The following is a 72,089-nucleotide window of genomic DNA, read 5'->3' as shown; positions in this document are numbered from 1 at the left end:
TTACTAATGAAACCCTTTGTTTTTTTTTCTGGGAAAAGATATTTTTTTATTAGATTATAATACCAGAAAATATAATAATAACATTTTGGCAAACAAAGTCTAATAAATTAATTAATAAAATATTTTTTAGTTTGTTCTTGTCATTTTATGTTTTTTGGTTTCTTTTATATTATTTGTTTAATAATAATCTTAAAAATTTGTTAATTGAGAAAGAAGGTGTCTTTTACAATGTAATTTGAAATAAGGACATTAAAAATAATAAGAACAATATAATCAAAAATAACACATAAATATTTTCTATATTATTTTATTTAACTTTGCCTATCTATAAATATCAAGATTGAGGGTACTTAGTAGTGTCAGCATTCTTTCATTTCCCTAATCTACTCAGCAATTAAACACTTTTTGACAACTAACTGGATTGCCTATATTAGGCAATTCAGTGTTTACAGGGGGCTTGACTGTGATGTGACTTGTCAAATTGAATAAATTATTTATTAATAAATAATAGAACATTGACAATTTAATTCAATGCGATCCTACAGTAGTAAATACCAATAACACTATTTATAACATCTTTTTAAATCAATTCAATTAAAAATTTTTGATAAAATCCTTCAACCTAAAAAGTGCCTCCTCGCATGCGACGAGCCTCCTGGTATTCCTTTCGATCCTCCCTCATATGAGTCAATGTGAAGTTTCGATTGGTAATGGGAGTCCTCTTGTGTTTCCAATGATGTTCCTTTTTTTGAAATGTCTTGGCAGTCAACTTTGGAGTTTTTTCACCTTATTGTTCCTTCTGCAACTTCTCGCTCATTATCATCAGATATTCTTTCTATAGTAGCACTTGAGAGTAATACAACAGAATCTACATTTTTCTTGCATTTAAATATTTCATCCATTCCCTCAATATATTCAAAATATCTTTTCCCCTGGCCTGTTTTATTTTGGTTATCAATGTGCTTTTTATAAGCTCTTTCTAATACTCTCCATCGGTTTTCCGTATGATTTGGTTTAACATTCATCTTAAGAAGTTTATTTAACTCTTGAGCCAAAATTTGCAATGGCTTTTTAAATTTTTAACAGCAGAGGTACCAACTTTCGGTTTATATTGGACTTAATAGAAAACTAGCTAGACGGTTCAGCTATTCTATTTCTTAACAATGATTATGTCCAAACGCAAAAAGATGGGGTATGCTATATGTATAAGCTCTTAATACTAAATTTAAACTAAATTTGAAAAATAGGTAACAGTAATAGTTAGATTCTTGTATTTTTTTAAAACACAATACATTAAAATATTTATAAATAAGCATATCCCTAATGAACTCAAATGAAACAAAAATATAATTCATATCAAATCCATAGCTACATGGTTTAGTTATCGTATTTTCTTAACAATGATTATGTCCAAAACGCAAAAATATAATATGTGGTATCCTATACAAGCTCTTAACACTAATTTTAAATGAAATTCGAATTATTATTCGAATAACGTCAGTATCGTTAACAGTAATAGAGTTGATACTGGATTTTTTTTAAAACACAATACATCAAGAAAATTTAATAATTAATTTGCAAATCCCAAATGAACTCTAAAAATTAAATTGATATCAAATCAAATCTATAGTTAAACGGTTTAGTTATAGATTAAACCGTTTCTATAAGCGTTTCAAAAACCATAATATGGGGTATTCTATATACGCTATTAACACTAACTTTAAATTAAATTTGAATAATAGGTAACAGTAATAGAGTTATATAGAGTTAAAACATTTAAATATTTTAAAAATTACTTAACATATGTCAAATTGACTCAAAAAATGAAATTGAAATAAAGCCCGAACAGTAGCTAAACGGTTTAGTTATCGTATTTTCTTATGATTTTGTCCAAAATGCAAAAAGCATAATATGGAGTATCCTATATAAGCTCTTAACACTAATTTTAAATTAAATTTGAATAACGTCAGTATCGTTAACAGTAACAGAGCTTATACTGGATGTTTTTTTTGAAATACAATACATCAAGAAAATTTATAAATTAATTCGCAAATCCCAAGTGAACTCTAAAAATTAAATTGATGTCAATTCAAATCCATAGCTAAACGGTTTAGTTTTCGTATTTTCTTAACACTGATTATGGCAAAAGCACGCAAAGGCATAATATAGGGTACGTATAAAGCATAATATAGGGTATTCTATATAAGCTATTAACACTAACTTTAAATTAAATTCGAATAATAGGTAACGGTAATAGAGTTAGACACTCAATTTTTTTTAAAACCAATCACATCAAAAGATTTTAAAAATTATTTTAAAATCCCAAATAACTCTAAAAATGAATTTGAAATGAAACCGGAATAAACCTAAACGGTCTAGTTATCATATTTTCTTAAGAATGATTATATTCAAAATGCAAAAAGCATAATATGGGATTTCCTATATCAGCTGTTATTACCAAATTTAAATTAAATTCAAATAATGGGTAACAGTAATATAGTTAGACTAGTTGAATGCCCGCGGCATTGCTTGCGTGGAATTTGAAAATAAAAGAAAAGTTCTACTGAAGAACTTCTTTGTAAACAACATTTTTTGTTTTGCCTTCTTGTGCCAGAATTATTAGATTTTTTGGTGAACTTGTTCTAAAACAGGCTACATAGAATTGTTCATGCGTAAAGCAATCCTGTCTTAAATTAATCCAGCAGATAAGATAGCAGTACCTTTGAGTCTGGCCCGGCGAGTCGAAATAAACAAACCATAAAATTCTTCAAAGAAAGAGATGAGAAGTTCCTTTCGTGTGCCGCCTCTTATTTCGTGGACGCGGCCTCAGGATAAAATATGTACCTTGCCATCATAAAAAATATTATAATCCAAATATTTTTTTTATTGATCATCAATATCATAACATATTTACAACGTAAATTAAAAGAATGAAATTTTGGAAAAAAAACGTGTCCGATTAGTACTTGGATGCGTGACCGCTTGGAGGAAACACTACGTCGTTGTGTTATTTTTTTCTTTAAACTTTTTAGTACTTTTATGCAAAAACGATATTTTAATACCGCTTTTTATATCCTTTTTATAAATATCCTTTCTCCTTCTTGGCGGCCAACATGAAAAATATGGTACATAACATTTATGTAACATAGAAATAATATTATGAACTACCAGTGGTGTTTTTTCTTCATTTTTTAAAATAAGAAATCGTTTTTGAAATTATTCATTTTTTAAATAATTGTAGATTTTAACCCCTTTTACCTTAATACACCCCTGGCATAAACAAAATTTAAATCTCACTACTTAGGTATACATAATAATATTTAAAAATATCAATTTTCAACGCTATAAATTTAAAAAGAAAAAATTTTCGTAGAAGAAATTTTTAACCCATTTCGAGAATCTGTTGATTTCATTAAAATAAAATTAAATTGAAGTGTTTTGAATTTTTTTTTCGAATAGCAATCAATTTAAGGATAAAAAAAATATGTTTAAATCTCTAAGGGTGTTTTTAACCCCTTTAAAAAAATATAAAAAAATGGAAATTGAGTAAATAAATAAAATGAAAATGACGTGTTTCACCGTTTTTTAAAAAAGTACTTAGTTTTGAAGCTATGATACATAAGAGGTGGTTTTAACCTCTTCCCGATGGAATTTAAAAAAATTGTTTTACCGTTTGGGCTGTACGTTGATTATCAGTAAGGACAAGTCTTTTTATATATAAGACTAGCTGAATGCCCGGGGCGTTGCTCGCGTGGAATTTGAAAGTAAAAGAAAAGTTCTACCGAAGGACTTCTTTGTAAGAATTTTTTTGTTTTGCTTTTTTGTAATATGTAAAAATATCAATTTTCAACGCTATAAATTTAAAATAAAAGAATTATCGTAGAAGAAGTTTTTACCCCATTTCACCCCTTCAGGGTGGTGGAATTTTCGAGAACCTGTTCTTTTCATTAAAATGAAATTAAATTGAAGTATTTTGCAGTTTTTTTCCAAAAAGCAATCAATTTAAGAATAAAAAAAAATGCTAAAATCTTAAAGGGTGGTTTTAACCCCTTAAAAAAAAAACAAAAAAATGGAAGTTGAGTAAAAAAATAAAATAAAAATTTCAATTTTTAAAACTCCTTAGTTTTGAAGCTATGATAGGGGGTGGTTTCAACCCCTTCCCGATGTAATTTTAAAAAATCCCTGTTTAGTGGACGTCTACATAACTAAAGGAATGTTGTCCCCAAATTTCATATTTCTAGGTTTTACCGTTTGGGCTGCACGTTGATTATCAGTCAGGACAAGTCTTTTATATATAAGATACCCGATTTTTTTAAAACAAATCACATCAAAAGATTAAAAAATGATTCAGCATATCCGAAATAAACTGTGAAATGAAATTGATATCAAATCAAATTCATAGCTAAATGGTTTGGTTTTCGTATTTTCTTAACACCGATTATGTCCAAAACGCAAACAGAATAATATGGAGTTTTCTATATCAGCTCTTATTACTAAATTTAAATTAAATTCGAATAATAGGTAACAGTAATAGAGTTTGGGCTCCTTCGAAATATGTATATCCCGAGAGAATTAAGTAAAACCCTTAAGTTATAGGTTTCACTGACTCAATATTCGAATTTAACCGGTAATCTAAACCTCTCACCTGCTGATTCGAAACGTAAAGAGAGAGTAACTTAGTAAATAAAGTAACTTACCCTGGATATTTTGGGGATGGGTGTAGTAGGTCACGTACCGAAAAATAAGCGCGTAAATCAGTGTCGACACTTATCGCTCAATCCGGTTTTCGGTCAAAGCCAGAATTGCTGCTACTCAATTCACAGCTTAGCACGACCTTCTCCTTTTCTCCCACTCTTTTCGCATTCGTATTTAAAATAAGGAAAGATATGTATAGTTCAGGAATATAAAAAAGGTGGGAAAAAGGAAAAGATGTAAGGCAAATTATGTAAAGTAAAATAAGTTATTAGCAAAACGCGTATTTTTGAATGCATAAATATTAAATACAAGTAAAGAATTAAATTAAAGTTAAAGTATCACTAAGTATTGATTAAGAGAAAATTAAAGTTAATAATTATAATTACTACAAGCATGTGATGACGAAATATCCCCACGCCCATGAAAACACTGAGATTTTATTCGAGCAAAAAAAAAAATTATTGTAAAGGTAAAGGGCACAATTTGACCAATGGTCTCTTAAAATTACCCCTAGCAGTTTTCACTACAGCAACCCGCGGTACATTATCGTGCCCAGGTAACCCCCACGATCCGTCCTAGGAACCACTGTAATGGATGTAGATTTTAATTTTTTATCACCACCATGGTGCCTATTTCAACCTCGCCGATAGGATCTAACCATTTGGCTCTTTGTTGCAGAGTGTGCAGGTATTCTCTGTGCCAACGATTCCAAAAATCCTCCAAAATTCTAAAAAAGTTGCCAGCGTGAAAGTCGATTTATATTATGATTCATAAAATCAGGGTCAGGTAAAGCACTAAGAGGTTGCATAGTTAAAAAATGACCAGGCGTAAGTACTGCCAGGTCAGATGGATCAGAACTTATTGGACAAAGTGGTCTAGAATTAAGAACTCCCTCTATTTGTACAAGTAGTGCGTTAATTTTTGAGTACCAACAATTCTTATTAGATGCGACTTCACAGATTTAATATTTGCCTCCCATATTACGCCCATGTGAGGAGCAGCTGGAGGGTTGAAATGCCACGCTATCGCTTCGGTTTTCGCACAATTGGAAAATATTTGCCGCAGATATTTATCGCTACCAACAAAATTGGTACCGCAATCGGAATACAGATTTAAGACTTTTCCTCGTCGCGCAATAAAACGACGGAAACCTGCCAAAAGGGCTTCTGAGGTAAGATCCGATAATAACTCCAGATGCAAACATTTAGTATTTGTACAGATGAAGAGACATACGTAAGCTTTGTAAATTTTATCACCCCTTAGCCGACCCATAGTAATATCAAAAGGTCCACACAAGTCTAAACTTGTATTTGTAAAAGCCTTAGGAATTTCTGAAATTCTAAAACTCGGACGATTTCCCATAGGGGGTGTATATGGTTTTGGATTTATTTTCCAGCATGTATGACATTTTCGAATAACTTCACGTATAATTTTCTTGGCAGAAATGATCCAAAAATGTTGAAATAGAAAGTGCTGGGTGGTTTGTATACCACAATTTAAATATACATATAATGTGTAGATCAAAAATCAACATACGTGTTAATTTAGCATTTGTAAAGGAAATTTACTATCATAACATAGTGAGTAAGAATTACATAACCTGCCATTCACTCGTAAAAGACCCTGCTCATCAAGAAAGGGCTTTAATTTTTGTAAATATTTTGAAAGCGGCTGGTTATTTTTTATTAGCGCAATCTCAGAAAAAAAGTATTTATTTTGTACATATTTTGTAAGAAATAACAAAGCATTGTTCAATTCCTTTAGAGTGAAACAAGAAACTTGATTTAGTTGAGAGTGATAAGTGACAGATTTATTTCTAATATTACGAAATAATTTGACACCACGCAAAAAATAAGCAATAATTCGTTTTATTTTATGTAAGGAATTAAACTTATCAAATAAATAGTCAAAATCGGTAAGTTCATAATTTTTTTGTACTAAAGAAGAGAGTATAATTTTCCTTTTTTCTAAATTTAAATCTATGGGAATTACTTTTTGGAAAAATTCCACGTGTTACAATGATCAAATAAAAAATCAGGGCCATCCCACCACAATGAAAAATTAGCAAGCTCTAACAGAAACATACCATGGCTACCGCAGTCAGCTGGATTTAATTCTGATGGGACATAGCGCCAAACTTCAGGCGATAATTTTTCCTGAATGTATGAAACTCTATTGCTTACAAAAGTTTGCCATTGGTGTGGTGAACCTTTTATCCAATGCAATACAACAAAACTATCAGTAAAAGCAAATGTGTTAGAAAATTGTGACTTGTGTGAATAAGTATGTAAAATAAAATGAATGAGTTTGCTTAGCAATACAGCGCCCAAAAGTTCTAATCTTACTAGACTTAGAGTTTTTAAAGGGCTAACCTTTGACTTTCCACAAACTAAGTACGTTCTATATGTATTATCAGAGCGTAAAGTTCGTATGTAACCCACCCCGCAGTATGCCTTCTCTGAGGCATCACAAAAGCCAATTAATTCGTATGCATTTGACTCTGTTATTTTTATGAAACGAGGAATTTTTAGTGTATTTAAAAGGGTTAAATCTGCTTTAAATTTTTCCCATTTATTAGTGATTTCTACTGGTGGTTTTTCATCCCGATCTATACCCGACAACCATAGAGATTTAATGAGTAGCTTTATAAAGATTGTAATAGGGGTTAGAAAACCGCAAACATCGAATATTCTGGCGCAAGTACTTAATAAAATTATTTTGGTACAGTGGTTATTTTCAACTGAAAATGTATAGTAAAAGCAATCCTGTCTAGGATCCCACTTTAAACCCAACATTTTTAAAATAGTTGTGTCATCTTTATCAAAAGAAATATCGTGAGCCAAATGATTTAAAGGTAATTCTTTTAACAAATCGGGACAATTGCTAGCCCATTTTCGGGCTTAAAACCCTCCTCTAAGTAAAAGATCGTTAAGTTGATTTTTTATAGAGATTAATTCGTAGGGTGTGTTTGAATCCCCGGTTATGTCGTCAACATAGGTCGACGTTTTAAGAATATTTGAAGCTATCGGCAAATCATTGTAATCATCAGCAAGTTTTATTAAGGTTCTAATAGCCAAAAATGGACTACAAACAACCCCAAATGTAACTGTATTTAATTGATAATCGGAAATGGGGTCATTGGGAGAAAAACGCCATAGTACCCTTTGAAAATCACGATCTTTAGGATCAAAATATTTCTAAACATTTGTTTCAAGTCGCAAGTAAAAACATAATTATGTAATCTGAAATTTAATAAAATATTTACAAGATCCCTTTGAAGCTTAGGAACAGTATGTAGTGCTTCATTTAATGACATTTTTTGATTTGCGTGACTACTTGCATCATAGACGATGCGTATTGGAGTTGAAGTTGAATCATTTTTAAAGACAGCAATTATGCATGTTAAGTAAAGAAGGTTTTTGTACAAGTTGCATGTGATTATGATGTATGTATTTCTGTAGAATAAGGAGTAAAAAAGTAATTTTGAAAAAAGGTACGAACGATTTTATCAGTAGATGTATAAGATGTTTTACCAGTTACAGTCCAACCAAAGCAGGTATTTAATAAGACTTGTTGATTAGGCCCATTTTCTATTTTTCCATCTTGCAAAATGTACGGGAAAATATCGTTTCCAAGCAAAAGATCTATTGATGATTTTTTAAAGAAATATGGATCAGCTAAGTTTAGTTCCGATGGAATAGTAAAATGTTCTTTTGAAAATGAGATTGACGGCATATCATTGCAAATTTTATCAATAATAATAGCTTCAAAATTAAAAGATTGATTATTATCGTAAAGTAAAGAGACACTGCAATTCACACCTTTTTTGGCAGTTGAGTCCATGCAAAGACATAGAAATGTTAGAGGTAGGTAAAAGTAATTTATTCGCATAATTTCTGGAAATGAAGCTTGATTGAGCACCTCCGTCAAGGACAGCCCTACAAGTATGCCAATTATTAAAGACATCCTTGATTTTAATTAATACAATAGATAATAAAACCTCATGATCATTAAGTAACATACAAGCAGTGGTAGTAGGTGTTAATGAATTATCTGATGTTTGAGGATTATCCAAAGGAACTTGATTTCCAGCAGTATTTGTAGGTTCACATGTTTTAAAACAAAGTAAAGTATGATGTTCAAGGGAACATATACGGCATCATTTTTGTGAAGAACAAGATCTAACAGTATGAAAAGTAGCAAGGCAATTAGTACAAGCCTTTTGTGCTTTTACTATATCAAAAAATTTTTTTACAGTTTTTGAGAGACATTTGGGACATCTGTACACCACGTGGGAACCCTTGCATAAGAAACAAGTATTTAGTAAATTAGGTCTTTGGGTATTCGAAAATAAAATAGAGTTATGTTTGTGTCTATTATTCGAATTATGCAAAATACGAGGGTTAGTAAATGAGAAATGTTGCTTAGATGTAGAGGGCTTCGAGTTTTGAGACATTTCCAGTTCTATGGTTTCAAGAGCAACACATTGTTTTTGTAAAAACAATCGTACAGCATCGTATTTGGGTACATCATTTGATGCGTGTTGCTGTTCAAATGCTTTGCGCGTGGCAGGGTGAATTTCGGAAAGTAAAGAATAAGTAATCGGAAAATCCCAAAGACCTGTTTCAAATCAGATGTCATTCGAGGACATTCCTCGATTAACTTCCAATGAGTAAATGCTTGTAATCTTCTATTTCTATATCTTTCAATAATAGTATTATAGGCTATTGGATAATTTTCATTTGTAATTAAAATAGCTGCTATCAACTCCCGTGGAGGACCCTTCAATGCGCCAAGCAGGTAATTAAATTTGGAAATGTTACTTAATTGCCTTTTAGAGTGAACCATAACATTGAAACTTTGTTGAAAAGTAGGAAAAGTAGTAATGTCGCCATCAAACATAGGAATAGCCAATTTAGGTAAATTATCGTAATCATAATGAGTGTAGTGATCGTGCGCAGTAAATATAGGATGAAGGGATGTATCTAAAATACCATTTTGTTCCAAAGGCAATTCAAAAAGTTCATAAAAAATGGTGTCTATTTCATGACATCTTTTCATAAAATCAAGAGAAACCTTTTCCTTAAGTAATAATTGATCAGGAGTAAATGCATGTAAGGCTAAAAGAGCATTATTGTGTTTTTCATAATTCTTTATATAATATCTAACTCTAAAGGAATTTAACTCTGCCTCATCATTTTTTGCTGCTTTGGCAGCTTCTATAATTAAAGAAAGCTGACTTATGGCCGTTTGCTGCAAAGCTTTTGCTTTTCAAACTTTATCGGCGTTAGGTGGCATAATAAATTCCAAGAAAACAGTAATAAATAAAGACTTAAAAATAAAATCTATATTAAGTATGCAACCTCTCCGTGAATCCTTTGAAAAGTCCCCTGTATATTTCAAACACGCGACCAATATCTTATTTTGGTATTCGATCTTTCATAAAAAGATAAAATATTTGAAGTAAACAGGCTAAATACCTCTTAATTTAACGCACAAGTTTGCTGCAAATCGTAAAAATTAATCCAAGGTCAAGTGTGCTTGAAATCTGGCTTGTATTTAAATCTTTTAAAGAAAATTATAATTAAGGATTCAACGACTTACCTGTAAGGAAGTTTAATCCGAATTATACGAGATTAGTCACATCCGAATAGAACTCCCTGTAGTTATACTTTTATCGCTGTTTACTCGCAAAGTTTAGAGAGAAAAAACCCGCTGACACTAAGTACCTCTCCGACCGGCCCGCTCCTAAGATCCCAGGGTTGGGATTATGCTTCTGTATAAAATGTGTTATACATTATTATTAATTTCCTAGGGAGGGCGTCTATTCGGATGTGACCAATCTCGTATAATTCGGATTGAACTTCCTTACAGGTAAGTCGTTTAATCCTTAATTATACTTCGATTGGTACGAGTACACATCCGAATAGAACACCCTGTAGGTGTTTGGGGTGTATTGATTGGCGATCTTATATGCAAATACTTCTCCTAGTTCTAAGAAAACTCATTAAGTGCGTCACTATAATATTATAATGTTAACGCTTATAATTTAACGCTTTTTAATTAATGCTTACTTATATACCTAATTACATAAAGGGCATATAGTATAATATTATTAAACATAAATATAGTATAGTATTATTATATCAATTAAGATATGAACTAATAATTATTACGTAAATGTATACAACAAGTGAAACGCATGAGAACAAACAAAACGAGAAAACAACTATTTAAAACTAAGTCTATTTTATTTTTGGTTAATTAACTCAGTGATGTAATTGGCGAAACATTGATTATTTTATATGGGTCTGGTATAAAATTTATTGAATGTTTCAGTCTTTTCTGACCAGCCCGCAGCTTCTCTAATAGAATTGATAGGGGTGCCAACCCTAAGAGCTCTTGAAGTAGAAGCATGCCTCGTACTATGCGCTTTAAATTTTTGTGTATCTACACCGCATATTTTAAGGCCTTTTTTAATCCACCTACTTAGTGTCTGTGTCGTAGCTGGTCTGTGTGGCTTTGTAATTGTTAAAATGAGAATATCCTCATTATTTCTTAAGCTTTTTGTATGGTTTATGTAATGCCGAATTGTAGAAGCTGTGCAGAGTCCTGGATTATTTTTAAAATAAGGAAAATTCAATTGGGGTTGGCGGTTCTTTGTCCCAGATGTTTTTATAATGTCCGAAATTTCTATTACCATACCAATGTCAGAAACTCGAATATTTAATAGTTTAATTTTGGAAAAGGTTTGTTGTGCAGAACACAGTGCTAAAAGCAACATCATTTTAATTGTGAAGGATTCCAGTGAAAGATTTTCAAGTGGAAAGAGTGTGTTTATGTAGTTTATTACAGGTTCTGGATCCCAAGTTTCCTTATATCGAGGGAAAGAGGGGCGAAGTTTAAAAACACCCTTCATAAATCTTCCTATAATGTCACAATTACTGTTGTTATGCGTATTAAGAGTTGAATATTGTGCTGCTTTATTGAACTCTGCTTTTAAGAATAAAAGTATTTTTCCCTAACTGGCTTCAGAACATGATTTACGTTACCATTGCAAAAGTTCCACCACTTACGATAGGTTGAGTTATATTGTTTCAACGTACTCTGACTCCAGGAAGCCATCATGATGTCAATAGCGTCTTCCGGAATTTTCCTTTCAATGTATGCTAGCCTGATAATATTGCGACACCCAGGGTAAGGTGCGGCCACATCGGATGGGGTTCCCTGAAAGGGGATATGAGTAATTTAGGATGGGGTGGTAGAATCAAAATATCAGAGGAAATCATGGATTTTAATTTTGGATACCAAGGCTGTGCTTTCCATATCGGATAAACTACCATGCACTTCGCATGATCTGATTCTATTTTATTAAGCATTTTTGGCATCAGAGAGAAAGGAGGAAAAATATATGCATTTTGATTTCTCCAGTTGATGGTAAAGGCGTCGACCGCTAAAGATTCTGGGTCAGGAAGCCAAGAAACGAAATTTTTACACTTTTTATTTAAGTATGATGCAAAGAGATCTAATTTTGGAGTTCCTAACTTTTGAGTTATTTAAAAAAAAACTTGATGGTCGAGAGAATATTCGGTATCTACATTTTTATGTCGCGAATTTTTGTCTGCTATTACATTTTCTACAGTATTTATGTAGCTAGCAAATATAAATATATTTTTCCCTTCACACCATTGCCATATTTCTCTTGCAATTGAATTTAATTTTTTGTACTTTATACTGCCCATTTTGTTAATGACTGATATGGCAGTTTTATTGTCAATTTTTAATAATATGTGACAACTTTCTATATTTTTTGCAAAAGTTTTTAATGCATAATATGCTGCCCTCATCTCCAAGGCGTTGATGTGTTCCCCTTTCTCTAGCTGCTGCCAAAAACCTTTTGTTTCATGTCCATTACAATATGCACCCCACCCTGACTTCGATGCATCAGAAAAAATTGTTAGACTGTATTCAGGAAGTTTTATATCCCTGTTTATAATATTTATATTTCTTAACCACCATTTAAAATCTTTTTTCAAGTGTACAGGTAAATGTATATTTCTATTATAGTCGCCATTATTAGTTTTTAACGCCAAGTATTTTTCCCTTTCAAATGATTTCAGATATAGCCAGCCATATTTTGTAGCAGGACAGATAGAAACTAAGGTTCCTATGAACTGACAGAATTTCCGAATTTTAATTATTCTTTTCGATGCTAGTTTTGTTATGTTGGTTTTTATTTTGTCCTTTTTTTCTGTGGTTATTGAAATTTTCATGTTTGATGAGTTTAACACAAATCCAAGAAATTTTATTTTATGTTTATTTTATGATGGATGCAAAATACTTTTTTCTGTATGAATTAGAAAACCTAGCTTTTTAAACAAGTCAACTGTTTCGTTTATGTTTTGGACACACTCATGAGCTTTTTTGCTTATCAGTAAAGTATCATCTAAATAAACGACTGACAAAAAAATTCTGCTTCGTAATAGAGAGAAAACTAGTTCATAGCATTTTTGTAAAGACGTATGGGGCCGTGCATAGCCCAAAGGGAAGACATTGAAATTCATAAATATTATTTTTAAAATTAAATCTAAGGAATTTGCTGTCTTTTTTAGCAATAGGGATCATAAAGTATGCATCTTTAAGGTCGACTGATGCAAAATATACATTTTTAGAAATGAGGTTTTTTGCTGTTCTTATATCTTCTAATTTAAAGTGAGGGGCAGTAATAAATTTGTTTAAGTTTCTGAGATTTAAGATAAATCTATAATCACCATTTTGTTTTTCTCTGAGAAAATAGGTAGACAAGAACTGGTTTTTACATTTTGGCACAATTTTAACTGCTCCTATATTTAATAGATGGCTTATGCTGTCAGAATATTCTTGGAATTTTGCACTGATGGGGTATGGAATCAAAAGGAATTTCATATCCCTTTACCCAGGTTAATATTGTTTTATTATGGGTAATCTGATTCCATTCTGCCTGAAAATGCTTTATTCTGCCAGCATACTCTTGTTGCATACTCATACTGTTGCTTGCTAAAAACATTCACTTACTTGTTTCTAATTCTCGCATGTGCTTTTGAAGCTTCCTAATTTTTTTTTTTCAAGTGTTTCACCTTCTCTGCTTTCCTTTTCCTATCTTTCCCAGTCATTTTTGTTTTTTGCAAAGCGGAAAGACTAATAAACACTTACTATCACGATTTAAAACAAGAAATTTTTCTACCTGCTCGTATACGCGCAAAAAGTATAATGATGTCTATGGGAGCGGGCCGGTCGGAGAGGTATTTAGTGAGTCAGCGGGTTTTTTCTCTTTAAACTTTGCGAGTAAACAGCGATAAAAGTATAACTACAGGGTGTTCTATTCGGATGTGACCAATCGAAGTATAATAAATTGAATAGTATTGTAATAGTATGTAGGTACATAAGTACGTAAAAATAAGTATCAAAAAAATATATGTTATATCAGTGGTCTAATAGGACAACCTAAGTTATCTCTACAACGCAATAGATCTTCAAAACATCAACAAGTCACACAGATATTAGATTACTTTGAACAAAGGACTATTGTTCTAAATCATAAACATCTTTAATTACTTCAATCATAGAAGAACTAGTAAACAGTAAATAAGGCGTAGTTTCCCACGAAACCCAAGAAGCTTGTTGACGATAATTCCATTTATTTATCCACAACGCCACCAGGACTCTACGTGACCTAAAATGCAGCATCAGCACCACAGAAACTATTTAAGCTTGACCATGTCTCCATTATTATTATTATTATTATTATTATTATTGTTGTTGTTGTATTGTAGTAATAATCATATCTTTTGTTTAAATCTTAATTGTTTTAAAATCCAAAAGTTATAATTGTATTCTTTTATTATTTTATAATGTAATTAAAGTTTTTTTTAAAAAAGTAAATTCAGTGATTGTGATTTAACATATAACATATAATATATATATAATATATATATAATATAAATATATATATATATATATATATATATATATATATATATATATATATATATATATATATATATATATAACATATATATTATATATTGGTGATTTTATATATATTAAATATTGGCTATTTGGTGAACGTACATGTTTTTTGTAATGTTCTGGTAAGTTCTAAATCTATATTGTTATAGCGAATAAGCTCTTTTTTAAAATTGTCCTGAATTACCTGTATTTTATTTTAGTATCTGATGATGGCTGTTTACACAGCCGAAATGCATAATACATTTACCTAAGTGACCTACATGCATTTTTTTTGGAGATGAAGACTTCCCCTATTTGTAATTTTTATACACGCATTCTCCTACAAAATATGGACTTCTATTCAACTTTTAGCTATTGTTCCGATTTGATTTTAATTTAATTTTTAGAGTTAATTTGTTTAACCCTATATGATTTAATTTTTTTTTGATTTATTGTGATTTAAATAAATTTAGATATCTCACTCTATTACCGTTATTTTTTATTCGAATGTAATATAAATTTAGTATTTGGTATATACAAGATAGCCAAGTGATCCTTTTTACGGTTTGAACATAACCACGATTAAGAAAATACGATAACTATTAGCTCTAGCTATTCTTCCGATTTGATTTTTGAAGTTCATTTGATATACTCTAAATGATTTTTAAAACTCTTTTGATGTATTGTGTTTAAATAAAATACTAATATCTCGCTCTATTACAGTTATCTATTAATCGAATGTAATTTATATTTAGTATTTAGCATTCACAAGATGACCCAAACGATTCTTTTCACGTTTCACACACCCAGGATTAAGAAAATACGATAACTATTAGCTTTAGCAATTGTTCCGATTTGATTTTAATTTGATTCTTAGAGTTAATTTGTTTAAACCTATATGATTTTTAAATTTAATTTGATGTATTGTGACTTGAAAATTATTGTGATATGAAAAAAATTCAAATATCTCACTCTATTACTGTTATAGATTATTTGAATGTAATATAAATTTAGTATTTCGCATATACAAGATAGCCCAGGAGCGAAGCGTCCATTAAGGCTGTAAGGCGCAGCCTACCCAAACAAACAAACAAAATAATTAAATAAAATGGACATATTTAATACTTAAAACATTTACTTTATTACTAAGCTATACAACAAGTAAATATCATTTTTATTGCAGTCAATCTCTACATTAAGAAGAGACGTTCAAACGTGTCAGATGCGGCGCGCGCCCCTTCCTTTTCTCTTATTCTCATAGAGTAATTAAAAGTATAATTATAATTTAATATTCATTTCTCTATGCTTATTCTCTTGTGTGAAGTGAAGGCTGAGCGAGTTCAGCCTAAACACGAGCGCTCGCGGCAATCGGGATTTCTCGGATTTTCCGTCTTTAGTACGGCGGAAAAAGGAAGCAGCTTGCTGCTTTTGTTAGTAAGCGTTTAGGCTAGCCTAAAGAGTAAATTTGCCTGTATTTTCAGTTGTTCTGCGGTGTAAGCTTTTTTAGTATTGTTTTTTGGCGTTTAATAAGACTATTTGTAGTAACTAGTAAGCTTCAGTATGGAATTAGTTAATGTTTTAATGAATGATGATCTGATAGACTTTTTACTGACCAATAGAACTTTTTTTTCTCGATTATCTTTGGAAGATAAATTAAAAATAAAAGAAAATAAACCTACGCCAAATTTGAAAATGGAAAAACAGGAGGCAAGTTGTAAATTTGTGAGGCGATTTCAAATCGTGTGGTATCAAAACTATAAGTGGCTAACAGAAAGTGTTAAAAGAAACAAGCTTTTTTGTTTTTATTGTTTGTTGTTTTCGAAGGAGAATTTTGTAAAGTAGGTCTTAGGATGAAAAAAAATATAATACCAAAATTTAAAAAGCACGAAAGTTCTACTAGTCATATTTCAGCTTCTATTTAGTTTAATCAAATAGGAAAGGTGAGAATAGACCATGTTCTTTCTGAAAGTGCGCGGTTAAGTGCTATAAAACATAACGAAAAGGTAGACCAGAATAGACTAATATTAAAAAGACTTGTTTCTACGACTTGTTTTTTAGCAAGACAAGAGCTAGCGTTTCGTGGACACGACGAGTCTGAGAGTTCGTTAAATAAAGGTAATTACTTAGAAATTTTGGATTTTTTGGCTGAAGAAGAAACGCACCTAAAAACCCATTTAATACATTCCACTGTATTTAAAGGCACCTCATCGGACATCCAAAATGACCTAATAGAATGCGTTACAAAAGTCATTAATGAAAAAATCCTGCAGGAAATTAAAAGCGCATATTTTGTTTCAGTTCAAGCAGACGGAACCACGGATGTTTCCACTGAAAGTAAACTTAGTATAATTTTTCGATATGCTAACATTTTCAATTGGGAAATTGAGGAAAGGTTTGTTGGATTCTTCGATGTGTCTCAAAAAATAACGGCACAAAGTTTGGCATTGGTAATACAAGGTGTGCTCAATACCTGGCAAATTGATCAAAATAAATTAATTTGTCAAACTTATGATGGAGCGAGCGCTATGGCTGGAATATCTGGAGGGGTTAATAACATCATTAAGCAGTATTGTCATGCATTATTTATTCACTGCTAAGCTCATCAACTGAATTTAGTGTTAATCCATGCATGCAAGTCCATTACAGATGTTAAACTATTTGTAGCTAGTTTGACAGCCTTTCATACGTTTTTTAGCCGATCAAGCAAAAGAAGCGTTCTTCTAAGAGAAAAATGTTTTAAATTACCCCGTCCTTGCGAAACTAGATGGAATTTTCATTCGCGGGGTGTTGCCACTATAATTGCTCGTTATTTGGAGCTAAAGGCGGCGTTTCAAAATATTATCGATGAGAGTGGATGGGACAGTATATCTGTTAATTCAGCAGTTGGACTTAAAAGAAATTTAACTGATCCCAAGTTTGTATTTTTATTGCATCTGTACAATTTTGTATTTGAATATACAACTATTTTTTTTGATATTTTACAAACAAAGTGTATGAATATCAATATATGCAATACAGAGGTACAAAATTGTTTAAAGTCAATTAAACTATTAAGAACAGATGAAACAATACAAAAATGTATTAAGGAGGCTTAGAAAATGCTATGCGCTAAAGAAAAAAGTCAAGAAAATAGGGGAGAAAGTAAAGACGATGAAGATGAAAATGAAACCCCTAGCAAGTTTCAATTTAGTGAAAAGTTTGTAAAACGCCTTAGAATATTTTCATTTGAAATATTGGATAGTATTATTGTTAATATGAAAAGCAGATTTAAAGAAAGGGAAAAAATTAGATTTTCTTGAGCTTTTAAACGATAGAAGCTTTCAGTATTTTAATTCTCCAGAGAAATTTCCTTATCAGCACCTTAAAAAGCTGACCACTGTGTATCCGTTTTTTGATGAACTCAAACTGAAAGGAGAACTAATGTATATTTATGGATCTGTCATATCATGCTCATTGATATAAAATATATGTTAATACATATATGTTATTTTGATTCACTTTGAATTTCTTATGCTGTGTTATTTATCATTAAATGTTTTTTTTCCTTCCTGTGTGTGTATTTTATTTCATTTTATTTGCTGTAGCTGAATTTGGATTAAATATTGGTAAGCCATTTAACACCTATAACTAACACGTTTTTAAATTTATTTTTATATGCCTTTTTACATATAATGTACAGTACATAATTTGATGTTCTAAGTGATACAGAATTTTCATGATATAAAACATATTTAAAAAATCAAAAATAAACCCCTTAACTAGATTTTACTCATTAGCCTACCCCTCATATAAAGTGACTCCTCGCCCCTGGCCTACTGATCCTTTTTACAGTTTAAACATAACCAAGATTAAGAAAATACAATAACTATTAGCTTTAGCTATTGTTCTGACTTGATTTCAATGTAATTTTTGGAGTTAATTTGATATACTCTAAATGATTTTTGGTGCACTATGTTTTAAAAAAATACCTATATCTCACTTTATTACCTTTTTCTATTATTCGAATGTAATTTAAATTTGGTATTAAGGTTATACAAGACGACTTATATGATGTCAAAGTCAAAAATAGCTTTATTGTTACGTAACATCATCTGTTGTTAACAAAGCATTATACAAAACCTTAAAGATAGTTAGACAACATAATCTTTTACAAAAATATAAAAATTTTAACAATTCGTACATACATAGAATATAGAACACACCCAAAGAAAAGGTAGTAAGAAGCCACATTACGCTGCGCAAAACTCTTCACTGTCAAAAAATTGTATTTAAAAACTCGTCTAGAGAATAAAATGCTTTAGCAAGCAAAAGTTTCTTTCTATTTTTCCTAAAACGTTTTTCACAATTTATTAGCCTTATATAAAGGGGTAAGTGGTTAAAACGCCTTCTGCCCCCATACACAAAAGAGGACTTAATCTGCTCACTTTTTGGCATAGGCAGAGGTAAAGAGAAGGTTGTTCGGAGATTGTAACCCGAGGAGGGGGGGCCAAGCTGATGGCGATATTTTTTGTGGATAAGACAAACAGTCTCTAAAATAAAAAGGCATGGCAATGTCAGGACAGAGTGTTTTAAAAATAATGGCCTACAGGGGCTACGAAAGGGAGCTGTACACATGTAGCGTATGGCCCTTTTTTGCAAAATAAATAGAGAGCTGAACAAATACTGGGAGCACACACCCCAAAACACAATACCATTTCTCAGATGAGACTCAATAAAAGCATGGTAGGCAATTTTAGCCACATCAAGTCCCAGAGAATGTGTTATTACTCTAAAAGCATAATAGTTGGATGATAACTTCCCTATTAAAGAGAAGATACGATTTTCAAATTTTAATTGCCTATCAATCGTCAGGCCCAAAAATTTGCATGTTTCAGAAGGACTATTGTTTCATTTTGCAAAGTGACAGTTCCAAGGTTACATTTAAAAGTTAAAATATTAGTTTTAGAAATATTAAAAGTTAATCTATTAGATTCACACTATGACTTTACAAGAATTAAATCTTCACCAATGATATTCTTTAACCTCTTGGTGTCAGTTTCATGTCAAAGTAATGTTGTATCATCCGCAAAGATAGTAAATTTGCCCCTAATTGGAATTTGAGAGATATCATTGACATATGGCAGGAACAATATTGGTCCAAGAACAGAACCCTGGGGTACACCCGCATCCATATTCAGAAGGGATGACATATCATTGTCAAAGAATACCCTTTGTGTTCTTCCAGATAGGTGAGAACGAAATCAGTCGAGAATCCGAAGTTGAACTCCTCTGAATCCATTCTAGTTTTCTAGGTTTCTAGCTTCTGCAGCAGTATTCTGTGACTTACACAGTCAAACGCCTTAGATAAGTCACAGAACACCGCCGCCGCACTCTCCCCAGCGTTCAACCCCATGTACAGACTCTCCAAAAAATTGAAAATAGTATCAGATGTACCCAGTTTCGTCCGGAATCCAAATTGCTGATGGTTAAGAACATTATGCCGTTTCAGAAAGAGTTACTTATTATATTGGTATTACGTCACTTATAGCAAAAATCAATTTAGAAATTTTTATCTCACACGCTCAACAATTGAAAAGCAGAAGAAAATAGACTTATTCACGTATTTAAAAGAAATATGAACTTAAATCTGTAACGATACCGTTCGATATACTTAATTTAATTTAAGTTCAATAAGTTTTAAATACAATAATTTACTTGAGGTATAATAGATTTTTTATATACCTAGGAGCTGAGGTTCAATCTATTAATTTCTGAGCTCGTTTCTTCTTTTCAATATCCTACCTAACTATGTTATGAATATTACAATTAAAAAACGATAAAAAACAACAAGAAGACCTACTTTTTTTTTTAAATACCTAATTTGAACCAACGTTTCGGTAGTTATATCTACTACCGTTATCAAAGTAATTAAAGTAAAATTAAATTAAATTAAAAATAAACTTATCTTTTAAATTTTCAGCAATGTAGTATCATCAAAATTTCTTCCTAATTCGAAAATACTTTATATACTTTTTTATATGATTTGACGGTTTATTAATAGTTTGACAAACTATTTTGAAAGATCACAAAAATTTCAAAGGTTACTTTTTTTTAAATTAAAGGGGTGTGATCTTAATGTAAATTAATCATAGAAAATACATGAATATCAAATATTTTAAATCATTAATTAATTTTGAGAATACCCTGATGAAGCATTTATCTTCATTTAACATTATAAATGCACTTTCCTTTAGCTTACGTAATTTTGAAATTGGTTCCTTTGCTAACATTGAGGAAGCATTCCAGTCTATTCTGTGGTTATTGTCGAATGCATGTTGTGTAATTTTTGATTTTTGAAAATTAAGTATCGTAATGTATTTTGTGATTTAAAAATAGTTCTTATATTAAATTTTTTAGCAATTCTTTTTATCTTATCAGAAAAACCTGGAATAAATGGTAAAATAAGATTTGTCGTAAAAAATGGTTGATTCAATTTTATACGTGGATTATCAAACTCTTTAAAGCAATTTTTTTAAAATTCTTTGGGATAATTATTTTAAATTAAGATATTTTTAATAAAATCTTTTTCAGTTGTTAAATATTGATTATTACAAATAATGTGTGCACGATCATATAAACTTTTTACCACTCCTTTTTTTACCATTATTGGATGATTAGAATTAAAATTAAGATATCTATTAGTATGAGTTGGTTTACGGTAAATTCTAGTTTCAAAATTTTGTAAATCCTTTTTAATTAAAATATCAAGAAAAGGAAGCTGACCATCAGCCTCCTTTTTAAGAGTAAATTTTATAGTAGATTCTTTTGAGTTAATGTAATTTAAAAAATTTATAAGATCTATTTCGTTATGGTGATATATTGAAAAAATATCATCAATATATCGCCACCATATTTTAGGTTTTTTATCAAATGTATTAATAATTTCAGATTCAAAATTTTCCATAAATATATTACTTAAAATTGGTGAAAGAGGAGAACCCACAGCCATACTAAAGTTTTGTTGATACAATTCATTATTGTATTGGAAATAAGTAGTTTTTACACAATAGGTTAAAAGTTCTAAAATTGTACTAACGCTTAGTGTTGTACGTTCTGCCAAATTATTATCATTCTCTAATTTATTTTTAACAATATTTAAAGTTTTGTCAACAGGAATATTAGTAAAAAGACTTACAACATCAAAACTTACCAATAGATCATGAGGGTTAAAAGAAATTGTAGAAAGTTTTTCTAAAAAGTGTTGAGAATTTTTAATGTAAGAATCAGAATTATTAGTGTATGGAGTTAAGATATTTAAAAGATATTTTGCCAGAGGATGAGTAGGTGAATTTATGCTACTAACTATAGGTCTTAAAGGAACATTTATTTTATGTATTTTTGGTAAACCATAAAAATGTGGTGATTTACTATTATGTGGAGTTAATTTAAATCTATCAATATTAGAAAATTGGTTTTTATGCTTTTTAAGTAAATTATAAATTTGTCTTTTAATTTTTTCTGTAGGATCTTCAGATAATTTAGAATAATTGCCATCATTAATTATTAAATTTAATTTATTTTCATAAGTGTTAATATTTAAAAGAACAGTAGCTGATGGGATTTGGGCTGCATCCAAACCCACAACACTTGAGGGCTTTCTTGTATCTCTATTTAGGGCTACGAAGGACCAGCTGGCTATGTGAAAAGGGCACCAAACAGAAACGCGAAAAGGACTTTAAACAATTTAATTTAAAACCATTTAGTTTTGAGTGAGAGAATTTGTTGTTCTTATTTTAAAAAAATGCGAGCGGGCGGGACAGAACAGCGAGACCGAGAATCTTCTTACACAACCATTATCTAGGAGCGACTGACGCCAAAAAATCGGATGATGCAATTTTCCTTAAAAACCGTTACCTGCGCGGGGGTGTGAGGAAGCTCGTCGCGACCAATAAAACGAAGGGGAATGATTCCGGGAATGATCTTGTGACGAATATAAATTTTTATTCAAGTCGACTTCTATTATAAATGTTGTGTTTTATTTAATTTGGGTATGTATAAATATGTGGATGGTTTATGTCTGTATTTGAATTGTTTTTCTTTATGTTGCAACTGGTTTTGCAACATTCTCCCCCCTTTTGAAGCATCGTTGCTTCTAAACAAACAAAAATTTTAAAAAATTCATTTTAACCATCATTGGGCAAAGGTGAGGGTAAAGGATATAATTTGGTGATCGGTCGTACAAATTTTCCATCTTTAGTTTTAATTTTCACCACACGAATTCTTCCATCAGGACCTTTAAAAATTTCTAGAATTCTAGCTCTTGGCCAGTATAGGGGTGGAGTGTTATCTTCTTTTAATAAGACTAAGTCGCTCTCTTTTAAATTACCTTTTTCTTTTAACCATTTAGGTCTGTTTTGTAGCCTACATAGGTAGTCCTTTGACCACCTTTTCCAAAACAGTTGCTTGATTTGGGTACACTTTTGCCAATGAGAAACTCTATTTTCGGGAACGTCACTAATGTCTTTTTCAGGGTAAGCTGTAATATTGGAACCGATTAGAAAATGAGAAGGGGTAAGATACTGAAAGTCTGAAGGGTCATTTGATAGGAGGCACAAGGGCCTAGAATTCAGTATAGCTTCAATTTGAGTTAAGATTGTGCTAAATTCTTCGTATGTTAACTGCATATTACCAACGAGTCTATATTAATGATATTTCGTGCTTTTAACAGCAGCTTCCCACAGGCCTCCCCAGTGTGGAGCTTGGGGTGGGATGAATTTCCAGTGAGTCTCGTTTTGAGACAAATAATTCTTAATCTCATTAGTGACCGAAGATTTATTGAAAAAGTCATAGAGCTCTTTTAATTGATTTTTAGCACCTAGGAAGTTTGTGCCATTGTCTGTGTAAATTATTGAGGGATTACCACGCCGAGAAATGAATCGCTTGAGTGTCATCAAAAAAGCTTCTGTAGAGAGACTAGTAACCACTTCCAGGTGTATTGCTTTGGTCACCATGCAAACGAAAACACAGATGTAACCTTTTATTATTGGGGCTTTACGCAAACGTGAAGATTTGATCTGGAATGGGCCACCAAAATCAATTCCTGTTTTTTCAAAGGGCTTAGAAACTTGTAACAATCGATCTTTGGGTATATTTGCCATAAGTTGGCTGGCGGGACTAGAGGAAAAACGCGCACAAGTGACGTATTGCCTTATTATCTTTTTTGTCTCTTTGAGTCTATTCAAGGGCCAAAATAGGAGTCTAAAATTAGACAAGACATTCTGAGTACCACTGTGTCCTAAGCGAAGGTGTTCATGTTTTAACATTAACATCCATTAACATCCAACTGTAGTGCTTATTTTCTAATTCTTCACGATTTTCATCATCATTTTCGTCCAATTCCTCAATTTCATCTTGGGCTTTACAGTACTTATTGAAGTACAAGTTAAGAGTCTCTTCGCGGGCCTGAAGATCGGTTACATCTTCTTGTACAAACGCGTTCTGGTTTTTTGTCAACCAGTTATAATACCGGGTAATTGTACTTTTCGCGGATTTACGGTCTTTTTTAAAGAGTTCTAAATCAGCCATCGTGATTTTTAAAGCAAACAAAACAACAGTACGAAAAAAGTCTAATTTGACCGCACTAGTGTAAATTTAGCCAGCGAAATTAATGCGAGAGAGTCAACAGTTCATTCATAAATAATTGGAACAAACTCACCAAATTTGGTTTTCTTGGGCGGCAATGGATCCACAATCCATACAAAAATCTGGCCTTAACAGGGCAAAATCTCACCAATTCGTGCTTCAAAGCTGCACTACAGGCTCAATAAGAGCAAAACTGCAATCTGCTCGTCAATCCTGCTTCATCTCAGGATCAATCCGGGGCTCACTTCGATACAATTTAGGGCTCGATCTGTTAAAATTAAGGGCTTATCCGGCTCGCTAGGACCGTAAAATGATGGGATTTGGGCTGCATCCAAACCCACAACACTTGAGGGCTTTCTTGTATCTCTATTTAGGGCTACGAAGGACCAGCTGGCTATGTGAAAAGGGCACCAAACAGAAACGCGAAAAGTACTTTAAACAATTTAATTTAAAACCATTTAGTTTTGAGTGAGAGAATTTGTTGTTCTTATTTTAAAAAAATGCGAGCGGGCGGGACAGAACAGCGAGACCGAGAATCTTCTTACACAACCATTATCTAGGAGCGACTGACGCCAAAAAATCGGATGATGCAATTTTCCTTAAAAACCGTTACCTGCGCGGGGGTGTGAGGAAGCTCGTCGCGACCAATAAAACGAAGGGGAATGATTCCGGGAATGTATATCTTGTGACGAATATAAATTTTTATTCAAGTCGACTTCTATTGTAAATGTTGTGTTTTATTTAATTTGGGTATGTATAAATGTGTGGATGGTTTATGTCTGTATTTGAATTGTTTTTCTTTATGTTGCAACTGGTTTTGCAACAGTAGCATTCCCTTTTTCTGCTGGAAGTATTTTAATATTATTATCGGTTTTAAATGTCTTTAAAGCTTTTAATTCTAAAGAGTTTGGATTTTGTTTAATTTTAATTGGTTTTTCAATTTCTATCTTTGCCCTAATTCTAAATTCATCTTGTTGATCCCTTGGTAACTCTTTCAGAAATTCCATCATCCTAGTTTTTACCAATCTCTCTACAAGCTTGCCAAGCGTGGGAAGTAGGGCAATGGGTCTGAAATTTGATGGGTCATCATAGTTTCCACGCTTAAATAATGGTATAATCAAGGCATCCTTGAGTAAATGTGGAAAGGACCCACTTGAAAGTGAAACATTTACCACCTCGGCCAAAGAATCAAGGGTTGGTAACGGTAGCGCTATTAGGACCTTTAGTGACAGCCCATCCCATCCAGAGGAGTTCTTATTTTTCATTGAGGATAGAGCTTCCATTATTTCACTAGAATCTGTTGGTCTAAAGAAAAATGTTTTAGGCACCTTAATGTTGTGTAAGTATGAGCGCGGGTCTCTAACAGACTGAGGCAATAATATTAATAGACCCAAAGCAACACCCTGGTAAAAATGATTGAGTGTTTCGGCCGACACCGTGCTATTAGAAACAGAAGGGTTCCCACGTTCGCCTCGTAAGTCATTAAAAATTTTCCAAGACTCTCTAGACTTATTTCTTGATTGGTTTATTTTACTTGAGTAGTATAAGTTTTTTGCCAATTTCAGTGTATCGCGGTAAATTTTGCGATATCTATTAAAGTAGGATGCTTTTTACGTTTTGGACATAACCAGAATTTAGAAAATACGATAACAATTAGCTATAGCTATTGTTCAAATTTGATTTCAATTTAATTTTTACATGTCTTCTTTTTATGTTGGTCAGCAAGACGTGATACTTTCCACTGCATTAATTCAGGTACTTTATTCACATGGTACTGCTAGAGCTTTGCTTGACTCAGGCTCACAATCATATCTTATAATTGAAGATTTTTGTAATAAATTGAATATTTGTAAGCAAGAAATCAATATCTCAATTATTGGTGTAAACCAGTTGGCTTCTTGCAAAAGATATAAATTTAATATAGTGGTACAATCTCTTCATAATAACTTTAATAAAAATATCTTTTGTCTAGTGGTACCTACAATTGTTGGTCATCTTACTGGTAAAACTTTGGATGTATCTCAATTGCAAATTCCAAGACATTTAAAGTAAGCAGATCCCGGGTTTTGCTACTTCTAGTGTTACTGATCTTCCCTTATAAGTTGATTTATTTTATCAACTATTGTGCATTGGTCAGTTTAGCTTATTTGGTAATACTCAACTTATTATGCAAAAAACACGGTTTGGATCAGGTCCTTGTACTGTTGATCAAATAACGAAATCTTCAATTCATTGTGGGTTAAATATAAACTTGGATATTCAAAATCAACACAAATTTTGGTCAATTGAGGCACCCCCAAATTCTTTAAAGCCTATGAAAAAAAATGTGGGGCTATGTTTGTTCAAACAATGAAAAGAGACAAGGATGGACGAGTTGTGGTTCAAATTCCCTTTAAACAATCTCCATCTGTATTAGGAAATTCAAGTTGCTTCGCTAAAAGGCAGTTTTTTCATTAGAAAGAGGATTGAATAAAAATCCACAAATGAAGGAACTGTATATTGACTTCATGAAGGAATATGAGGCCATGGGTCTTATGTTTGAATCAAGGGAGAATTCTGGTGCTATTTCTTACTTTTTACCTCATCATGGAGTACTGAATGAGAATAGTTCTACAACTCGTTTGCATGTCGTCTTTAATGGTTCACACATGATAATGGAATATCTCTTAATGATATTCAGTATACTGGTCCAAACATACAGGATGATTTGTTGGAAATAATATTAAGGTTTATAAGACATAATATAGTCGTTTGCGCCGACGTTGCTAAAATGTATCGCATGGTATTGATTGATGAAAACCAAAGGAACCTGCAAAATATTTACTGGAGAGTTAGTCCACAAGGAAAGCTAAAGGTTTATTCTCCTAATACTCTCACTTATAGAACCACTTACTCCTCTTTTTTGGCCATAAGGTGCCTTAAACAGCTGGGTCTAGAGTTTGAAAATGAGTATCCCGAGGCTTGTAATGTAATTTTACATAGTTTTTTTATAGACGATTTGCTCTTTGGGGCAAATACTGTTGCAGAAGCTGAAGATCTAAGTTCTCAGGTATCTAAAATATTGTTACTGGCTGTTTTTGTCTTAGGAAATGAACATCAAATTCATCTCAAGTCATTAGTCAAATCGTTGGAGATGTCTCAAACAGTGTTCTTAATACACGTGACATACATTTTAGTGATGAGAATAAAACTATGTATTTATTAGTCGTTTAAAAGTCATAATCTTATGTATCATATTTCCTTAATTGATAATGAAAATTATAGTAAAAGGACAATTCTTTCAGCTATTGCTAAGATATATAATGCGTTAGGATTACTTTACCCATGCATAATTATTGCAAAGATGATTTTGCAAAAATTGTGGAGTACAAGGGTTGGTTGGGATGAATATTTGCCTTCAAATATTTATAGTCTTTGGAATAAATTAAAAAAAGAATTAGTAGTCCTAAATAACTTGAAGATCCCGCAAAAAATGCTTTGTCCTGATTCTGATGTGGAATTACATGGATTCTGTGATAGTTCTGTTGAAGCTCATGATGCTTGTCTCTATATAAAGAGCTCAAGCAAAAGTGACCATACGCAAATTTCCCTAGTATTCGCTAAGGCTAAGGTATCACTTCCGACACTTCCTCGACTGGAATTAAGTGGTGCATTGGTTCTTGCGCACTTTCAAAAGATCGGTTAATGTAATTATTGACAAAACATATCTGTGGACTGATTTATTAATCATCCTAGGCTGTAGGATTTCTCAGTCACTCCACAATCTACAAACATTCGTTGGAAACCGTGTATCCCAAATATAATTGACTTCAATTCATAATTGGCATCATGTCTTATCAAGGGACAATCCTGCGAATATACTGTCGAGGGGATGTTATCCTCAGTCATTGATTATTAATAAACTGTGGTGGAATGGTCCAAATCAATGATCGAAATGGGTGGGCGAAATTTAGGCAGACAGTTCACAAATGTTTAAATTGCTTTAAAGCAAAACCTAAATCAATTGGATAATTAATGGGTGACCTACCTAAAGAGCACATCTCTCGTCCAGTCCATATTACTGGAGTTGACTATGTTGGTCCTCATATAAAATCTAAGAGTGGGCGGGGAGCCAAAATTTTAAAATGCATGCCTATGTGAAAATTTTAAAATGTGTGTCTATTTATATGCTTTTCTACTCGTGCGGTGCATTTAGAGTTAGTATCAGAGCTAACGTCTGAAGCATTCATTTCTACCTTGAGACATTCCATATCCCGCCGAGGCAAACCTTCATTAATATGACCTGACAATAGTACAAATTTTGTTGGTGCCAATTCAGAGTTAAAAGAGCTAAGTAGATTCTTGCAGAGGCATAGCAAAGGATTAGCAGGAACGTTTGAAAGTGAAGGATAATTTTATTCCCTCTCGCGCTCCTAACTTTGATAGTCTATGGGAAGCGGGAGTAAAGGCTTGCACATTCCATATAAAGCGTGTTATGGGAAATGGTTCAATAACTTTTGAAAATACGCTGCTAACCCAGATTGAAGCCACGTTAAATTCGCGCCCATTGATCCCACTTACCAGTGATCCAAGCGATATTAATACCAGCTCATTTTTTAATTGGTAGACAATTGACAGCTTTGCCAGATCTTGATGTTAAAGAAAGGTTCGACAATCGTCTCTCAAAGTTTTAATATATTCAAAAGCTTTATTAAAATTTTTGGGTACGTTGATCGAAAGAGTATGTTATCGTTCTCCAACAACTATTTAAGTGGAAATATCCTCAAATAAATATTCAAGTGGGTGACATGGTTATACTTCGCGAAGACAATCTCCCTTTTTTTAATTGGACAATCGGTCGTGTAAGTGAAATGCATTTAGGACATGATAATCAGTGCCGAGTAGTGTACTTTAAAACCTCTCGTGGCATACTGAAGAGACCTATGTCTAAGATTTGTCCCTTACCTATTGACATTACTGATTAGTATGCATTTTACTTACCGTGATAATGTTAATTAGCTTTAAGATTTTTTTCATGTATGTTAAGACTGTTTTCTTAGTTTTAGCCACCTTTGTCAAATTTTATTGTGTTGAAAGTTGAACCCTTTTAAAGTGGGGGTATATGTTAACTACGTGGTGCTCGAATCATGAATTGCTAAAAAATTATATGCCAATTGTCATCTGTCTCTCTCGAGCAGGAAATGGTTTTGTAAAGAGGTGTCTTGTTTATCGTTGAATATAAGTTTGGTTTTTAGGCTAAATAAGGTGTTTTAATTAAGGCACCTAAATATTTTTTTTAACGGCAAAAGCTCTTTCAATTGAGCTCACGGTAGACAGTTTATAATTATAATTTCTTTGTTGACCTGTAAGATGACCGTTACTGTTGACCGATCCCTGAAGGGCGTCAACAAAAAGGTAAGGCAAAGATAAGCCTTATCACCAACTAGATGACAGGAATAGTATGTCTTCCATTATCTGCAAAATGTGATGAAATCTTTCTTTCAATAAGATTGATAACCACATAAAAAATGTCCTTCGATTCATACGAAAGTTTTGTCGAAACTCATCATCACTATAGGAGTCAACTACCTCTTCAATGTACTCTTTAATTGGTGGTCTTTTAGCTAAAACTGTTATTTAGTATAGGCTACAAACTCCCATTTAAAAAAAAAACACCTACGCACAGGACCCATTTCTTCATCAGCGCTCCTACTAGAGCTTTTATCACTGCTTAGGAGCAGGAGCTCAAATATACCAACAGCATTTGCATTCATTATGGGTATCATAAATAATAATAGGTACCTATAACACAAAAATGGAATTTATAACCTATTCATATGAACAAACGATAACAAGATCGAAGACCAACAAGAAACCAGAGTGTTCCATTTCAAATCGATATTTTCAGGAAAAATATTACCGTAGAAATACGGCTTCTAACCGACGATTCACGATACGCATAGTTTCCAATATGTGTGTATAGTTATTATGCATATCATAGCGGTAACATATAAGTTATCTCGCACAACTCAAGAACCACTTTTTAAAAAAAATCTATTTATTAAATATTAAAATTTAAACGGGCATAGTTTCTGCCTATAATTATTCTGTTTTTTACAATAAAACTTAAACCTATTTAAACTAAATCTAACTGCTGACTACGTGAGAACTGTAGATTCCATAATATGGTGTGATCCGATTCAAGGATGCTGATTTAGCGGTTCCCATGAGAAAGGTCGCCCACGTGCATGGGAAGATCCAATATAACAGCTCCCCATCAAATAAAAAAGTTGATGCTATGCAACAACTTTTAAATTGAGCTTAACTGGATGGTTTCTTCCTGGATAGGGTCTTCTGGATGGATGCTGGTTCGTCTCTTGGGGACCAGTCTTTTTAGTAGATCGGTTCCAGGTCTTGGTCGTGGTGGTGAGTCATCGGTTGCAGGAAGGCTTAGTCTAAGGGGCTTGCGACGTCGACACTTGCAGAATATGTACAAAACGATAAGGGTTACTACCAAAATTATTGTCAGGATAGTAAACCAGTGGACATGCTTGGTTATAAAGGGCTCTTCGATTAGCTTAGTCTGAGAAGGGTGTTCTCTCAGATGATTCTTCTGTTTTTTTCACACTGGATGGTTACTGGTAGGGGTCCTGAGACGGCTATTAGCCAGTAGTTTTGGTCCAACTCTTGCACATGATAGTCTGACGTCTGGAGAATGGAAGTTTGACAAGTGATCGGTAACTGGGTACTCTGCCTCAGTAGCTGTGCCTCACATATTGCGTCGCTATCTATGGGATATTATAAGAGGTTGGAACAAATGTAGCTATTGATTTGAACCAGTTTGCAGTTATCCAGGCTTGGAGGTAAAATGTACAGTAGAGAATCGTCATTACGCGCAATGTATTTATTTATTGTTGGAATTACATGAGAGAGACCTGTTCGATTATCCAAAATTGGGATAGGAAAGTTTCGGTTTAGGGTATAGGTTTCAGGTTCAAGTAATGGAGTGTTAAGCATAAATACTATTTTGTTTTCAGTTTGAAAGGCTTGCAATTCTATTACATCAAGATACTAAGCAGCGTATTGAAGATAGGTGGGGAACGGTAAATTATTCTTTAAAAGAGATCGCGAGACTTCTTGTAGAGAATTGATCAAATCCCTTGGGTTTATGATTGAACTGTAAAATCGTTAGGCGAGCAAACGTTACGGAGTTTAAAAGATCATTTAAATAACTTTCCAAATAAACATAACTTTCCATTAAAAACTCGCAAATCTCTAAAGTTTTTACTAGGCTTTCATAAAACTTCAATGTATCTGAAATGTCTATCATTGATGTTTTTATTTCTTCAATATCGTGATTGAATGTTAATTCATCTATTTGAATTTTTGTATGGTTGAATTAAAACTTTTAATAACTGACGTCGTTACCGATATTTGGTTTTTTAACAGGGTTTCAAGTTCTCGTTCATCGTGTGATAATTTGTCTATGCATTCATTAAAATATTCGCCGTCAGACGAATCTAAGTTGCCGGTTATTGATTTAAAGATACTACCTATTCCGTTTATTAATCCGCGTTTGATTCGATAGGTATAGTCTTTAGTATCAGCCGTAACTTCTGACAATTTAAGATTAATAGAGTCAGCGATTCTTGAAAGAAGACTAAAATGAGTTTGAACAATACTTTTAAAGGCGGTAATACGGGGAGAATAGTCAGCCGTTAGGTCAGAGAGGATAGAAAGTAACTTATCATTATGATTAATGGCTTGCCTTATGGGCTCTAAATCTTTGTACACAAGCAAGGTCCATTTATTATTTGACACTCTTACTTTTCCTTCTTCGTGGAAAAATATGCCAACCGTGTTATTTACAGGCGTAAGCAGGAATTGAGTGACCGCTGCTGGGATCAGCAAGAGAAATCTGAAATAAAATAGGCTAGTCATAGTATGGCTTCAAACGATAAAAATTGACTTTAGAAGTCTGATTAGTAGTTAAATTTAACAACTAATCAGACAATTTTATTTCAATCAGACAATTTAATTTAACAATTAAACACTTCAAAGGGGCCATTAAAGAGGTTTTGCGCTTTGGTGGTGATTTGCGACTCTTTGATATAAACTTTTTGTCCTACTTGATATTCTGATTTATTTCTATTTACAATGCGGTCAAATCGAATTTTAGCTTTTTCTTTCTTGTCGTTAGTTCGAGAGCGAGCGAGTTTCTAATAATATTCCATACGATTATTTAAATCTCGGACATATTTCGTTATTAACTGTTCTTAATTGTATAAGGTTTCCGGTGGTCTACTGGACGTGTGACCAAAAATAAGCTCGTAGGGTGTAAACCCATGAGTTTTATTTTTAGTATTGTTGTAGCAGATTACCGCATACGGCAGAACATTAAAAGGATTTTCATCAGGGTGTTCAGTGCTATGGGCTCTAATCATTTCAGTCAGCGTCGCGTGAAATCTCTCAAGCGAGCCATTTGACTGGGGGTGGCTTACACTGGAAAACGTTAGTTTGATATTAGAAAGTTTATTACTTATTATTTATCTTTTAAAAGGCTATTGTCAAATTCTCGCCCTTGGTCAGAATGAATCCGCAAAGGGGTACCGTAGTGTTGAAAAAATAATAATAGTGTATTAACTACAGAGGATGCCTTTTTATCTAGTAGGAGGTAGGCTTGCGTGAATTTAGTTAATTCGTCCCTAATAGTTAATGCATAATTTCTAATCGGATATTCAAAAAGATCTATGTTTATTCTTTCAAACGGTGTTTTGGGGGTTTCAGTGATTACAAGGGGAGTACTAAGATTATTTCTATAAATTTATACCTTTTGACAAATATCACATTTTTTTATAAAAACTTCAAACTAACAAAACTACATCGCGAGTTAAACCAGGCCAGATATATATTTCTTTTATACGCCTGACTGTTTCGTTTATGCCACCGTGTAGGTTATTTTTCCCTGTGTGGTATTGATCTAAGATGATAGGGATTTGGTCTTGATCTGGTGTTAAAACGATGCCTTGACATATTCTTAATTTAATATCTTTGTCGGCAAAGATATACGAAAATAATTCGAGAACCGGTAGGTTAAGATTATTTTCAACACAATAAGTTTCAGTTAGGTCAAATTCATTACTGCACGTGTAAAGAGCATAGAAAAGGTGTTGAGCAATTAAATCTTTATTAGCTGGCAAAAGAAAAATAAAATATTTTCGATTTTTTACACTTGTGCTTGACAGGATATTAACTTTATGAGTTTCAAATTCGATATTCTCTTCGAGTAAATCGTCCATTATTTTATAATGAAGATCTTCGAGTTTAGTTTGACAAAAGAAACTTACGATGTTTTTGTGTGATCTGTCTAAAAGTTGTGAATTAGAAATTTCGATTTTTGAATAATCAATAATCGATTGAGTACTGTATAAATTTACGAATCTATTGTAGTCTTGGGTCATTTCTTTATCGTCATCATCGGGTTCATCTTCATTGGAAGGAGGTGTTTCTTTACTAGTAGAGGGCTGGTCTTCAAAAATTACTATCATTGGCGGCAAGGATAGTAATTTTTGATTGAAGATCTATACAATCCTTGACATGATTAATTTTTACCCTTGAAAGAGCGTCCGCATTTTTGTTTATTTTACCAGGCTTATATTCGATTTTATAGACGTCCTCCTCTAGTTTTAGGCGCCAACGAGCTAATCTACTGCCGGGATCCTTGATTGAGAAAAGCCAAGTCAAAGGACGATGATCAGTAATTAGAAGAAACTTACGACCGTAGAGATATGGGCGGAAATGTTTCACAGCCCAGACGATGGCTAAGAGTTCTCTTTCTATAGTGGATTATCTCGTCTCAGCACTACAGAGAGTCCTTGATGCATAGGCTATTGGGAGGTCCTTTCCTACAGGTCCTTGTGAGAGTACAGCTCCAATAGCGAAGGCACTAGCATCGGTTGTCAGAACAAACGTTTCCTCAAAGTTTGGGTATATAAGAATTGGATCGGATACAAGAGACTTTTTAAGATCGTTAAATGAATTCATACACTCAGAATAAAAATTAAAAGAAGTGTCTTTCTGTAAAAGAGTCGTCAGAGGTTTTGAGATTTTGGCGAAATTAGGAATAAAGCGTCCGTAATATCCCGCAAGACCTAAGAAAGATTTGACATCCTTGGTGGTGGTAAGAATGGGAAACTTCTGGATACACTCAATTTTAATAGGATTGGGTTTAACGCCGTCCTGAGTGATGAGATGTCCCAAATAAGCGACTTCCTTCCTAAGAAATTCGCACTTGTCAAGCTGAATTTTTAAAATTGCCTTACGATTTAAAAACGTTTAAAAACCTCAGTAAGTCTAGCGATGTGCTCATGAATAGTAGGCGAATAAATTATTATGTCGTCCATGTAAACCAGGCAGCGTTCGTTCTGGATACCAAGAAGAATGTTGTCCATAACTCGCTGGAAGGTAGATGGAGCGTTCTTCAGGCCAAATGGCATTCGGACGAATTCAAAATGACCATTTTCTACAGAAAAACTGTCTTGGGAATGTCGTCTAGATTTATCTCGATCTGATGAAACCCTAAAGCGAGATCGAGCGTAGTGAAGTACTGACATTTCCCTAACTGGTCGAGAAGATCGGAAATGTTCGGAAGAGGATATTTGTCTCCAACGCTGAGCTCATTGAGTTTGCGGTAATCAATCACCACTCTCCACTTTTGTTCTCCAGAGGCGTCAAGTTTTTTGGGTACGACCCATCGAATACGAATGATATGACCATTGCATTTGGTAACCTAACTTTATCTTTTACATCAGAGTATAGTAAGGCATCAGTATTAGACAAGTTACACTTGAGTTTAAAAATTTTCTCTGTCCGGGATTCAATTGAAATTAAATTTACAGGTGCTATCTTTTGCTGAGAATTTTCTGCACTTGATTTTATCTTTTCAACTTTATGCAGGGGAATAGTTTTAGAGTTTGTTATTAGCTGTTTTGCATTTAAATCTATTACGCATTCATAACGTTTAAGAAAGTCTAATCCTAGTATTCCATCAAAATCGATATCGAGGTCGTAAATATACACCTTATGTGGCTCTCCAGGGCCAAAGGAAACAAGGGTAGATTCTTGAATTGTTAATTTTTGATCCGTAATACCTTGGATAGTAAGGTTTTCAGGGAATCTTTTGGGTAAATTTTGAGCCGTTTTTTCTTTAAAAATTGAAATGCCTGCACCAGTGTCAATGAGTAATTTAAATCTATTTGATGCATCCTCAATATAGTAAAGGTTTTTAGAATTTACAGTAAGTAAGGATTTTAAATGAAGTGTTGTTCCGGGAAGTTTAGGTTTGGGTCCATGTTGTCCAGATTTAGGGTCTGTATCTGCGACTAAAGTTCGGCTACTGGGTCCTGGGTGTTGCTTTCTGGGGGTTGGCTGGTAGTTGGAAGCGTGAGAAAATCCTGATAGTCATTAGTATAAATAGGAACATCAAGAGAATAATTATAGTAATCGCCAGAATTTTCAGCATAGGATTGATGATCCGACTCGTGTTGCAAAAAGTAATTCGGGTCGTATTCCTCCTGGGGTTGTTCATAGTGCACATGGTGTGTCCTCTGCTGCGGCTGGGAACACTGGGGTTTGTTTTGACTAAAAGAAGGACGATTTTGAATCTGATTTGAATTAGCATTTTCAAAATTCCTGTTCTGGTTTCCAATGTTGGTTCTCCATTGTTGTTGCAAAAAATTATTTCCATTTACACCTTGTTGTGGTTGATGACGGAAATTTGGTGGGTTAGGATTATGACGTTGAAATGCCTGTGGGTCACCATAAGAAGGCGAGTTAAAACGACATTGATTGGTAATATGACGAATACGACCACAAATTACACATTTAGGCAATTGGGTTTGCCTTGGCATCATTGGTTGAGTTGTTGGCCTCTGCATAGAGGGTTTCGAAGTTTTCTGATTCTCAAAATATGAAAGCTGAAGCTCCCTACGAATTCTGGATTGGGCTTCTAAAAGTGTGAAAGGGTTACTAGCTCGAATGAGTTATCCTAGACGCTCCAGACCCGTTAACAAGGTATTTAGAGCCATAGTCTCAATTAATGTGGTTTGTGCTAATTTTTGTTCTTTAGTTGTTAATAAAGGTGATTTTTGAATGCACGAATGCATTTTTGCGTTCAAAACTTGTAAACGGTTAAAAAATGTAAGTGGCGATTCGCCCGGTAGTTGCTTAAGACGTTGCAGGTCTTGTATAAACGAAGACAAGTCTCTTGAGTCACCAAAATGTAAATTCAAGAGTTGTTTAATTTCAATATATGACATGGGGTTACGCGAACTAATTAATTGCGCTGCCCTACCTCTAAGTTTATTTTTAATATGAATTACTAAAAATACTTTTTGTTGTGCGCTTGCCATATCGTATGCGCAATCGCACGCATTGATAAAATTGCTTAAAAAAATTTGATCACCCTCAAACTCGGTTACAATTGAAAATATTTCAGACAGCTTATAAGGCTCTACCTGAATGTTTGCATCTTGAAAACATTCTTGACCTTGTTCGGCCATTTTGTTAAATTTACTTAAAATGCAAAAGAAAATATAACAATTCAATTACTTGAGTACGTTAAGGAAAAATTGGTTAAAATTAAGTATCTAATAAATTTTATTTTATTTCAGGGAATAGGTTCAAGGACAAATATTTTTGAAAAATCGAACAGTTTCGAATTATCAAAACACTCAAAAAAAAAAAATAATAAAAATGTTTAAAATCAATCAAAAAAACAAATAATATAAACGAGACGATTCTTTACTTACAAAAAATAATACTCCATGAGAGCCGTGTTCTCGTTCGACTGCCAGGTGGCTAAAATGCTTTTGTTCCTCCTGAAGACGTCCCAGTTAGACTTCTCTTGGCAGGTTCTTCTGTTAAGGGATGGAATCCGCCGCTACTAGTGAGAATTCTCCTGTTCTAATAGCGTTGATAGATCCTATCTCAACTGCGCCAATATGTTATCTCGCACAACTCAAGAACCACATTTAAAAAAATCTATTTATTAAATATTAAAATTTAAACGGGCATAGTTTCTGCCTATAATTATTCTGTAATTAATCTGTTTTTTACAATAAAACTTAAACCTATTTATACTAAATAGTCTAACTGCTGACTACGTGGGAACTGAAGATTCCATAATATGGTGTGATTCGATTCAAGGATGCTGATTTAGCGGTTCCCATGAGAAAGGTCGCCCACGTGCATGGGTATACGATACTTCGAGTAATGAATCTCAAATAAGTATCGACCGGTAGCGTCGATATCTAACATCTGGATGAAGCATTAGTTTTTCTTTTCGTTTGACACTTGCTCTTGACAGTCAATATTGGCAGCTGTCAGTAACAACAATGTTAGGCTCTTGGATACCGACCATTACTTCTATTGTTATATTTTTATTTTACGTAGTAGGCTATAGGCAGAAAATAAGTGTGAAATTCCAAAAAAGACCCTTTTACAATTCCAGCATATCGTGTACGCACCCATGGAAGACGGCAAGATAGAACGTGGCGTGCATAGGGCTGGGAGATAAGATTTTAACTCTCTTCCTGAATAAGAAGGCAGCAATGGCCAAGGAGACCCATGTATTTGAGTTAAAATAGGGTAAGTTAAAATATTTCTGATTTAATGTTTGACACTTGCTGAATAAATTGGATAAAGCAGCAGACACTTTGTCACTTACCCCCTAAGAAATGTATAATAATGTATATCCCTGTCTGTTCTCTTTAATGAAAATTTATTATAATAGTTTATAATACTTTTGAGAGTATAGGTATTTGATATTTTTTTGCCCTATTCTAAGTTATAATATTTATTATATCAAATAAACAACTTCTACCATTTATTACTTCTATAATTATAAAATTTATGTAACAGTATAATAATGAAATTAGTAAAGGTAAACTTGTATAGTATTAGTATTAGTAGACTGTAATAGTATGAGCAAATCGATACCAAGTATTAACCCTATAACAAAAACTAATTTTTAATTCACTAGAAGATACTGTATATCTGTCTTTGACAACTCATTTAGTTCAGAGCTCTGCAATTTTAATAATTACCAAGAAGATGGTGCATAAAAGATCTAAGGAAAGCAGCAATCAGATGTACTATATCTGTTTTTTAAGGTTCAGAGAACAATTTATTAATTAATATAATTAAGAATAACTTAAAGAAAATTCCCAATATTTTTTAATTAATAGCAATAAAGGATTGTGGCATTGCTCAAATATTCTTACAATGGTGAGATTGCTGTGGTAAGATTACTTAAAAGACTTATTTTGTAAACAAAGGACTTCCTTAGAGGGTATGGAAAAAGGCATTTCTTTGACCGGGTCAATCATGTTATACTTATTGTAAACTTGATGCTTTCTTTATCATGGATCTTTTTCTTTCAAGGTTATAGGGATCCATCACAGGGAAATCACCATTAATGAGTGGGTGGCTCTCTTTGTAGCTTTTGCTATTTTGTTCAGTTTGATCAATATTTGCAGTTGATGTGACATTTTTTGTGGAGAATATATTTACTTTGAATAACCAAGAGTTATAAAATTATACAACTAAAATGCAAAAAGACCATATTAATTTAACTATTAAAAATGGACAAATACCTCCTAATTTAAAATCTGAAATTTCTTATTTTAGGGTTGTTGATTTTAAAATCACACAATAATCAGATTAAATCAGTCACATATAGGGTTGTGTTTAATATCTACTTGTAAGATGTCTAATATTTATCTCTGGTTTGACATATTCTGGAATACTGGTCCCTTGTTTTGTCTGCTTCATTTCTGTTTAATTTTTTTTTTGAAAAACATTTATTTAAAGAAACTTAACGTTACAATTTTGTGTTTAATATAATTTAAACCTCCAAACAGTGCATTTAAGCACTGGTCTTGAGAATAACAAAAATAAAATGATAAATTTAAACAAATTTAAATAAGAAATTGTTTCTAAGTACTATAATAAATAATAAATCCTATAAATGCTCCAACAATCACAGTTTAATATAGCCCTATTAAAGTTAGTTTCTCCACACATACCCCAAACTGGCAAAAGGTATTAAAAATGTGTTAGAAAAAAAGCATTATAAATCTTAATTTTACTTCCCTTAGTTAAATAGTTGCTACTCCTATACAAAGCAGAATGCATAGGTACAATTTTTTTAATGATTTTGGTTGTGTTGTGTTCTGTTGGACAAAAAACATAAATAACTTCAGGCCTAATTCAGCAGTGAGTGTATTCTCCAAAATAGTGGAAAAAATATTTAAAAAAAGAATGCTAATATTTATTAATACTCAATCAATTGATTGATAACTTTCAATATGGTTTGGTAAAAAATTGTAGAACACTTGGTGCCACTGTGGATTTCATAGATTATGTCTCGCAAGCTTTGTTGGAAATGTTGCTTAACATGGGGTGGGTTTTCTTATGAGCATCTTTGAAAGAGTATTTCCTATAATAACTTTAACAAGTTTTAAGTAACCATTTTAATCAATTGCATTAATTGGATTTTGCCAAGTAATAAATAATGTTAAACCTGAGGAAAGAAATTGAATAATTCAATTTTCTCATAAAGGAAAAACAAGAATTCAAGAAACTTTAGCTCTAATAAAATTAAGCTATTATTGGAAATCAGTGAAAAATTTTATTATAAAATATATTGATAATTGTGAAATCTGTCGAAAATCTAAATATAATTTATTTATTTATTTATTAAATTACAATATCAACAGCCATAGAGGCCAATTTACAGATAGCACCTATAATATGTACTTACTACTATAAAATGAAATCCAAATATAATATTAGCATATAAAAGTACAATGCACCTAATAATTAATTTTTTACCTTTTTTTTAATTTTAAACCTAATAATTTTTTTTAATATTTCTTATAATCTATAATATATTTAAGTATTTACAACTACCCACATTTATATTATCACATATCAGGACTGAGAAGCAGAAAGTCTAATGTCACTAATTCCTGCAAAATTTCTTAAATCTGTAATAGCAATATGGAGGTCAGAGGCATAAATATTAAAATAATCACACATTCTATATATTGGTGACTTCTTGTATATTTTTCTTCTAGGACAATCAAGATGAAAACTTTGTCTTTGTCTGATATTATCAACATTAATGAAGAATGGCAGCATTGCCATAATTTGAGCCATATTTTCAGAAGCAAATCATGGTTACTACCTTGTTCATGATAATATCCAAACCTCTTAAAAAACATATATTTTAAAAATTTGTGGTGTACACACTCTATGGTGTTAATCCAGACATCATATTTTGGAGACCGAATTATGCCTCATATTCTAACCTTGGTAAAACCAGGCTATCAAACAGTTTTAACAACACTCAACAATAAAGTTTTTGGCAGTTCTAAAGACGAAACTCATTATTTTGTGTGTCTCATTAACTGTGTTAATAATGTGATAGGTAAAAGCTGAATTAAAGTCAACAATTACACCTAAATCATTTTCATTGCTGGAATGTTCAAGCTGGATACCGCTTATATTGTAGCTATAATTAAATATATTTTTGTAAGTGTCAGCGACATTGCTGAACATTTTTTATTATTGAAATGAAATGAGTTTGCATTACACCAATCAACAACCCTACCTAAATCATTCTGCAGAGAGATGCAATCACCTAGAGATAGAGCAGTAATTTCCATCTAAATTTTAAAATCATCTGCAAAAAGTAGTTTTTGTGAATCAATAAAAACAGAAGCAATCTTATTTATGGCAACCAAAAATAATAGAGGTCCCAAATTGGAACCTTGGGGAACTCCTGAGGTACTAGTGTAAACATTAGACCTGACACCCTTAACCTCTACATACTGTTGTCTATTTTCTAAATAGGAAAAAATTAACTAAATTAAATCTGTAGTTATATTATTTTCATAAAGAGATGTTATTATTATGGAATGTTGAATGTTATCAAATGCTTTCTTCATGTCAACATATAAGACATCAACCTGTTTCTTATTCAAAGCATTGTGAACAAATTGACAAAATGTAATCAAATTAGTTATTGTTGATTTATTAGGCAAAAATCCATGTTGGTATTTGGATATATTATGACTGACTTTAGCATATAATCTATGCAAAAAAGTTATCTCAAATACTTTAGAAAGAGCATTCAGGTCTATAGTTTTTCACCTCATGCTTAGCCCTTTTTTTGTGCAATGGAATTACCTTACTGTACGCCACTTATTAGGATAAGTTGATGTGTGTAGGCTAAGGTTAAAAATAAATAAAAAAGGTGGTACCAAAAAATCACCCATTATTATAGCCCTTTATTATATAATCCCTTTAAGTTTTTTAATGGAATCCCTAACTTCTTCTGCAGCAAATTTCCTTAAAAAGTCTTTCCTCCCTGAAAAGTTTAAAAATTCATCAATATGTAAATACACCCAGAAATTGAGTGGATGTCTGCACTTTAACCTCATAATTGTTGAGGTTTACTTCTTTTGGGGTCACTTCCTTGTATTGTTTTGCTTAAAAAATCAGAACGTTCGTTTTTTGTTCATTCAGTATAAACTTGTTTTTCCTAAACCAATCTCTGCTTTTTTGAAACAGTAGATCTTCATTCTAGCATAGCTTAGATATGTTCAGAGACGCCACTAATAAATTTGTCATCATCTGCAAATATTCTTAGGGTATTACATACTGTTTGAATATCTGTCAATAATTTCAAAAGGCAAGTCATTTATGAACACAATGAATAAGAAAGGCTCCAAAATAGTCCCCTGTGGTATACCTATTAATTAAATCTGAATTTGTGATCTTTTGGTTTTTACCATTTCTTGTTGAACTCTATCGTTGAGATAAGAAGTGAACCATTTTAAGGAATTATTTCTCACTCCATATAACTGTAATTTCTTAATAATAAATTTCTATCTAAACAATCATATGCCTTAGAAAGGTCTAAAAATATTTCCAATGAAAGCTTTCGCCTCTCCAAATTCCTCACGACTGCACATTGTGTAGATTTACTCTTAAGATATCCATGTTGATTATCAGACAAAATATTGCATTCTTTTAAAAAACTGAGAAGCTGGTTGCAAACAATTAACTTAAACAGCTTTGAAAAACTTGGAAGTAGGCTGATCAGTCTATAGGGCCTCCCAGGATAAGTGAATTTATACAAAATGACAAAAAAAATTTGGGGTTGAAATTTGACCATTTGGCAGCCCTGCTTAATTAAAAAATAAAATTTTCCATATTTTAATGTTTTTTAAATCAAGCATTGTAAAGTAGTATTTCTAGGCAAGATATAAAAAAAATTAATTTGAAAAAGTTGTTTAGAATGCAAAATTATGCCTGAATACTGAATTTCATAACCATAGGCCTACTTTCGTTTTTACATTTAAATTATTTATTATTATTTATTTAATTATTTACTCTCAATTTTCTAAAAGTTTAAACAAAAACCAAATAAATATTAATAGTTTATATAGTGAAAATTATTTAAAAAAAAAATTGCCCTTGGACTAATTTTTTTTATGATTGATTGGAATTTTTTGGCTCGTGGAATGCATGCATCTTATTATATTGGGTTCTATTTTGCTATTTTTATGAGTTTTTGTCAAACTTTTTAAAATGGAAACATTCTCAATTAAATGTAGCAGCTACTATAAAACATTGTCACTGTACACATCTTATTTTAAAGTAATTTAAAATTTTATAAAAGTTATTAATAATATCAGAATTTATAGGAAAATTTTAAATTTGGAACAGAAAATTGTGTGTGGAAATTGTAGTGGAAATAGTATGTCGTTAAATTACGTTTTGAATCTTTTTTTGTCTGAAAAATATCCGCGAATAAGTCGAAGTAATAATATCTTCTGCGAGACGACCAATTAAACTTTTGAGGCCACGGGTGTGAGTGTTGAGATGAAAAAAAAGCAGAAAAAGAGATACGATGACAACGATGCTGCTACAATCCTTGCTTTGGAGTCAATTGCTGACAACCTTCCGATGTTATTGAAAGCTAGGTCGACGCTGCTGAACATAAGCAAATGTGAATTACAAAGAATTTATCACGTCATCAATAAGAAACGTTAAACTCTGTATATCGTTTATTGAAGGATCTCTTAATCAAGAAACATATCATAAAATTTTGGAAAGATTTTTTGAAGAATACTTAAAACATTTACCAGTTGATCAAAGAATAAATCTTTATTTTCAACACGACGGCTGTCCAGCGCACTCCACTATTCAAGTAGCAGAATGGTCACTATTCAAATAGCAGAATGGTTGAATAGAACTTTTCCGAATCAATGGATTGGAAGACGCGGCCCAATTGGGTGGCCGCCAAGGTCATCTGATTTAACCATTTCTGATTCCTATTTATGGGGCCGGCTCAAGCAAATTCTTTATTCCGAGCCATTAGCAAATGACAGGGAATTACTAAAACAAAGAATTAGAGATGCTTGTAATTCAATTTCCATTGAACAAATTAGAAATTCCTTTAAAATGTTTAGGAAAGATATTGAATAATGTTTTGAGGTAGCTACATTGAATAAATTTAAAATAAGTAGATAAAATAAACTTTCTTGTTAAATTAGATGTACTATGTACATTTTATTGCAAACATATTTTTGAGGATGGTTTGTAAATCTTAGATCAGTGATTTAACTATTAGATAAATAAATTAGTTTTTCTCTAATAATTAAATATAAATACAAAAATTAATTGGTACACAAAATGTAAAAATCAAAGTAGGGCTGTGGTTATGAAATTCGGTATTCGGGCATAATTTTGAACATTCAAAACAACTTTTTTTATATCTTGCCTAGAAATATTACTTTACCTACTCATAAAATTTAAAAAATTAAAAATGCTCGCATCAAGGCATGCTTGATTTAAAAAAAATAAAAATATGCAAAATTTTATTTTTTAATCAAACAGGGCTGGATGCCAAAAGGTCAAATTTCAACTACAACATTTTTTGTAATTTTTATGTATAAAGTCGCTCATTCTGGGATACACTGTATAGTTGTCAAATTCATTAGGATGGCCCTTTTTTTTGTAAATTAGCTTAATGAGTGCACTTATGGTGCCCCATGCTTTAATGAAATGTTCAACATGTGGCAAAAAACTTCAGATATTGTTGGAATGCAAATTTTAATAATACTTGTGGATATATCTTTTAGGTAGCTCAATTTATATTTTACATTTTTTTCCTTGTCTTAATTGATACATTTTTAAAATTTGATGAAGTTTTACCCTATTTTGGTACAGTAATTTCAGTAGTTTAAACTCTGGTATAGTATTTTTTATTCTGTGGTATTCTTAAAACAATTATTTCAGATAATGGATCTGAATTCCAAAATGAAAATGTTAAAGAATTATTCGAATATCATAATATTAAAAAACATTTTACAACCCCACAACAGCCCGAATCAAACAGCCATGATAAAAGATTAATTTCGACTTTTAAAAGAAAAAGATGAAGACATTGTATGTTTAATGCCATATGCAGTTATTGCTTATAAGAATACTATACATTACAAAACAAAGAAATTCAAATACAAAATAATATTTTAGGCTTACACCCAATTTAACACTCCATAACAAAAATAATACAGTTAATATGATATGTTGCTACATTCCAACAAGTAATATAAACTATTAAAACAATAACAAATAATTTTACACCCTTTGAACTAATCTTTGTATGGATACACAAGATCCCATGAAATTAATGGCTGCTCATATTTATCCGGAATATATAAATTTATATCAAATTAAAACTGATGCATTATACCAAAAAATTTTAAATGATACTATTAAGTTAAAAGAATAAATTATTGGAAAACTTAACAAAAATCGAAAACTGAAAATCCACAATGAGAATATCAAGGATATAAAAAATAAGTTGTAAACTTAAATCAAGAATCACTTTTATTGATACAGATATTAGAAAATAATAAAATTGAGAATCAAAATCCAATTGACGACAAAAAAGAAATATTTCATGTAAAGGAAGCTAATATAATGCGGCTTGTTGCAGATTGATATTGATAATCGGTATCATCTATACCAACGGGAATGCACTAAAATTCCATGATCTAAATAATAATCCTGGAATACTACCATATAAATTAGGTTAAGATTTTACTTTTATTATAAAATAATTTTATACTTTCAAAAATTATGCGAAAATCCTTATTAACACTTTAAATACTGATTTTATTTATATAAGAGAATGTGAAAACACCTTGTTAGCGTTATTTGCTTATAAAAAACGAATTGAAAATAGTATTAGACAAATTAACCCAAATATACATATTTAATAACAAAAACGAGTTATTTTAAATCCTCTTGGCTCCTTAATAAAAGTAGTTGCTGGAAATATTGATCAAAATGATGCGGAATCAAATGTTTCTGCAAATCGATATATTCTAAAAAGACGCATATTTAAAACGACAATTAAAAAAAGTATCACTCAATCAATCAAATAGTTATCAATATCAAATCACTTATAATATAATCTTTTGCTAAGTTGAACACTTTACATAATTCAATAATTGATCCAACTGGATTAATAAAACAAATAAATATGTTAAAAAATCAATTAACAATGGATGGTTTGCCAATACAGGTTAATATCTAAAACATTTTAAATTATTGAAATTAAATTTAATTTGACTCAAATGGTGCAATTATTACCTTTAGATCAGTGTTACCATTGGTCGAATCAGATATATATCACTAGTATCATGTATACCTGTTCTTGATTGCCAAAATCAGTTTTTCTTAAACCTACCTCAAAAACCATTCCTTGTGGTTAGATATAGGAAGTATTCTTATATGGATAAATTATGTACCGAACTACAACCCATTTATGTAAAGATGCTCATACTGCCTGCATAATGCTACAACGTGTCGCCCTTTTTGCATACAACTTCAAGATATTCAAGTTAATAGAAATATGAATGGAAAATGGTTGATATCCATTCTGAGACAATGTCTTACTTCATAGTTCTTATTTGGTAGAAACTACCAATGAATGCATTATCCAAATCAAGCTTATAAACCGAGCCAACTTAACTATGATGACGTATTACTCCCAAAATTAAATTTAAGTTTTCACTTTCATGATAAAAGGAAAATCTCGACATTCTGTCGTGAGTCTTCGACATTCATTTTGAATTAGAGACTATTTTACTATATTTAATAATTAATTTAATATGTATTTTCTTTATAGGAAACTCGATTTATACAGGGTGTTTCACTATCAACGCCACAGGCTGTAACTTTTTAATTTTTAAGTATAATTTGTTTTAAGAAAATGTATACCCAAAATTACTTAAAAAACTACCCCCGACAAATTCATCCAAAGGTTTCGTTAGAAGTTTAAGTTCATATATCTTCTAAATACGAAAATAAGTCGTTTTCTTCTTTTCAGTATTTAAGCGTATGACATAGTATTTTCTTAACTGATTTTTATTGTATTACTGACGTAATACCCAACAAAATAGGTCATCATGAATTAGTCACAACAGTACATATTTTACTTAAACATATTTTTATCTAACATGTAGAGCAGAATAAGCATTAGTAGATGTACCACCTTAAGTTACCATTTTTTTTATGTATAAGTGAATATAAAGAAACATATTCCCAAATATTTACATTGTCAGTTTTATTGATTTTTTTATTGTAGTTACAACAAGTGGGTCTTTGACAAGCAGATGTATGTATAAGATGACTGTTCTGATCTGGTAGGCCTCTATTTGATATACCAAAGGCGAAAAATTTAGTTTTTTCTTATTATTTCTGAAGCTTGGATATTACAGTCTTTTAGCATGGTTTTATATGAAACTATGTACAAGTATTTACTATGTTACAACATTACCTATGTTAACATAATGATAACTTTCCAATTCATTTATTGCTCTTTTGATTACATAAGTAATATAAGGTCGTCGATTTAAGAATAGTACTAGAATTAAGATTAAGTTAAAAAGTTTAAAATTAAAATATTTATAGCTAAGTAAAATAAAAATAAAAAGTAAAAGACACACCACTTAACACTAACTACAGCAGCTGACACAGACTTATTAAACTAGGTACATATTTAAAAAAAACCTGCTAGCAATAGTTAAAACCAAACAGATTAAGCTTACCTGAATGAGTTATGTATTCATTTATTGAATAAAAAGGGTGCTAAACAAAAAAACGTCCTTGCTACTAGCTTGAACTGCCTGTACCCCTCTATCTTCTTAATTATTATATCGGATAATGTATATTTTGACACACATATAATAGGGCCTCGTTTCATACATGGTTGTCTTATGTTATGTCTAGGCACTACAAAATCGAATCTATGTCTTGTCTTATTACTGTTAATATTTACATCACAATTTTTTTAAAAAGATGTTCGTGTTTGGAGGCAACAGATCATACTTTGTACAAGTAAAGAGAGTATATTGTCATAATTCCTAATTTTTTAAACAAAGGAGCACAAGGCTCTCGAAAGTGGTTCCACACATTGTCCGTAAAATTCTTTTTTGAATAACAAATGTTCTTTTTATCAACTCTGCATGAGATTCCCAAAACATTATGCCATAGGCTATACGTGAATGTACATATGCATAATAAAACTGAATTATTGATTCCCTATTGACAATGTTTTTGTCAAAGTTGTAAATAGTGAAGTTTGCCAAAGTTATCTTTTTACATATTTCATCAACTTGGTTTGCCAATATAAATTTTTGTGTAAAGTTAGACCCAAAATCTTAGTTTCGTCCGATTCATATACAATAATTCCATCGATGTTTAGGGGCATATTATTATCAATCATTTAAGCTGTTGCAAAACACAGTGAAGAAAAGTCGGGACAAAAGTGAGTCCTGTGAAGCACCGGCATCTACGTCTATAAAACGCGATTCGAATGTATAATTAACAATACCGTTCTTGTCCGCTAATGGTTACCGTTAATGTCAACTGACTGAGGCCTGTGGCTCAGAAATGACTTATTCCAATTCATTTCTTTGCCCTTTATTCCCGCAGAAATCAGAACCTTGATAAGACGGTCATGATCCATCATATTGAAGGCATTGCTTAAGTCAAAATATATTCCTAAGGTTGTCATACTTGCATCCAAGGCCTCAGTCAGTGCATTTATATGACTAAATAGTGCAGTTTCAGTCGACCTATTATTTAGGAACCATGTTGCGTTGGACTAAAAAATGAGAGTTTATTTAGATCTTGGAAAATACCGATGGAACACTGGTCTATAATTACTCATATTATTTCTATTTTTTTATATAAAAAACTAGGGTCGTGTAGTTTTTTTAGTATAGATGGAAATATTCCATCTTGAAAAGACTGATTAATTAATATACAGATTGGTAGACAAATTGCGGGAGCGACTTTCTTTAAAATGTTGCATGGTATCTTATCAATTCCTGCTGATTTCTTGGAACAAGTCTTATTATATTAGTCTTATTATATTGTAAGTTGCTTCACAGACATCTACTGGTTCTATGACAAAATTTTGTTTGTTTTTAGGTACAGGGTTTTGAATTTTTTCTGGTGTATGAAAATCAGAAAAGTGTCCATTAGATAACTCACATAGCTCATTAGCGTCAATGATTATTGTTGGCCACTTATGTTTATTTCCAAGAAGGATGATTTATTAGCTTTGCCACTATCTTTTTTAAACTATTCCATACACACTTGCTTTTATTTTCAGAATTTTTGATTTGAGAGTCATAAAATTTTCTTATTATTTAGGATTTGTGCCTTATACTCCTTTCTTTTTTCAATATATTTTTTGTTTATTTCAGTATTATTTGCATTTTTTTTTATTATATTCATTTTTCTCATCGATCCACCTTTTTTAGGTATTTTTTATTAATTTTTTTTTGTTTTTTTTTTTTGGAAAAACTAAGTTAAAGTAATGGATAAAGATATCAAAAAATGATGTAAACATGTCATTTGTGCTGGAATGGCCAAGAATGTCATTCCAGGGTTCTTTAGTTAGTAAGGAGGAGAAATATTTTGCATTTTCTGGTGAAAAAGATCTGAATACCCTCGCCTTTCCATTGCCATTCTCACAATCCCCAATAACAAAGAGAGTCAATACATTCCTGATCTGATAATCCAGCATTGTAAATTTTTGTACTTAAATCTATATCAAAGTTTATAAAAAAGTTATCAATCACAGTTGCCGTTGTGTTGCAGTATCTTGTTGGGGAATGTATTAATGGTACAAAATTATATGAGGAAAACTTGAAATTTTTTTCAGAATTTTTTCTATTGTATCACACTGTGATGCTGTTTGTAGTGTCCATATCACTGCAGCATACTTTTAATGAGATCTTACTAGTGCATTATATACAGTTATTATAGCATTAATATACATGAAATTCTCTCTCTATTATATATACTCTGTTTTATTAATTAATGGTTTATTATTTATGAAATAAGTAATTTTGATATCGATTTTGCTTAAAGCAATTTTCTGCAAAGTTTATATCTTCTTGCAACTTCTAGATCTTAAAGCATCAACCAAAAGGAGACTTTCCCAGTGTTTTACCGCCCTGGATGGCGATCAATAAAAATTAAGAAGAGCAATGGCCTCAAATTACTACCTCGTGGCACAGCAGAAACTGCAGAAAAACCCCCAGACATTGATCTTCCAACTTTAGCAACCCATTGGTACCAGGTATGTTTTCATATTGTAGCGTTTTTACTGTTAGGTGTGAATTAAAACACTCGATGCACCAAAAAAAGTCAACCGATTTATTTTACATGTCCACGCTAAACACTATAACTTGAGACAATTTATTTATACCATATTTATTTATTAATATTTAAGTCAATTTTAAAAATCGCGCCAATATTCTGACTTAACCTGAACTCCTAGAACCTAACAGTTTTTATTATACAGAAGGAATAAAAATTAAAATTTATGAAAGCAAACTCTATTTTTTTTAATAACGTATAGTGGTGCTATGAACCAATTTTAACTATCAAATAGTTGTAGGGTCTTACAGTAGGTTTGAACAAAACAAAATTTTTATTTGAAATTCACTACAGAATAAAACTAATATTCGAAAACGAAATATAACCTTTTTTAACATGTAACTTTCTATGATACGGGATAAAAAGGCATCGCATATTTCCGTATTAGTGCATTGGCGTGAAATAATAGAAGAGCACATATTTATTGTGAAATATTTTTAGTTATTTAATTTAATTATTTAAAATTCACAAACTGTTAGTGACAAATATTTTTTCAAAAAATGATTCAACCGCTGATTAGTCCTCAAAGAATTCAAAATGATTTTTTTTTTCAAGAATTCTTGATATCACCCAAACATTTCAAGACATGGCTAACTTAGCTTAATAATCCGTTATGTTAAAATAACAATATAATGTTTTTTTAGTGCAGGTGTTAAGAGATGGGATGTAGTACTATGTACTGTAATGAATTTGGATTCATCACGTTCATAACACTTTAAAGATTATGTGAAAACCGGGTCTGCCGAATATGCTTCACAACTGTAAATAAATGCTTGATTTATCCCCACTTACTTAAAGAGTGGGAATACGAATAATTTACGTGTCCCCTATAAAGGATACTAGGTACTAATGTGTTAAGATCGACAAAAGCAGGGTTTACATTTATTGGTTAGTAAATGATCAGTAAATCGAAAGTAAAAGTCTTGATTAAAGCGGTGAATTTATATCTTTATTATGATGAAAGTTGACAGCTTAACTATAGAACTTTAATACATCATTCCAAAAGTACTGGCCTAAGGCGCTAGGCAGTTACTATTACAGTTATTATACATTCAAGTGGACATTATTTGTCCAAAATGTCCACTTGAATGTATTTTTGAAAATTCAACAAATATTTAAAAAATAATAACGGGTGGTATATCCTTTTGATTTTATAGTTTCTACCAACCTATTAGGTTGATCGATTCTTCGAGTTTCTTGGTAAAATCTATTTCAATATTGGATCATTCTTCTTGACATTTTGCTTTTAATTCTTCTTTGTTCAATATTTTATGTTTTTTTACTCTTTCCTGCAGTTCAGACCACAAATGTTCAATGGGGTTGACGTCTGGTGATTGGGGTGGAGTTTCCAGTACTTTTGGTACATTATACAATCTCCATTCTTTGCACCCTCGCGGTGTGCTTTGCGTCGTTGTCTGGTATATGTAATCGTTGCCAATTCCCATTTTCTCCGCACTTTGCTTTAAATTATTCTGTAATATATCCATATATAAACAAACCAATCCATAATTCCTTCAATAAAATGGAGCTGACTCACTCCATGCCATGACATACATCCCTATAGAACAGAATCACTTCCGTGTTTTACCGTAGGGATTAAGTTTTGGGATTGTAAGCTTCCCCGCACTTTCTGTACACTAAAGTTTCCTTCGATTTACCAAACAATTCAGTTTTTGTTTCGTCTGTAAATATCACATTTTTCCAATCATTTATATATTTTTGCCTAAATATCTTTGAGCAAACTCAAGGCATTTATTTCTGTTTTTCTTATTTATGAATGTCTTCTTTCTTGCTACCCTGGACCGTATATCCTGGCTTTTTAAAAATTTTCTTATGGTTGTTACATGAACAATCTTATGATCACTAGCTAAACTTTTCACTAAGTCTGTAGCACTCGCCTGCGGGTTTTTCTTCACTTTTTTAGGCATTTCTCGTTTCTCTCGAATGGCCAGTTTACTTTTTCTTCCTCTCCCTGGCAATATTTGTGTTGTACGAGTGGTTTCATATTTTTTATAATATTGTAACGAAATTCGGGAACACCTTTTTATTGTCAACATCAAAAACATTAACCTAACTCGCCTTGACTGTCGTTTAAATGTTTCCAAGGCAAAAACTGACTAAACAGTTAAAACGGAATGAATTGCCATGAACCGCGTCATTAAAAACCCGATGGAACAGTTTCGAAATATTTAGAATTATCTTCATTGTTTTTGCCGAAAGAGACCAATAATTTTAGGAGAATACTGACAGTTAAAGCAAGCAAGTATACAAATTCTAGAAAATTAGAACTACAGGGATTTACAATAATATAACCTAAATTGGGGCCAAAATGGGGCTCTCGAACACTTAATGAACTACTCAAAAACTAAACACTATAGATAAAAATAATAAACCAAAAGTAAGTAGAGCCATAAATAAACCCCACAAATCAATTTTACCTACAGAATAATAATAAAGTAGTACAAAAACTAGGAGAATAATTAACGTATTTACATTTTCATAATAATATATTAAACTGTTGAGCCACTTCTTGAAACTAATTTTCCTATTTCTCTTTGAGATTTTCCATCTTCATATAATTTTACAAATCTCTGATTTGATAATAAAATTAACATTTTTAAATTTACTAATGCTCTTTACGACAAACATTAACAAACTCTGTGCTAAATATCTTTTAGAATCTATATTTAGCAATTTTTGCAACCAAAAGAAAAGAGAATTCCATGGACATTATTACTGCAAATTGCTAATGGATGAATAATTTCGCTCGTCGAGATTTTATCAGATTATCTTATTTCTTCTAAAGGTTTTAAACAAGTTAAGAAAAAGCTGTATATTTATTTTTTGGGAAAGGGCCTACATATCTACTGACTTGCTTTTACATTTTTACTTAAGTACGAGGTAGCATTCTTGTATTACCTATCAAAAATTGTGGTGAACGAATAATAAATCTCCCGACTGTATGTTTCGTACGATGAATAGTGTTTTATTTTGTTTTTCCCCATATACAGAAATTATTTATCATCTATTTTTAGATTTTTTTGAAGTCGGATTTTTTCGGATAGTCTGCGTTAGGGATAGCGCGCACTAAGAACTAAATTGTTCGACAATAATTCGGTCCGATTAGGTGAGATTGGTCGCATTAACGAACTCAACTATTCATAATATAGTATACAAATAATTTTCGTCATTTCAAAAATGGATTTGGTAGAGGTAGCTTAGAACATTGAATACACTAGAATAAACATTTGCTGCTTTGGATTGAGCGCAACCTCTACGCAGGGGGCAGAGGGGATATTTTGTTGATAAACATGCTTAGTATTCCATGTTGTCAGTGATTACTCAATTTTAACAAGAGAAAATAAAGTGATATAATAAATTATTATAATTAGCAGAAACTGAGTTGCGTTCTTTATTATAAAGCAAAAGAAAGAATAAAACTCGTTTAATGACCAAAACTATTTTGTACTATATTTATATTAAACACTAATAATAATTAAAATTTTTAATTTGGATTCTTTAAATTAACAAATGTCGCGATAAAGGTATTTGGCCACTGCGCTCATTGTTTACTTTTGGATGGTGCACCTTTCGTACAGTATTATTATTAAAAGGATGTTTTGAGTGTTTTTAAAACTCTCTTTTTGCTGAAAAAATTATAAAGAAGTCTGAAGTGGGTCAGATATAATGCAAAAAAGGGAATTCAAATCGTTTCTTTCACTGGCGAGTTAGGTCTCAAAGGTGCCATACTTTTGCGTTATAATATTATTAAAGACGGCATATTTGTGAAGTATCTATTAAGTATTAAATACCAAAATATTAATAAAAATGTGTAGTTAAGTATATTATTAAAATCTAGCAAATTTATTGCTTATTCGAACCCGAAATGCCGCAAATTAATGTGTGCAAAAATGAAGGTAGTGTCTGGTCGATATCCAGCATATTTATAGTCAGCGGCCATTATTATTTAATCAATATAACGTTCGTATCTCCTGGAATTCCAAAACAGTTTTAATATTCTTTTGTCTAGATATTAACAATGGATAACTAAAGCTACAAACTAAGGATTTTTTGTAAAAATTAATTAAAATTACCATAGATTTCTCCAGGGTGAAATACCATTAAGGATAGTGAAATAAGAGACAAAGGACGCGTTTCGGTTGTTAAACCATTGGAAAGGAAAAAATTTGTAACTAAAATATAAAAGGCTGTTATTAAACTAATAAATTAATTAATAACATATGTGTCAATAAAAAATGTCTATAAAAGGGTTAAAAACAACGACATTACAATATATTAATCTAAAAACATTCCATCATACCATATTTACAAACAATAACGGATTTTGGTTTTAAAAAATTCCATATGGGTACTACATTATACATATGATACATATATGGATGGTCTGATCAAGGGGCTCACTAGAAAGGGACTGAAAATATTTTATTTAACTTTTTTCTAATCAAATTATCTATTAAAGACTTTTTGTATCCATTGTTAATTGCAATCTGATAGATAGTGTTCTGTTCTTTTAAGAATTCCAAAGGTGAAAGAGGGATCGTAAAGAGTCTATGAATTAATGCGTGAAAAGCTGCCAGTTTCTGTCCAAAGAAATGGTTCGATTATTGTTTTGTGTTGGTTTTCTATATATGGAGCTCTTACTTATCAATAGTTAGATCTAAAAAAATTAATTTATTATTGCACTTTATTTCCACCGTAAATTGAATTTTCGGATTTAAAGGGTTGAGAAAAACGTAAAATTCCGCTTTGGAGCCTGTCCAAATTAAAAAAGTATCATCTACAAATCGTTTCCATATTAACATCTTGTTGATAAGATTGTCTTGTGTGTTAAATAGTTTTTCTTCAAAAAGGTGGCATAATGATATCAGCCAGTAGGGGAGAAAAACCAGAACCCATTGGTGAACCATCCAACATTCTATAATAAATTAAATTAATAATAATCATTAAACTTAAAAAAATCTAAATTAAGGCACGCACGCAATAATTAATAGCACGCAAAGAAATAATTTCTGTCTTAGTTCTGGGTGTTTAGAGTTTAGATTTTGATGCTTATACAGGGTGTTCCAGCGAAAACGAAACAGAGGTATTTTTGGTATGAAAAAAAATTTTTCTTTACAAAAATCTCGAACACGTCGATTTTATTTTCGAGGGGGACAAGTTTTCCTTACCAAGACACCCTCATACCAGTAACCCTCTTCGAGGGGGTGGGATCACCCCTAAAATCTTAAATAGAAAGAGGGGTCGTGTGATACCTTATTTTAAAGGTCTTTTAATTCTGAATATAACTGCCAAATTTGAAGTGGCTAAAATTTTTTATCCGGATATGACAGCTTGTCAAAATTGTAGAAACAGCGAAAATGAAAAAGGTATTTTGAACTCTGTTTTGGATAATATTTTTAAAAGAATAAGGAAGTCCTAATTTCAAAGGGGTCACTTATTAATTAAGAGGCCACCCTAATACCTGGAACCCTTTACGAGGGGTTGAAAGCACCCCTTAAATCTTAAATAGAAAAAGGGGTCGTGTCATTCCTTATTTTGAAGGCCTTTTTACTCTGAATTTAAATGGTGACTTCTGAGTGACTGATGGATATCTTGTGGATATAAAAATAGCAAGAAATACAATCTTTACTGCCAGTAAAAGTGGAGAGATAAGAAATACCTACCCTTTTCCTTTTGTGTCTTTTAAATAAAACAAGTTTATTTAAATTACGTCAATTTATTAAATGTTCAAATTGTGCCCCGCCTACTTCCATGCAGGAATACAGGTTTTGCTCAAAACGATGCCTGACGTTTTGTAGAACTTCAGGTGTTATCATCTGACACTCATTTATAATTCTCTGGCGTAAGTCTTCTAGGGTGTCTGGTTGGGTAGCATAAACTTTTGTTTTTAAATGCCCCCATAAAAAAAATCTAATGGGGTTAAATCGGGTGACCTAGCTGCCCATTCCATAAAAGGTCCTCTCCTTCCAATCCAACGATCAGGAAATATCTCATCAAGATATTGCCTCACACCAGCAGCATAATGTGGAGGCGCTCCGTCTTGTTGGAAAACGACTTGATCATCATCAGAATGATTTCCGCCTTCCATTATTTCTACTATTCTTGGATATACGGCATTTTCCAAGAGATCTCGGTACATTTCTCCATTCAAATTTCCGGGCAGAAAAAATGGACCAACAATGGAGCCGCCCAAGATTCACAAAATTGCACTCGTCTGTCAAAATCGTCCTCATTCAGTTCTTGCACCAGATGAATTTTGTAAGCATGGAATTTATTATGCTTAAGTATCCTATGAACACTACTTTTGCTTACTCCTGTACTCGTCGCCAATTTTCGGATACTTATTCCTGGCTCGGCATGAAGTTGACCTAGGACAGTTATTTGGATTGCTTCATTGACAACAACAGCATTTTGAACCTCACGATTTTTATTTAAGACACTGCCAGATTCCCTAAATTTAGCAACTATTTCTAGAACGTATTTTCTGTTGACTCGTTTTTCTGGATGAAGGTCATTAAATTCTTGTACCGTTCTATTGGCACAATTGTTATGCCGAAAGAAAAACTCTATCATCTGAACCCTCTCTGCAGTAGAATAAACCATTGCTAACAGTGTTTCAACACGTAAAAGACTGGGTAATAATTTAAAACTATTTAAATAAATGCTGCTTTATGAAAAAAGTACCAATGATATTTAGCAAGCTAAATAAATTTTTCAGATACTTGTGTTTGCATTTTATTTGGTATTTTGTTTTTATTTATGATATGCTGATAAGGTGTAATAACAATAATATTAACAATACTAATAAATTTTTAATCGTTAAGGTTTAGGTTAAAGGTTTATTTAAAGCATTTTTTCCAGAATTTTATTTGGCTTTCATATCCAGAAGAAATCCATCAGTCACTCAGAAGTCACCATTTAAATTTAAAGTGAAAACGCTTTCAACATAAGGTATAACACGATCCCTCTTTCTGTTTAAGATTTAAGGGGTGCTTTCAACCCCTCGTAAAGGATTCCAGGTATTAGGTGGCCTCTTAATTAATAAGTGACCCCTTCGAAAATAGGATTTCCTTGTTCTTTTAAAAATATTATCCAAAAAAGAGTCCATAATACCTTTTTCATTTTCGCTATTTCCGCAATTTTGACAAGCTGTTTTATCCAGAGAAATAATTTTAGCCACTTAAAATTTGGCAGTTATATTCAGAATTAAAAGACCTTTAAAATAAGGTATCATACGACCCCTCTTTCCATTTAGGATTCTAGGGGTGATTCCACCCCCTCGAAGGGGGTTGCTGGTATGAGGGTGCCTTGGTAAGGAAAAGTTGTCCCCCTCAAAAATAAAATCGACGTGTCCGAGATTTTTGAAAAAAAAATTTTTTTTCATACCGGAAATAGCTCTGTTTCGTTTTCGCTGGGACACCCTGTATAAACCATTTTCTATTATAGCTATTACTTCGTTTCTAGGTATGCTGGGAAAAAGATTAACTATGTTAAAGGAGACAAGAAAATAATTGTCTGGCAAAGAAATTGTTTTAAGATCGTCAATTAGCTCATAAGTGTTTTAAATGCTAAATTGACTAGAAAACGACAATGCATTTTTTAAGCAATATTTTAGCCAAATAGCTAAATAATAGGCAGCTGAGTTTATAAAACTAACAACTGGTCTAAGTGGAAAGTTATTTCTGTGAATTTTTACCATACCATATAATAATTATAATTCTTGAAAGGTGTTTTTAGAACTTAATAGTTTTTTCATATTGGTAGTATATGTCGTATTAGGATCTTTAATTAACCCCTCAAAATTTTTGCTAGATGAAATAAAATGTAATACTTTATTTTGATAATCCTTTTTATCTAGAATAACCAAACAATTGCCCTTATCTGCTTTTCCCAAAACTAAGTCACAAGTTTTAATCTTTCGTTTAATTGAAAAAAGTGTTTTTGAATCTTCGTGGCATTTTTCTGTGTATCTCTTATGTGACTTGAAAAGTGGCAACATCCGATACGTGCATTGTAAACATAGAGGTATTCAACGTTGCCAAGTTGCTTTTTTTATTAATATTTTAATTATTTGACTGGGTTCATCCCATTACAAGCCAACTAGGTTACTAAACGGTCAATTTCACAAGCTGGATGAGGATTTAAAGTTGTACCCTAATAAATTTTTCAGCTTTTACAGAAGGAGCATTGGAAGTTTTGACGAACTGTTAAAAATTATTGGACTTTCAAGTTACTATAAGCTATCAAGATACAAAATTCAGAAATTGCATCTCACCTGATAGAAGACTCCTCTGTTGCATTAAGGTAAGGAAATATGTTGAGCAAAGTATTCATTTATTCAATAACATATTTTTGTGACGAAACATCGCTCTCACAATAACATATATTAACACAATAACAAATATTCTCACAATAACAAATTAAAGGTAAAAGTTAAATCATAGAAACATGTAGCTACTGTGATTCATAGTGTTCTGATTGTGAACTTTGTGCTAGTGTATCGTTGGTTGATGTTAGAATGGAGGATGCGGTGTATGAGCAAGCACCTAAACGAGCTATTCTTCTGAGATATTTATTGGTAATTAAATATTTCTATAATTATAGTTATTTCTCGAGGGATCTGAGTAGCTATGATGGTACTCTAATATTTGTACATAAAAGTAGTATTTTGCAGAGATGTGTAGTGCAAGTTACTCACTGGACCAGATGAAATTGCAGGCACTGAAGGCTGCGCTTTTCAAAGGACATCTAAAAATTCCATCTTGACTTGTAATTTTTTGTTATCATTAAGCTTCTTAAATGCTGGGATCAGTGATAATAGAAAACTTTTATCCTCGTCAATCTCGCCACTATTGTGCTGCTTGAGGATTTCGAGTAAAGATTCTCCATAAGACATTTTAGTCTTCTTAGTTTTCTTTGATCGACTGTCTGACTTTGACTTTCGTTGGAAGTTTCCGTCTGAGCAAACCCTTCACCTTCGTCATCTTTATTTGGATCGACCGGTGAAGATATATCATTCGCCTTTTTCCTGTAGTTTATGGTCGGAAGAAAAAAGAGTATATTATATATATATAAAAAGGCGAATGATATATCTTCGATATATATATGAATCCTATGGAAGCAAAACCCGACAAATTTACTTTTGGTCAAAAACGAGATTATTGTTTTGAACTGTTTAGATAATAAAAATCTGCAGATTTAACGTTGAAATTTAAAGTAGAATATTTTCAAAATCCGCCAAATCCTAATGTCAAATCCAACGCGTCGTAACAAAAACCGACAAATCCATTTCGACCAATCACGGCGCTCCCGGCGTCCACATAACAAATTACGTTATATTTTACGCACGAATTTTTTACGATGTTTGTTAGTATAACGTTGTTCACGGACTCGAACATTAGTATTTTGTACTTTTATTTAATTATTGCAAATTTTTTTATTAAATAATAAGTTTTAGGTGCCTAAAACTCTTATGAAATGGAATTGACAGAGTCAATAAAACCTACGACGCCTCTCTATGCAAGGAAAAGAGTGGCTAAACCAGAAAGGAGAAAACGTAAAGTAAAGTAAAGAGAAAACGAGAGCAAAATAAGAGGTAAGTTTTTTTTTAACTTATTGACAGTGTTTTGCATAATATTCAATATTCTAGATACAAGAATAAAAGTTTGCCGGAGTATCCAAATGTAAACACGTGACAAAATCGTATCGTTGCAGTTCATTGTCAATGTACGATGTTTCAAATTTTCATAAAACTTTTTATGTTCACAAAACTAAAATAGATTAGAGATATTAAACGCAAAAGGAGCCAAAATGAAAAGGGCGCGTCTAAAAGAAGTTTTTCAGTTGTTTATAATATTCCCAAGGCCAATAGTTTAAAACTGGTTCCAGTTTGCAGGAATGCATTTACTAAAATTTTGGCAGTTGGTAAAGATCGGATTAAAGAGGTTTAAAGAATCCGGGAAAATGGCGTCTGAAACAAGGGGTCGCGACAGAATTTCTGGAAAATATGGTGCGAAAATAGAGTCAGTAATGAAATTCATTGAAAGTTTTAAGGTAATTGAGTCTTATTATTGGCAAAACAGAACTAACCGCGAATATTTACCTTCAACACTTAGTATTTCAAAGATGTGGAGACTATACTGTCAAAAAATGAACGAAATACCAACCCTCCTTGTTAAAAAAAGTTATGTTGCAATGATATTTAATACCAATTACAACATTGGCTTTGGTTCACCCCGCACTGATGTGTGTTCCGTGCGTCTCCAATTAACAGAAGAAATAAAAAATTAGAAAAACGAAAATAAAAAAAATAAACTAATGACGGAAAGACATGTACATAAATTACGCGCCAAGGCTTTCTTTGACCATTTAAAAGAAGAAAAACCTGAACTAATTACAATATCATTTGATTGCCAGAAGAATCAGGTCCTACCAAAGATTCCTGACCAATCAGACAGCGGCTAATTCCTAGCCGCCAGCTTTATATTTACAATTTTACCATTGTTACTGGCAGTTCACACTCACCCCTCACTAAAAATAATGTGTCAATTTATGCTTGGACTGAAGACGAATACCATAAGGGATCAAATGAAATAGCAAGTGCTGTATTTTACAAACTTTGTCAACTAGGAATAAAAAAGTAAGACTTGTTGCTGACGGATGTGCAGATCAGAATAAAAACTCTACTTTAATTCTAATGTGTACCATGTGGCTTAGTGAGAAGGCTCCTCAGTCAGTCTCGAAATTATAAATTATCTTTCCAGTTGTTGGGAATTCTTTTCTCCCTGCATATCGTGTGTTCGCTCGAATTGAAAAAAAATATAAAAAAAGAAGAAGTCTTAGTCTCTGTACAACAGTACCTAAATATTTTTCCTGATCAAGTCTGGACTACGCGCAGGCCAAAGCAAAGGTCCCCATGGGAGCTTGAGCCCTAGCCCCTTCCGGAGGAGAAAATCTAATAAATTTCAAGATATGTATCTGTTTTGGCTCATTATTGTTTTATCAAACACTTTAGGTCCAGAATACAATATGCTTTTACTCCAATAATCTTTTCTACGAGGACATTTAGTGAGTTCTGTGGGAAAATAAAGTGCAATAAAAATATACATTTCCTCTTTTTCAAGCTTCTTCCATTGAAGATCAAATTCAGTATTTGAATTATTTTTCCCGAAATATATTTTTGCTGGTCCATTCGCAAAATTTGGACACAATATTTGGGCTCATAAAACACTCAAGGGAATTCACTGGGTTTTTAGATTCTTGCCAATCAATTGCAGGATTAAAATCGTAGTCAGAAGAAAAACCACTTACTGGTTCAGGTAGTTGATCGGAAATGGATCACCTAAAACTTGCCAGTCGTCCATAAACACATTTTCAATTTCTTCGTCTTCGTCAGTGTTCGAATAAGGATCCGAGTCACTTATCATCAAATTATCACTCATTTGGTAGTCCAAATCATCACTATCGCTTACAGAATGATTGTCCACGTTCATAATGTCCTTTGTAAGGTGTTAGTACAATATCAAAGACAAAAGTATGCAGAACAACGTTAAAAACTAACATTCCCGCCAAATATTATAAAACGCACTAATTCAGGCGTATACCAGCGAGGCTAATTCGAAACTAACAAAAACAACAAATGTATGAAACTTTGTGAACCGGTTTATTTTGGGATAAAATATTATATCCTACACCAGACGAAATAATATAGTAATACTCGTATTACCGTCATATAAAATCTATTTGCAAGCAAATAGGGACGATATCCATATGTGGATAACTTGGTACGTGCCGGCCTTAATAGAAATATCGAAATAGTGGATACCTGGAGTGGAAAGGGGTTAAAGTCTGTTGTGTACTTTAGAATTATGTTTGACAGAAGGATGAAATACAATTTGAAGACACTTTGTACACGTGTCCTTTTGAAAATCTTCCTACTCGTAATATCCGAGGTACAGGAACAGGTCTGCGGGTACGGGATTTCTTTGCTAGCTATTTCACTTCACTATCAGGATTTATTCCTTGGCAGTATGATAAAATTTGAAGTGTATTGATTGCGTAAGATTATTTATTACAAAATAAGACTAGTTATCTTATATGGGGTGGAAACTTGTGCCTCATATTCTTCAGTTGAATGAAATTTGTACTATAGTCAAAATCGCTCTTATCGTGCGGGTGTATTGGATTATCAACGACAAACTTTTGTAGTTACGTCTCATTTCAATTTGCGCAACAACGTTTAACTACAACGCATCAGATAAACGAAACAGATATATGCAGCGTTAATGTATCAAAAGAAGATAAAATGATAAATGTTAGTGGTTCTAAAACAATTACTTTCATAACAAACATGCCTGTCTCGTTTCGATTGACGGATGACATTATTTGTTACAAGATAATTTAAATTTCAAATTATGGAAAAGAAAAAGCCTTTTTGTGGATTTCTAAATCCTCAAGCCAAAAAAATGGTACTTAATGTTATTAATTACTTCGAGAACGAAAAAGAAAATAAAGGGTTGCCTAAGAATGTACAAAAAGAAGTAGCTAAAGCGCTTGGAATTAGTTTAAGAATGGTGCAAAAGGTTGTATATGAAAACAAGAACGATCTTATTCCCAAGAAGGAAAAAAAGTGTATAAGGAAGAAGCCGAAGACTGAAGATTTAAGTGAATGTGTAAAAATGGAAGTAAGGGATAGGATTTATGAACTATATAGGCTAAAAACAAATATAACGCTGCCATTTCTGAGGGATGTTTTAAAGCAACGCGGCACTTTGGAAATTGGACTTTCTGCTTTATCAAAATTAATTAAAAGCATAGATTTTCGCTATAAAAAAGACTGCAATAGAAGATATTTGTGTGAACTACCAAATATTGTGAGCCAACGAATAGGATTTTTAAGACAATATACACAAAATAAAAATTAAAGTTAAGGGAAGTGGTATTCTTAGATGAAACTTGGATATTTTCAAACAGGAGTGGAATAAAATCTTGGCAAGATGAATCTGTGAAAAGTGTGAAAAGAAAAAAAGGATGTGGTCAGGGAAAACGATTTATTAATTTACACGCCGGGTCTTCAACGGGATTCGTTCCCGGTTGAAGTTTAATTTTTTCTTCTAAGTCTAAAAGTATGGATTATCATGACAATATGAATTGCGAAATGTTTGGAAAATGGTTAAAGGAACAGTTAATACCGAACTTGCAAGAACCTTCCTTAATAGTATTAGACAATGCGTCGTATCATTCAAGAATTTTGAATAAACAACCAAATGGAAGTTATAGAAAAAGCGAAATTTATGAATGGTTAGTAAAAGAAAATCAGAATCCCTTGCCATATATGCTAAAATCCGAACTTCTTTCAATTGCAAAATCGCTGAAAAGACCAAAAATCTACGCTGTTGACGAAATAGTACGTGAATATGGCCATGAAGTTTTAAGATTGCCACCATACAATAACACCTCTACAAAAGGACAAAGCGCTCCAAAAAATGTTGCTCGTGACGTCACACGTTTGGGCCATGCACTTCTGGTTGATTTTCGCGTGAATTCAGCTGTTGACGCTGCCGTTGTTCGTCCACGGAAGACTGCCTGCAACGCTGCCAGACTTTGCAGATTGCCGTGAACGTTAGGATGCTCTATTACTATCTTAAAACAATTAAATCTATATCTTTAACTGCTCTTACTTTACAATTTAGTTAAAAAAAAAGAGTGCATCCTTATTTCTCTTTTTATAATTTAAACTTCCATTTTTTCAAATTTTATCATTTATCTAATACCACAGATGTAAATAGCTACTTGCCAATAGGAGTTCTTTCTATATAAATCTGACAACGGCACATCTACTAGTTGTGCCACCTGACGAAACGAGAGGTTAGGTTGTTTATATTTATGTTCTGTGGTTGCCGGTATTTCTGACGAGGTCCGCAGTAAACATTAGCTCATTTTTGTGTTTTTTTCTAAAATCGGAACTGTTTATTTCCGCGAAACGTGTATGTTTTATTTATGTAAACTCTTCGCGTACTTTTAAATCGCAAAATCGTAATTTCGGACTAGAAAAATCCTCGGAAAAACCGGTTCTCGGTGGCGGTTTTATTTGTTTATATCAGACTTTAATACTTAAGTTCGTGTTTAATTTAATGTTTTTCTCCTAGTTCGGCTTGTAGTTAATACCAGAGTGTAAATATGCCTTAAATGTGTTGTGTTCCGGGTTGTAACGGAAACTATAAAAACGGACCTAAAGTGCATGTCTTCGGTTTTCCTAAGGATACAAATCTAAGGGGAAAATGGGTAAAAGCCATACACAGAGATGACTTTGAGCCCACAAACAACACCTAAGTATGTGAAGCTCATTTTCCTGAAGGTAGTATAATAAAGAGTACTTTATTATACATTTTATTATACATATTAAGTTCAAGATTCCAACACAGGTAAAAATTTTTACAATAGAATTACTAAAACCACGGCTGAAACTTTTGAAACTTTTTTATATAGCGAGCCAGTTTGTGTTTTAACATCAAAATTTAAAACTCCATATACTTCCCTTCATATAGTTTAGATGATTTATATGCAATACTTGAAGCAATAGACCTTACTATTATTACCCTGCCTTTGGAGGAAAATGTTACCAATAATGACAACCCCGACTGTGACTTAAATCCAAATACTGCTATACCGAGACTGCTACCAATACCCTTGGCAATACTATTCTCGATCATGCCAAACCATCAAATGACATTAATAAAATGAAAGGTGTGTTCGATTTTGTGTCAAACATACTAAAAAGTTTTAAAAACATTGAAGACAACAAAATAGTGCATTCTTTAGATTTTATTTGTGAACAATTAGCTTTGCTTACAACTGTAAAGGAAAGGTACAGATATTCAAGTAGTACAATAATTTTGACTTCTATAATCTATACTATTAGTCGTCATGCGTACAAGTATTTAACAGATTATGGATCCCTAATTTTACCACATCCTCAAACTATAATGGGTATTTGTAACAAACACATGACCGATCCCCACATAGATGAAAAAAAAATGTTTTTAACTTATGCCCGAAATGTGTTTAGTTTACTAAAGGATCATGAGAGATTTGTGACACTACTTTTTGATGAAATTCATATTGACCCTTACATGGACTATAAAGGCGGTAATATCACTGGAACATCAGTCAATAATAAGTCTCTAGCTTTAACGGCATTTACTTTTATGATTACAAGTGTGTATTCCAGCTTTAAGAAAGTAGTTCACATAGCTCCCATCTCCAAAATTACATCACACATACTTTATAATTTTATTAAGACAATTATTGAAAATTTAGAGGAGATTGGGTACAGAGTTTTTTAATAGTGTGATAATAATGCCATTAGTCATTTTTCAACTGCAGACCAACTTAGCATTGTTTATCCTCATCCCATAGATAATCAGAGACCATTATTTTACCTATTTGACACAGTTCACTTACTTAAATGTGTATTTAATAATTGGCTTAACTCTAAACTAGACCAAAAATTTTATTTTCCTGATTTTGACACCTCGAAGAAAAAATGTGCTTCTTTTTCTGCAATTAAAAAATTACATGAACTGGAGTATGATAAACTTTTTAAGCTTTTAAAGTCAATATATGTATTTGTGTGTATATAACATAACATTTTTTACCACTTGGTGGTATAAAAAAATACCTAAATACATATGTTGAATTTTGGCGCAGATGTAGAGGAGTTGGGAGTCTGCATTTAATATTACACCATAATATTTAACCTGACATTCAACCAGAACTAAAACATACCTTTGAATGTGTCCTGAACTCTATTCTATTCCTAGCATTTTTTAAAATAAGCCAAATATTGAGATATTAGCATATGAATCCCTTGGTTTTTAAAAATCGGTGGCCCACATCGATGACGTCACGCGCCAAGCACTAAGGCCTTGTCTTTGAGTGGGTGTTGCACCATACCATTGTCAGTTTAATGCCATTGAGCTTATATGGGCAGGGTCAAAATCTCATTATGAGAAGCATGTGGGTGCTGGGCTTAGATCTGACCAGGTTGACGCTGTTTGGAATGAGGCATTGAATCACATCACAAAGGAGTATTGGCGGAAATCAGTGGATCACACAGAAAACATTATTAGAACCTGGTGGAAGAGAGAAAAAGTACTCGATATCCAAGTTGAACCATTGATCATTGCTCCATTTGAAGAAGATTCGGAAAATGACGAAAAGGTTATCCGACTCTGTTAGTTATAATGATAGTTATAATTAGTTTCTTTTTTTAGTCAAATTTGTTACTTCATTTTTACACATTCACTTAAATCTTCAGTCTTCGGCTTCCTCCTTTTACACTTTGTTTCTTGCTTGGAAATAAGATTGTTCTTGTTTTCATATAGAACCTTTTGCACCATTCTTAAACTTATTCCAAGCGCTTTAGCTACTTCTTCTTGTACATTCTAAGCAATCCCTTATTTTCTTTTTCGTTATCAAAATAATTAGTTTTCTTTTTGCATTTCGTTTATTATTTAGGTATGATTAAAAAGTACAAAAAAATTTTTTTTAAACAAAGCTAAGTAAATAAATTGGTGGATGCGCTGGGAGATAGATATGCCCGGCGCATTTTCCATTTTTTTTTTAGTAATTTTTTATCTTTTTTTGACTTTTAACTGATATAAAAGACAAGATAACACAACTTTTTAAATTTTCTGTGCATCAACGTATAAATTGGGTCGAACGACAAATAATAAATCATAAAATTAAAATGTCATTTTAAAAGTGAGATTGTAACATGAACTTGCCTTTAAACAAAGAAAGTAGTTTTCTGGTCTCTGACTGCACTGCATCACACACAATACAAATTAATTGTTTGTCATTATACCAAAATGTATAGTTTCCCAATAATTATTACAAAAAAACACAATCACACATAAACAAAGAAGAAGACAAGATCAAATAATCGTTAAAAATTAGACGTTGTGCCCTGAAATCGACAAATTAGTATGTTATGCACATACATAGATAGGGTCATGCTATATCGTATACTAATTTCTCAAAAATTTAGGTAACAATCATTTTTAAATGAAATACGTACAATTTTAATGAAAGGCTAGGGAGGCATTTTTGCTCTCATAAAAAAATGTAAAATGCTTAGATTTGGATAGTATTGCGTAAAGAAAAATTGTTATTGAGAATTCCGTCTATTTCGGACAATTTTTCAAAAAAGAAAAGTAACTACAGTGAGGTCTCGATAATCCGGATCAATAAAAACAACGCTGATCCGGATTAGCAAAAAATCCGGATTACCGAAACACTATGTTGAAATTGAGGATATTGTTATATTAATTATGTTATATTGTTATATAATATTAACCTATTATAATTATTAAATTAAAAACATGGAAATGGTGTTTTATCAAATTTTCTTTATTTAAAATAAAACAAACACATTCTTTATAACGAATAGAAAATTATTGGGTAATATACATATAAATACATATGTATGTATGTACATAACGTACTTAAATGCAGCCATAACACATACAGTAGGTCAATTTTTTTATGACAATAACATTAGTTTGGGTTAGTAAAAAAATGTGTAATTTGGGTCTGCCTACAGGTTTTTAAATTTTTTATCACTGCTGTTTCTCTCAGCCTCCTTAAGGTGACAAGTTCTGGCAGTTCCACGTCATTTTCTTCCGCCCATTGCAGACACACATTGAAACTCTTAACTGCATCCTGATGCTTCACAGTATTTTTAAGTTCAGGAACAATTTCCACCTCTTCTTCTGAATTCTCACCACTTGCTAAGTCTGGAACTAGCTCCTCATCTGCATCAATCCACTGATTTACATCCAAATGTATAAATGAAGTTTCTTTTCCTCCTAGTTGATTAAGCATGCCAGATATATTATCTTGAATGTTATCGGTTAAGTTTTGTTGGCCAATTTTTTCCTTCAATACACTTAGTGGCATCAAATCGTCGGAATCATACTCTGTATCAGATGAAACAGCTTGGGTGGTTTTTGATAAAATATTGCGCCAGCATTTTTCTATGGTCTTTGAAGGAATTTTGCTCCACGCATCATTTAAAATAAACATAGCATCTTTAAGAGTCACTGACTTTAAGCTTTTGGTAATGTCTTGTTCATCTGAAGAAATAATGGTAGCCAAAATACTATTGCGGTAATGCATCTTTGTTAAACGGACAACATTTTGGTTGGATTAATGCTGTGCAGTTGGGAGGCAAAAACATTGTCACTATATTTCCATCTTCACTAACTAATTCTTCTTTTGTTGCATGAGAAGGCGCATTATCAACAATCAACAAAGCCCTTTCTTCCAGGTTTCGACTTTGTAGAAAAGTTTTCACTTGGTTTACAAACGATTCGTGAAACCATTGTTTAAATAAAGCAGATGTCATCCAAGAGTTCTTAGTTGACGTGTATTCAAGTGGAATCTGAACATTCTTAAATGATCTAGGGTTCTTAGCCTTTCCAATAACTAACAAGTTTAGTTTGTGGCTATCATCTCCATTGGTACATACCAAAAAAGTTATTCTTTCTTTACAAATTTTTCGGCCTGGGGCAGATTTTTCTTTAATATGTGCCAACGTTCGGTCAGGCAACATTTTCCAAAATAGTGCTGATTCATCAGCATTGTAAATTTGCCGGGGCGATAAATTAAGTTCTTTAATCTTATCTTGGAGCTCTACTAAAAATGGCTCAACGGCTTCTGGGTTATTGCTTAGTTTTTCGCCACTCACTTTTAGACAACGCAAGCCATGTCGCTTTTTAAAATTTGTTAGCCACCCTCTACTTGCAAGAAATTTGTTATCCATAATGTTTTTGATAAAGCTGTTTAGCCTTTTCGGATAGTATATCTGAGGTTATAACAGCATGCCTCTGCCTTTGAATTAAAAACCAATTCCGTAAATACAAAAAAAAAACAACTTGAAAAACCCCCCACATATAAACATGCATGCAATTTATCTTTTATCATAAAAACTCGTCCATGCAAGTCAAAACTTTTAAAATAAAATGTCATGCGTCCACATTTTTATCTGTCACACAACTTTATCTCTCAGAAAAAAAAAACAATAAAAACTTACTCTTCTATCTTATCAGAATGCTTCTTGATGTCTGATATTGTCGATGTTCCAACGTTATATTCCATAGCTAAATTTTTAGCTATATATTCTTTCTTTTGAACTATATCATATTTCTGCTGAATAGTTAAAGCCACGTGTTTCAGTTTTGGAGCCATCCCTACACTATCCTATACACGTAATGGTCAAGCGACTAATAACAAGTAATAAGCTGGAATAAAGCGTTCCTTGCTACAATCATGCGAGCAAAATAATCCAATCACAGCCGCTGAAAAAGCATCGTTCGCGATCCGGATAACCAAATCATATAAAATCCGGATTACAAAGTACATAATTGGAAAAATTCTTGATTCGGATAACCGAGGAATCCGGATTATCGCAATTCGGTTTATCGAAACCTCACTGTATTATGTCTGGCAACTTAGCAGAATATCGGGGATTCTAGGCATATACCGTATACCGTATAGGGCTTTATACTTATAGGCTTTTTCACGTCATGAAAGGAAATAACCAACGTATGTTTTACATGTCGAATCTCGGATACGTAGTATTCCGCAGACATTTTTACGACGTTAAAGGCATCACGTCAGTTAATAATTATGATCTAAGGTGTATACGCGGCTTTAATATGTCACATGACGGCGTCAATGTATTGTCAAACTCTCAAGGAAATAACATTTTGGCAGCCACTGATTTTTCAATTTGATTCATATTACGTGGTGACCTTTGAACGAAGGCGACTATATCGCCTACCTTCATTTTTTTTCTCCTGTGGAGTAAGTTCATTCCAGTTTGGCACCACTGCTTCACCCACTTCCTGCCAGAGTTTTTTTTTTTACATTCCTATCGCTATATTCATTTCTAGCTTTATCGTATAAAGGGGGTTTTTCTTCTATAAGTACAATAAATTTCTGGGTCCATCACGGAAAACACCACTGACTGATCGAATCAACATCGATCTGAACGACGCACAGTAGATCGAGGTATAGGGCTACAGCAGCTATAAATCCAAAAATTGCCTTATGAAGTGTTTTGTGACGCAGATAATTTATTTATAGCGAAAAGATAATTTTCTAAAGTTTTTTCTGCAAAAATTATGTGTTCAGCAATGTGTCACCTAATAATAGTAAAAGTATTTACTTATACAGTAAGTTTTTTTTAGTAATACTCCTGGTGCATCTGGTGATCACCAAAAAATATTTTCGATGGATAAGCACCACCCTCTCCCAAACCTCAAAGGGTACTTCCCCTTAAATAGTTTTGGGAAATTTTTGTTTTTGGTAAACGTTAGCAAATCTAGTTTAAAGAGATATAATTTAATAATTAAAAAAAAGGCTTTTTTAGGCCCTTCTTAATAAAGCAATGTTTTTTGCTCTACTTAATAAACTTAAAACAAAATTAAAATGATTCTGCATAAATCAAAAGTTTGACAGAGTAATTGATAATAATCCCTATTTTAAGCATATTTTAAAGGAATTGAATATTATCTTTTAGCGTCGTATGTGAATAATCTGCATTTTTTTTCTCTTAATCTATTCGTTTCAAAGTACTCTTTCTGCTTAAATTTTAAAATATTGCAAAATCGGAAATACTTAGAGTCGACAAAACTTCAGGTCCTGGATTGCTTCAACCCTCTTTCCCATATAAAAATAATTTTCTGTAGTTTGCTTATATTTGTAGGTGAATGTCCCTGTAGCTGCTTTTTGTATTTAGGCATGTAGTACAGATGCTGTTTCACTCTATTTTATAGGTAATTTACCTTACCCAACACCCCTATTCACTCCCGGGTCCCGTAAGCTTCTAGGGTAAAAAAAACACTTGTTAAAACAGCGCCGATAGTTTTGTGTTCTATAAAGATGCTAGAAAAGTCGTATGTAGAGAAATTTTCCTATAGCAGTAAAATAGCAGAATATCATTTTTTTATTTGTTACTAAAATTAGTATCTTAAATTATTTTCAGTCTATTAAACACCCAAATTCACTTTCGCAGTTTTTTAGGCATTTTATTTTTATGCAATATTTAAAGTAAAATATTTAAAATGCAAGGATTTAAATAAAGTTTTTTTATTGCCTTCAAAAAAATTTAAAAATAGCGCACACCAATGAAGCGACCATATTTTTGTCCCGTCTGAACTATTAATTATTATTCTCTTCTATTAATAATTATTCTCCGCAAACGCAGGTATCATTTTCGGCTTGTGAAAGTTCATTCAACATTCTGCCTCTTATTTAATAATAATGGGATAAACTAATAAAAGGTTACTACTGGATTTTGTGTTTTAATTTTTCAACCCTTATAGTTTCAATACTTTATTTGGCTACTGGATTGAGGAAATATAAGTGACGAGATCAATAGGGAGAATATACATATAAATGGAATGGAGGATAGTTTTCTACGACACCTAGAAACCAATTGGATGTAACAGAAAATCAAATGCTTCGGTTTCAGGATTTTCCCATTAATTTTTATTGTGCTTTAATTTTGTACTTTGTCACTATTTTTGTGGCGAATTTATGGAGCATAACAAGAGCGTTAACAATATAATTTTTCAGCAAAGTGAAACCCGCTACTTTATTAGAACTTTAATAGAAGCTGCTTTAATAGAAATACAAAATCGAAGCGTTAAAGAATTGTTTGTCTCTTACGCTTTCCTATCTAAAATGCACGCTCTTGAAAATTTAAACCAACTTGAAATAGTGAGTCTGATTTCATTAATAAGGTCATCACTGCAGTATTATGTTTATTAGTTTATACAAAGCCAAAACACCAGCTTTCAAAGTGCAAGATCCTGAATTGAGTAAGGCATCTTTGCAGAAGCACTTTGTAAGATGTGTTATTAGGTATTATAATAGGTGATGACTTTCTTTTTGAT

General features: G+C 32.2%; 1 long non-coding RNA gene across 2 annotated transcripts; it reads left to right on the top strand.

Annotated features, from left to right (window-relative positions):
• The first annotated feature begins 37,685 nt into the window (after positions 1-37,685).
• On the top strand, positions 37,686-71,486 carry LOC126747836 (uncharacterized). Of its 2 annotated transcripts, none has more exons than XR_007664431.1 (5): positions 37,686-37,929; positions 49,852-50,023; positions 58,295-58,428; positions 59,582-59,719; positions 59,774-71,486. It is a non-coding gene; the product is annotated as an uncharacterized LOC126747836 (long non-coding RNA). The 2 variants fall into 2 exon arrangements; XR_007664430.1 differs by having other exon boundaries at positions 59,576-59,719.
• The last annotated feature ends 603 nt before the right edge of the window (positions 71,487-72,089 follow it).

This window comes from Anthonomus grandis, chromosome 20, assembly GCF_022605725.1.
Source record: "Anthonomus grandis grandis chromosome 20, icAntGran1.3, whole genome shotgun sequence".
Taxonomy (NCBI): Eukaryota; Metazoa; Arthropoda; class Insecta; order Coleoptera; family Curculionidae; genus Anthonomus; species Anthonomus grandis.
The sequence above is the reverse complement of the archived record's forward strand: the minus strand, read 5'-3'. Positions and strand labels throughout refer to the sequence as shown.